This window comes from Budorcas taxicolor, chromosome X, assembly GCF_023091745.1.
Source record: "Budorcas taxicolor isolate Tak-1 chromosome X, Takin1.1, whole genome shotgun sequence".
NCBI lineage: Eukaryota > Metazoa > Chordata > Mammalia > Artiodactyla > Bovidae > Budorcas > Budorcas taxicolor.
Window position 1 is genome coordinate 120,645,927 of NC_068935.1, and position 72,089 is coordinate 120,718,015.

The 72,089-nt window shown below is 38.6% G+C and overlaps 2 protein-coding genes across 2 annotated transcripts in view; one reads left to right on the forward strand and one right to left on the reverse strand.

The window, feature by feature from the left end:
* Positions 1–21,332: 21,332 nt before the first annotated feature.
* Positions 21,333–36,451, reverse strand: EIF2S3 (eukaryotic translation initiation factor 2 subunit gamma). Its single transcript, XM_052662975.1, has 12 exons — positions 36,370–36,451; positions 35,769–35,832; positions 34,695–34,822; positions 34,484–34,605; positions 32,071–32,165; positions 30,726–30,884; positions 29,333–29,467; positions 27,964–28,058; positions 27,407–27,551; positions 25,795–25,964; positions 25,272–25,444; positions 21,333–21,753 (listed from the first exon to the last, which is right to left on the reverse strand). Exons 1-12 carry the CDS (start codon positions 36,436–36,438, stop codon positions 21,690–21,692), a joined length of 1,419 nt encoding a protein of 472 aa, XP_052518935.1. The 5' UTR covers positions 36,439–36,451; the 3' UTR covers positions 21,333–21,689.
* Positions 36,452–67,510: 31,059 nt separating this feature from the next.
* Positions 67,511–72,089, forward strand: part of KLHL15 (kelch like family member 15) — a 16,445-nt gene continuing 11,866 nt past the window's right edge. The window contains exon 1 of the mRNA XM_052663579.1: positions 67,511–68,216. Within this exon, the coding sequence (XP_052519539.1) occupies positions 67,512–68,216 (705 nt within the window). The 5' untranslated portion in view covers position 67,511. The remainder of the gene's footprint in view (positions 68,217–72,089) is intronic.

Consider the following 72,089-nt stretch of genomic DNA (forward strand, 5'->3'; position numbering starts at 1 on the left):
TTTCCCAGAAAAGCAACCATAAAGGTGGACAAAATTGACAAGAACCATTTTGGTGTTCTAGAAATTGACCAAAGAGGGGAAAGGAAGGGAGGACACAAACGTCCAGTATCAGGAATGAAACAGGGACTATCACTACAGATCCTGGAGATATAGAAATTCGGATGATAAGGGAATATTACAAATATTTCTATACACGAGAACTTGACAACTAAGAGCAACTGCACCAACTCCTTAAAAAAACACAAATTACCCCAATGCACCCTATATGAAATATATAATTTTAATAGTCCTCTAACTCTTTAAAAAATTGAATTTTTAATCTTAAAAATCCCCAAAAAGAAATCTCAAGGTCCAGATGGCTTCCATTAGAGAATTATACCAAACTTTAAAAGAAGACTTAAGATCAACTACACACAATCTTTTCCAGAAAACAAAACAGGGAACATTTCCCATTTCATGTTATGAAACTAGTATTTCCCTGACTAAAACCAGAGAGACAATACAAAAAAATGGAAACTACTGCCAATATCTCTCGTGAATACAGATGTAAAGTCACTAACAATACTTTGCAATGTATAAAAAGAATTATGTAAGTTCTATAGTTAGATTGTATTTAAAAACCTTCTATAACAGAAGACCCACTTAAAAAATGAACAAAGGACTGTAACAGACATTTTTCCAAAGAAGATATAAACATAGCTAACAAGCATATGACAAAATACTCAACATCATTAACAATAAAGAAACGCAAATCAAAATCACAATGAGACACCATTAGGGTCTCATCAAAATCACTTCACACCTATTAGGGTGGCCATAACAACAAGGGCAAAACATCAAATAACAAGTATTGATGAGGATGTGAAGAAACTTGAACCCTCCCTCATATATTCCTGCTGGGAATGCAAAATGGTATAGCCACTTTGGAAAAGAGTTTGGCAGCTCCTCAAAAAGTTAAAATATTGAATTGCCATATGACCCAGTAATTCCACTTCTAGGTATATACCCAAAAGAATTGAAAACAGGTGTTCAAACAAAAACTTGTACATGAAAGTTCACAGCACCACTCTTCACAATAGCCAAAAGATGGAAACAACTCAAATATCCATCAACAGATGAATGGATAAACAAAATATGGCATATTATTCAGTCATAGAAAGGAATGAAGTACTGAGACATGCTATGACATGGATGAACCTTGAAAACATTATGCTAAGTGAAAGAAACCAGACACAAAAGGCCACATATTGTATAATTCCATTTATATGAAATATGCAGAGTTGGCAAATCCATAGAAACAAAAAGCAGATTAGTGGTTGCCAGGGACTGGAGGAAATGGGAATGGAAGTGATTGCTTAACGAGAATGAGGTTTCCTTTTGAGGTGATGAAATGTTCTGGAATTAGACAGTGGTGATGGCTGCACAACACTGGGAATGTTCTTAGCAACAATTAGTCATACACTTTTAGATGGCTACAACGGTAAATTGTATGCTATGTGTATTTTGCCATAATAACTTTTAAAAACAAAAGAATCATACACCATGACTAAGTGAGGTTTATTCTCTAGATGCAAATCTAGTTTAATATTCAAACATCACATCAACAAACTAAACATGAGAAGTCACATAACCATATCAATTGATGCAGAAAAAGTATTTGACAAAAGTCAACACCCATTTCTCATTAGAAAATTTCAGAAACCTAGGTATAGAAGGTAACGTCTTCAACTTGATAAAGAAAATCTACAAAAAACACTTACAGCTACCACTGTACTTATTGGTGAAAGACTGCTTTCTCACTAAGAACAGGAACAAGGCAAAGCCATCTGCTCTAATCACCTTACTCAACACAGTACTAGAAGCCCTAGTCAGTGCAACAAGACAAAAAGGAAAAAAAGGCAACTTGTTTGTACAGGAAGAAATAAAACTGTCCCCATTTGCAGATGACATAAATGTCTATGTAAAAACAATCTATAAAAGAACTTCTTGAACTTATGAGTCCAGCAAAGATGTAGGAGACAAAATAAACATATAAAATCAACTGCATTTCTATATGTTAGCAATGAACACATGGACACCAAAACTTAAAAGACAATATGACTTATAATCTGTCCAAAAAAACTGAAATGCTTAGGTGTAAATCTAACAAAACATATATAGGACTTGTATACTGAAAATGACACAGCATGGATGAAAGAAAGAAAAGACAAATAAATGGAGAGACATTCTGTGTTCATGGATTGGAAGATTTAACAGAGAAAAGATGTCAGTTCTCCCCCAGTTCAGGTACAAGTTTAATGCAATTCCCATCAAAATCCCAGCAATATTTTTTGTAGATATATCCAAGTTTATTCTAGAATTTATATGGAAAGAAAAACGAACTGTAACAGCTAAATTAACTTGGGAAAAGAGGAATACAGTGGAATGAATCAGTCTACCTGGCTTCCTGCTTAATGAATAGCTACAGCAATCCAGATTGTGTGATATTTTCAGAGATAGACATAGATCAAGGAAATCCCTGGTGGCTCAAACGGTAAAGAATCTGCTTGCAGTATGGGAGACCTGGGTTTGACCCCTGGGTCGGGAAGATCCCCTAGAGGAGGAAATGGCAACCCATTCCAGTATTCTTGCCTGGGAAATCTCATGGACAGAGGATCCTGGTGGTCTACAGTCCATGGGGTTGCGGAGTCAGACATGACTGAGCAACTAACACAACAGACATAGATCAATAAACAAAAGAGAGAACCCAGAAACACACCCACACAAATATGCCCAAATGATTTTTGACAAAGGTGCAAAAAGTAATTCAGTGGAGGTAGGAGAGCCTTTTAATCAAACGCTGCTTGATCAACTGAACACTGATAGGCAAAAATATGAACCTAAACCTAAACCTCATTATCTTATAGTAATACAAAAATTAACTCAAAATGGATCGTGGACTTAAATATAAAACATAAAGCTTTCAGGAAAAAAACATAGGAGAAAATCTTTAGGACTTAGGGTCACATAGTGGTCATAGACTTAACACTAAAATCACCATACAAGGAAAAATGGGTAAGTTGAATTTCGTCAATATGTAAAATTTTTCTCTGTGAAAAACTTTTAACTAGAGGATGAAAAGTCAAGCTACAGACTGGGAGAAAGTATTTGCAAAGCACACATCTGACAAAGCATTAGTATTTCTAACTCAACTGTTCAGTTCAGTTCAGTCGCTCAGTGGTGTCCTACTCTTTGTGACCCCATGAATTGCAGCACACCAGGCCCCCCTGTCCATCACCAACTCCCGGAGTTCACTCAGACTCACGTCCATGGAGTCAGTGACGCCATCCAGCCATCTCTTCCTCTGTCGTCCCCTTCTCTTCCTGCCCCCACTCCCTCCCAGCATCAGAGTCTTTTCCAATGAGTCAACTCTTCGCCTGAAGTGGCCAAAGTATTGGAGTTTCAGCCTGAGCATCAGTCCTTCCAATGAACACCCAGGACTGGTCTCCTTTAGGATGGACTGGTTGGATCTCCTTGCAGTCCAAGGGACTCTCAAGTCTTCTCCAACACCACAGTTCAAAAGCATCAATTCTTTGGCACTCAGCTTTCTTCACAGTCCAACTCTCACGTCCACACATGGAACTCAACTGTAGGAAAGTAAATAATCCAATTACAAAATGAGGAAAAAACATGAGCAGACATTTCACCAAAGAGGATATACAGATGGCAAATAAGCCCATGAACAGATGTTCAATATCATTACCATAAGAGATACAAATTAAAACAACAATGAGATATCACTATACACTTACCAAAATGGCTAAAATAAAAAAGTGACAACATCAAATGCTGGTGAGGATATGCAAAAACTGGCTACACGACTGATGGGAAAGTAAAAAGGTATAACCATTCTGGAAAAGAGTTTGGCAGGTTTTTGAAAAACTAAACATGCCACTACCACATGATTCAACAATTGTACTCTCAGGCATTTATTCCAGAGGACTAAAAACTTAAGTTCACACAAAGACTGTACATGAATGTTTACAGCAGCTTTAATTGGAATAGGCAATAACCAGAAACAACCAATGTCCTTCAATGGGTGAACAGTTAAACTATGGTACATCCATACCACAAAATACTATTCAGTAATAAAAAGGAGTGAACTATTAATACACACAACTTGGATGAATTTCCAGAGAACTAAGCAGACTTAAAAAAGAAAAAAAAAGCCAGTACTCTAAGATATGATTCCATTTATATAACATACTTGAAATGACAAAATTATGAAAATGGAGAACACATCCTCTAGTGGTCACCAGGGCTTAAGAACTGAGGGAGAACGGGAAAAAACAGGTATGACTGGATGAGGGCAATATGAGAGATCTTTGGTGATGGAGAAATCCAGTATCTTGACTGTATCAATGTCCATATCTTGGTTGTGACATGGTACTATAGTTTTGTAAAATTTTACCATCAGGGGACGGGCTTCCCAGGTGGCACTGGTGGTAAAGAACCCGGCTGCCAATGCAGGTAGACGTAACGGGGTTTCATCTATGGGTTGGGAAGATCCCCTGGAGGAGGGCACAGCAACCCACTCCAGAATTCTTGCCTGGGAAATCCCATGGACAGAAGAGCCTGGTAGTCTACAGTCCTACAGTCCATATGGTCGCAGAGTCAGACACGAATGAAGTGATTTAGCATGCACGCACGCACCATCAGAGGACACTGGATAAAGGGTATCTGGTTATTTCTCTGAATGATTTCTTAGAAGAGAATTGTGAATTCACAATTATCTCATAGTAAAAAGTTTACTATTAAAAATAGGATGGGATACAGAGAAAACAGTGCTGAGAGGGAAATTTATAGCTATAAATGTCTATGTGAGAAAAGAATGTTTCACATCAATATTCTATTGAATATTTAAAGAAGTATTAACAATCCTTCACAAACTCTTTCAGAAAATAGAGGAGCTGAGAACACTGAGCAATTAATTCTAAGAGACTAGCATTATCATTGCTTCAGTTCAGTTCAGTTCAGTTGCTCAGTCATGTCCAACTCTTTGCGACCCCATGAACTGCAGCACGCCAGGCATCCCTATCCATTGCTTGGTATGTACCAAACAAAGCCATCACAAGAAAACTAAAAATCAATATTCCTCATTAACATAAATGTAAGAATCCTTAGCAAAAGATAAACCAACTGAATTAAGCAACATATAAAAAGGATCATACACTATAACCACATGAGATTTAACCTGGGAATACAAGGCTGATGTAACATCCAAAAATTAATGTAATACACTGTGTTTAAAAAGAATAAAAGACAAAAAGACATTCATCTCAACACATGCAGAAAAACACATTTCACATTATTCATCATGCATCCATGATAAACACTGTCAATGAACAAGGAATCAAGAGGAACTTCCTCAACTTAAAATACCCAGAGCTAACATTCGTTGGATCATCAAAAAAGCAAAAGAATTCCAGAAAAAACATCTATTTCTGCTGTATTGACTGTGCCAAAGCCTTTGACTATGTGGATCACAATAAACTGTGGAAAATTCTGAAAGAGATGGGAATACCAGACCACCTGACCTGCCCCTTGAGAAATCTGTATGCAGGTCAGGAAGCAACAGTTAGAACTGGACATGGAACAACAGACTGGTTCCAAATCGAGAAAGGAGTACAACAAGGCTGTATATTGTCACCCTGCTTATTTAACTTATATTCAGAGTACATCATGAGAAATGCTGGGCTGGATGAAGCGCAGGCTGGAATCAAGATTGCTGGGAGAAATATCAATACCTTAGATATGCAGATGACACCACCCTTATGGCAGAAAGTGAAGAGGAGCTAAAGAGACTCTTGATGAAAGTGAAAGAGCAGTGAAAAAGTTGGCTTAAAACTCAACATTTGGAAAACTAAGATCATGGCATCCGGTCCCATCACTTCACGGGAAATAGATGGGGAAACAGTGGAAACAGTGGCTGACTTTATTTTTGGGGGGCTCCAAAATCACTGCAGATGGTGACTGAAGCCATGAAATTAAAAGATGCTTGCTCCTGGGAAGAAAAGCTATGACCAACCGAGACAGCATATTAAAAAGCAGAGATATTACTCTGCCAACTAAGGTCTGTCTAGTCAAAGCTGTTTTTTCCAGTAGTCATATATGGATGTGAGAGTTGGACTATAAAGAAAACTGAGCGCTGAAGAATTGATGGTTTTGAACTGCGGTGTTGGAGAAGACTCTTGAGAGTCCCTTGGACTGCAAGGAGATCCAACCAGTCCATCCTAAAGGAGATCAGTCCTGAATATTCATTGGAAGGGCTGATGCTGAAGCTGAAACTCCAATACTTTGGCCACCTGATATGAAGAACTGACTCATTTGAAAAGACCCTGATGCTGGGAAAGATTGAAGGCAGGAGGAGAAGGGGACTACAGAGGATGAAATGGTTGGGTGGCATCACCAACTCAATGGACATGAGTTTGAGTAAACTCTGGGAGTTGGTGATGGACAAGGAGGCCTGGCATGCTGCAGTCTATGGGGTTGCAAACAGTTGGACACGACTGAGAGACTGAACTGAACTGAACATCATACTTAATGTTGATGGACTGAATGCTTTCTCTCTTAAGACCAGGAACAAAACAAAGATGTCTGTTATTGTCACTTCTATTCAACACTGATCTAGATATTCTATGCAGCATGAAAAAGAAAAAAAATTAAAGGTAACCAAACCAGAAAAGATGGAGAAGGCAATGGCACCCCACTCCAGTACTCTTGCCTGGAAAATCCCATGGACGGAGGAGCCTGGTAGGCTGCAGTCCACGAGGTCACTAAGAGTTGGATACGACTGAGCAACTTCACTTTCACTTTTCACTTTCATGCATTGGAGAAGGAAATGGCAATCTACTCCAGTGTTCGTGCCTGGAGAATCCCAGGGACGGGGGAGCCTGGTGGGCTGCCGTCTATGGGGTTGCACAGTCAGACACGACTGAAGCGACTGAGCAGCAGCAGCAGCAGCAGCAGCAGCAGCAGCAGCAGCAGCAGCAGCAGCAAACCGGAAAAGAAGATGTAATACTGTCTTTATTTGCAAATGATATGATCCTATTTGTAGAAAATCCCAAGGAATTCACACAAAAAAGATTAGAATAAATGATGACCACAGACTACAAGAGCAACATGTGAAAATTAGAAAATCAAATATCCCAATTTAAAAAATTGGCAGAGGAGGTGAAAAGACATTTTTCCAAAGACGACGTACAGATTGCCAACAGGCACATGAAAAGACGCTCAGCATCACTGATCATCAGGGAAATGCAAATCAAAACCACAGTGAGATACCACCTCACACCTGCCAGAATGGCTATCATCAAATAGACAAGTAACAAGTGTTGGCAAGGATGTGGAGAAAAGGGGAACTTCCTGCATTGTTGATGGGAATGTAAATTTGTGCAACCACTATGGAAAACAGATGGAGATTTCTCAAAAAATTGAAACTAAAGCTATCATACAATCTAGCAATTTCTATCTTGCATATTTATCTGAAGAAAACAAAAACACTAACTAGAAAAGATACATGCATCCCCATGTTCACTGCAGCATTATTTACAATGGCCAAGATATGGAAGTGACCTAAGTGCCCATCAATAGACAATGGATAAATAAGATGTGGTTGCTTGGACACAGAGACTGTTATTCAGAGTGAAGTCAGACAAAGACAAATATCGTATGATATTGCTTATATGTGGAATCTAAAAAATGGTACAAATGAACTTATTTATAAAACAGAAATAGAGTCACATATGTAGAAAACAAACTTATGGTTCAGTTCAGTTCAGTTCAGTCGCTCAGTCGTGTCCGACTCTTTGCGACCCCATGAATCACAGCACCCTAGGCCTCCCTGTTCATCACCAACTCCCGGAGTTCACTCAGACTCACGTCCATCGAGTCGGTGATGCCATCCAGCCATCTCATCCTCTGTCATCCCCTTCTCCTCCTGCCCCCAATCCCTCCCAGCATCAGAGTCTGTTCCAATGAATCAACTCTTCGCATGAGGTGGTCAAAGTACTGGAGTTTCAGCTTTAGCGTCATTCCTTCCAAAGAACACCCAGGGCTGATCTCCTTTAGAATGGACTGGTTGGATCCCCTTGCGGTCCAAAGGACTCTCAGGAGTCTTCTCCAACACCACAGTTCAAAAGCATCAATTCTTCGGCGCTCAGCTTTCTTCACAGTCCAACTCTCACATCCATGCATGACCACTGGAAAAACCATAGCCTTGACTAGATGGACCTTTGTTGGCTAAGTACTGTCTCTGCTTTTGAATATGCTATCTAGGATGGTCATAACTTTTCTTCCAAGGAGTAAGCATCTTTTAATTTCATGGCTGCACTCACCATCTGCAGTGATTTTGGAGCCCCAAAAATAAAGTCTGACACTGTTTCCACTGTTTCCCCATCTATTTCCCATGAAGTGATGGGACCAGAAGCCATGATCTTAGTTTTCTGAATGTTGAGCTTTAAGCCAACTTTTTCACTCTCCTCTTTCACTTTCATCAAGAGGCGTTTTAGTTCCTTTTCACTTTCTGCCATAAGGGTGGTGTCATCTGCCTATCTGAGGTTATTGATATTTCTCCCAGCAATCTTGATTCCAGCTTGTGTTCCTTCCAGTCCAGCGTTTCTCATGATGGACTCTGCATATAAGTTAAATAAGCAGGGTGACAATATACAGCCTTGACGTACTCCTTTTCCTATTTGGAGCCAGTCTGTTGTTCCATGTCCAGTTCTAACTGTTGCTTCCTGACCTGCATATAGGCTTCTCAAGAGGCAGGTCAGGTAGTCTGGTATTCTCATCTCTTGAAGAATTTTTCACAGTTTATTGTGATCCACACAGTCAAAGGCTTTGGCATAGTCAATAAAGCAGAAATAGATGTTTTTCTGGAACTCTCTTGCTTTTTCGATGATCCAGAGGATGCTGGCAATTTGATCTCTGGTTCCTCTGCCTTTTCTAAAACCAGCTTGAACATCTGGAATTTCACAGTTCACATATTGCTGAAGCCTGGCTTGGAGAATTTTGAGCATTACTTTACTAGCGTGTGAGATGAGTGCAAGAGGAAAGCATGGCTGGGGGCGGGTGGTGAGGGATAAAATGGGAGCTTGGGATTGACATATATACATCACTATAAATAAAATAGATAACTAATACAAACTTACTAAATAGCACAGGGAACTCTACTCAGTATTCTGTAATGACCTCTTTGGGAAAAGAACCTTAAAAAGAGTGGGTTATTGAATATATATAACCAATTTCCTTTGTTGAACACCTGAAACTAACACATTGTAAGTCAACTATCCTCCAGGAAAAATCAGTTTTAATAAAAAATAAAAGAATGTGTTTTCTAAAACAGAAAGATGATATATACACACATACACACAAAAAAATTACTCAGCCATAAAAAATTAAATCTTGCCATTTTAGACAACATAGTTGAATCTAAAGGGCATTATGCTAAATAAAATAAATCAGGCAGAGAAATACAAAAACTGTATGACTTATATGTGGAATCCAAATAACAAAACAAAGGAACATATAATAAAACAAAAACAGTTACAAATACAGAGAACAAACAAGTGGCTGCCAGAGGGGAGAGGGGCAGATGGAGAAATAGGTGAGAGATTAAGAGGTACAAAGTTATTTGCAAAATATATAACTGGTATGGAATATAAAATGAGGGGAATACAGTCAATAACTATGTAATATCTCAGTATGGTAACGTATTGTATGACTTTTCATGGTGATCATTTTGAAATGTATAGAAATATCACCATACAAAAAACAGACAGCTAGTGGGAAGGAAGTTCCTGTATAACAAAGGGAACTCAACCCGGTGCTCAGTGACAACCTAGAGGGTTGTGATGGGGGGTGGTGGGAGGGAGGTTCGAGAAGGAGGGGACATATGTATACCAAGACTGATTGACATTGCTATACGGCAAAAACCAACACAACGTTGAAAACTATCCTTCAATTAAAAATAAATTTTGAAAATATTTCTATGTTGTGTCACAGGAACTAACATACCATTGTAGGTCAATTATATGTTAGAAACAAACTTTAAAAGAAAAGCAAGATCAGATTTCTGGCCACAAGAGGTAGGGGTTGAGGGGAGGGGGATTAGATGAAAGCAATCAAAAGGTATAAACTTCCAGTTCTGAGTAAGTACTAGGGAGGTAATATACAAAAGTAATAATTAACACTGCTGTGTATTATATATGAAGATTAAGAGAACACACCCTTAGACTTGTCATCAAAAGGAAAAATACATTTTTCTATGTCTTTAATTTTGTATCTATATGAGATGATGGATAGTCACTGAACTTATTGTTCAAGGTATCACTTCAAGAGATATGTAAGTCAAATCATTATGCTGTATATCTTAAACTTACACAGTGCTGTTATAGCAGTTATATCTCAATAAAACTGGAAGAAAAAAATAGTATCAACTGCAAAAGAAAAAAGAAAGAAAATTAACTAATTTTTACATATGAGCAACAACCTCAAAATGAAATTTAAAAAATTATATTCATAAGCATCAAAAACAACTAAGTAGGAATACATTTAACAAAAGAAGTACAAGACTTCTGGCACTAGTACAGTGAAAACTAAAAAAACATGGAGAGAAGGTAAAGATAATTTAAATGAATGGAGAGAATTCCATATTTATGAATTGGAAGAACCAATATCGTCAGGATAGTAATTCCCTCTCAGTTCAATTCAGTCGCTCAGTCATGTCTGACTCTTTGCGACCCCATGAATCGCAGCATGCCAGGCCTCCCTGTCCGTCACCAACTCCCAGAGTTCACTCAACCTCATGTCCATCAAGTCCGTGATGCCATCCAGCCATCTCATCCTCTGTCGTCCCCTTCTTCTCCTGCCCCCAATCCCTCCCAGCATCAGAGTCTTTTCCAATGAGTCAACTCTTCGCATGAGGTGGCCAAAGTACTGGAGTTTCAGCTTTAGCATCATTCCTTCCAAAGAAATCCAACGGTTGATCTCCTTCAGAATGGACTGGTTGGATCTCCTAGCAGTCCAAGGGACTCTCAAGGGTCTTCTCCAACACAACAGTTCAAAAGCATCAATTCTTCAGCACTCAGCCTTCTTCACAGTCCAACTCTCACATCCATACACGACTACTGGAAAAACCATAGCCTTGACTAGACTGACCTTAGTCAGCAAACTAATGTCTCTGCTTTTGAATATGCTGTCTAGGTTGGTCATAACTTTTCTTCCAAGGAGTAAGAGTCTTTTAATTTCATGGCTAAATTCCCTCTAGGTGAGATCTATTAATTTAATGTGATCCCTACTGAAGTTACAGCAAGCTTTTCTGGAGAAACTGACAAGCTGAACCTAAAATTTATATGGAAATTTGAAGGACTTAGAATAGTCAAAGCCAATTTGAAAAAAAGAAGAACAAAGTTGGAGGATTGCTTTTTATTTATTTTAAAATTTCTATTGGAGTATAGTTGCTTTACAATGTTGTAAAACATGGAGGATTTTTACTACCTGTTTAAAAACTTACTGTAAAGACACAGTAATCAAGACAGTGTGTCATACAGATCAACAGAAAAGAATTCAAGAAATCAACCTTTACACGTATGTCAACTGCTTTTCAATATAGGCACCAAGACAATTCATTACAAAAAGGATAGTCTTTTCAACAAATGGCTTAGGACAACTGGATACCCATATAGGAAAAAAAGTAAACTTAGATCTTTACTTCATACCATAAAAAGATTAACTCAAAACAGATCAGACTTAAATGTAAGAGCTAAAACTATAAAACTTTGAGAAGAAAACATAGGAGAAAAAAGTCTTTGTGAGCTTCGGGTAGGCAAGAAGTTTTAGATATGACACCAATAGCATAATCCATAAAATAAAAAAATAAATTTGACTTCACCAAAATAAAACATTGCACTTCAAAGATACCACTGGTAAAAGACAAGCCACAGAAATGGAGAAAATATCTGCATATCATTTATTTGATAAGGAGATTTGTATCGAGACTATACAAAGAACTCTTACAGCTCAGTAATAAAACAATCCAATCAAAAAGTGGGCAAAATATTTGAATACACATTTCACCGAAGAAATATGAATGGCTAGTAATCACATGAAAAGATGCTCAACATCATCAGTCATTAGGAAAATGCAAATTAAAACCACATTGAGATACTACTGCATATCCACTAAAACTGCTGTAATAAAAAACGGATAATACCAAGTGTTGGAAAAGATGTGGAGAAACCAGAACTCCCTCATACATTGTTGATGGGAATATAAAATTGAGAGCCACTTTGGAAAATAGTTTAGTAGTTTCTTAAAAAGTGGAACACAGACTTACCATAGACGCTAATATTCCATTCCTCAGAAATTTACTCAAGAGAAATTAAAACATACATCTACACAGACTTGAATACTGATGTTCTTAGTAGATTTATTCTTGACAGCCAAAAAGTGGAAATAATCCAAATGTACATCAACTGGTGAATGCATAAACAAAACATGATATTAACTTTACAGTGTAATACTATCTAGCAATAAGAGAAACTACTGAATCTCAAAAACATCCTGATTATAATTCAGATGCTGATGTAGAAGCATGAGAGAATTTTCTGAGGTGATGGCAATGTTCTATATTTTGCTTGGGCTGATGGATACATGGGTATATAAAATAATCAAAACTCATCAAACTGAGCACTTGATATTTGTGCATTTTACTGGTAGCTTATACCTAAATAAATTAAAATTTGCTTGATTCTGTTATAAAAGTCCCCTTGGCTTCCAATGTTAGTATTAGAAAGAAGAAAAGCTAAAAGAAAATTAACGAGTTAAGTACTTAGTAAAAATTAGTACAATAAATCCAAAGAAAGTAGAAGAAAGGAAATAATGAAGGTAAAAAAATCAATGAAATAAAAAGCACAACACAGACTCAACAAAGCCAAAAACTGGTCCTTTGAAAAGGCCAATAAAAGTTTTGAAAAAATAGGCCATGAGTCATAACAGCAGTTGATGAGAAATTTCTGAGACAAAAGATTATTGGAATACTGTTCTTGAGAACACAAACCAAAGACTAATGGTTTTTGTTGTATTTTTTACAACCCTTTGGAGAGGCTGAAGATGATTTACAAATCACAAAGTTACTAAGACAAGATAATTTGAAAGGAATAAAGGTTTTCTTTAAATTTGAGCTATAATCTGTATCTTGCCATTATTAAATGCATTCCTGGTTAATTGCAGCTCCTTCTGAGATAGTCTTGACATTAACACACATTATTTTTAAAGGGTTGATTTTTAACTCTTCTGTAGTATACTACCTAAAATTATGATTTCTGCTAAGTCTTTTTATGTTTGTTGTAGGAAACGTATTACTCACTGTATCCTTGTAATAGGAAATTATATTTTATAGGAAGTATTTATTGTAGGAATATAGATTGCAATGGATATAACCACCTGATAGTGATAAACTTTCATGTATAATTTCACTATTATGTAAGTTGCACAAATTCACTTGCTGGTCTTGGCTTTCCCCCATAAACTTGTTTGAGAAAATAAACTTGTGATTCTAATAGAGTCAATGCTAACACAGACAAGAAGCCTGTTCCTTTAACAATCCTTTCCATTCCTGTTGCTAAGGTAACAACCAATACTACATTGTGAATTCTCAAAGTACTTTAAGTCAAAGAAATTATTACCTCTCGGGGATTCCCATAAAATACCTTTGGGACCAATATTTTCATCTTTAATTTTAACCATGGCTGAATCAAAGGTGGCTTACAGTTTTACTTCATAATAGAATAAAAGCACCAGAAAACCTACATAATGAATCCCTTCTGACTAACATTTAGGTGTTCTGTAATTGTTGCTATACTAAGCAATGCTGGAATAAACTTCCTTCTACATAGATCTTTGTGAACATGAGCAAATACTTCACTATGATATATTCCCAGATATGGAATTCTGGGCCAAAGGGTGAGATGTTTTAAATCTCCATAGATGTAATCAAACTGTCCTTTTTAAAGAATGTAGCAGTGGAAATTCCCTGGTGCTCTAGGGGCTAAGACTCTGAGCTCCCAATGCAGGGGGTCCAGGTTTGATCCCTGCTCAGGGAACTAGTTCCCACATGCCACAAATTAAGAGTTCAAATGCTACAGGTAAGTGTTCACATGCTGCAACTAAAGATCCTTCAGGCCGCAATGAAAAGAACTCACATGCTGCAACAAAAATTGAAGATCCACGTGCAGCAACTAAGAGCTGGTGTAGTCAAATAAATAAACTAAATATTTTTAAAGTGTTCCTGCAAATAAAAACATCAATAATGACAAATTTAAAAAACTGTACTAGTTTACACTTCTCACCAACAATATATCCTCACCAACACTGGTTGCTATACATCTTTTTAATTTTTGCCGATTTAATGAGTAAAAATGAATTGTATTATTAGTTTCATACATTTCTTATTACTGGATAGGCCATTTCACAAATGTTTATTGAGAACTTGGTATTTCTTTTATAAAACGGCCTGTACATATTTCCAAGATGGATTTTCACAGTTGCCAAAAAGTTGAAGTCAGACATATTGTCCCAAACAGTTCTTTATCCTCCAGAAGAGCGTGACTACCCTGCTGCCCAATGTTTGTAAACATTCCTTCAAATGCAAGCATTAAGAGGAGTATTTAAGTTCTTCCTGAATAGTGATATGATCCATGACAATGAAAGTCAATGGCCCGGCACAGAACAAGTTTTTTCTGAACCCGCAAGACCCTACCTTCTAAGAGTCACTGGCAGCAGCACAGCCCTTCCCTGTTGTGGAGCCTGAGGCAAAAAGAACACTCCATGGAGATGAGATGCCACTTCTGCTCCTGCCTGTGGGGCTTTACTGCCACCAACTTCCATCTTTGTCCAAATCACATCAGCAGCACTCAGTGTGCTCATGAGTCTACATGAGTCCTCTTCTTGTTTGTCTTTAGCCCACCAAAACGGATACAATATGTATTTTGTCCTATTTCTATTGTCTTATTGATTTGTACTAGGAATAGAAGTACATTCACGTCACAGTAATCCAAGTCTATGCCCCAACCACTGATGCCGAAGAAGCTGAAGTTGACTGGTTCTATGAAGACCTACAAGATCTCCTAGAACTAACACCAAAAAAAGATGTCCTTTTCATCATAGGGGACTGGAATGCAAAAGTAGAAAAGTCAAGAGATACCTGGGGTAACAGGCAAGTTTGGCCTTGGAGTACAAAATGAAGCAGGGCAAAAGCTAACAGAGTTTTGCCAAGAGAACACATTGGTCATAGCAAACACCTTCTTCCAACAACACAAGAGATGACTCAACACATGGACATAACCAGAGGGTCAATACCGAAATCAGATTGGTTATATTCTTTGCAGCCAAAGATGAAGAAGCCCTATACAGTCAGCAAAAACAAGACCTGGAACCATCTGTGGCTCAGATCATCAGCTCCTTAGCACAAAATTCAGGTCTAATTGAAGAACATAGGGAAAACCACTAGGCCATCCAGGTATGACCTAAATCAAATCCCTTTTGATTATACAGTGGAGGTGATGAACTGACTCAAGGGATTAGATCTGGGAGACAGAGTGCCTGAAGAACTGTGGATGGAGGTTCATAACACTGTACAGGGGGTAGTGGCCAAAACCATCCCAAAGAAAAAGAAATGCAAGAAGGCCAAGTGGTTGTCTGATGAGGCTTTACAAACATCTGAGGAAAGAAGAGAAGCAAAAAGCAATGGAGAAAGGGAAAGATATACCCAACTGAATGCAGAGTTCCAGAGACGAGCAAGGAGAGATAAGGTCTTCTTAAATGAATGATGCAAAGAAGTAGAGAACAATAGAATGGGAAAGACTAGAGGTCTCTTCAAGAAAACTGGAGATATCAAGGGAACATTTCACGCGAGGATGGGCACGATAAAGGACAGAAACAGTAAGGACCTAACAGAGACAGAAGGTATTAATAGGTGGCAAGAATACACAGAACTATACAAAAAAGGTCTTAATAACCTGGATAATCACAATGGTGTGGTCACTCACCTAGAGCCAAACTTCCTGTAGGGTGAAGTCAAGTGGGCCTTTGGAAACATTACTAAAATCAAAGCTAGTGGAGGTGATGGAATTCCAGCTGCGCTATTTCAAATCTGAAAAGATGATGCTGTTAAAGTGTTGCACTCAATATGCCAGCAAATTTGGAAAACTCAGCAGTGGCCACAGGACTGGCAAAGGTCAGTTTTTCATTCCAATCCCAAAATAGGGCAGTGCCAAACAATGTTCAAATCACTGTACAACTGCCCTCATTTCACATGCTAGTAAGGCTATGCTCAAAAACCTTCAAGCTAGGTTTCAACAGTACATGAACCAAGAACTTCCAGATGTACAAGCTGGGTTTAGAAAAGGCAGAGGAATCAGAGATCAAATTGCCAATATTTGTTGGATCATAGAGAAAGCAAGAGAATTCCAGAAAAATATCTACTTGTTTCACTGACTACCCAAAAGCCTTTGACTGTGTGAATCACAACTATGGAAAATTCTTAAAGAAATGGGAATATCAGAACACCTTACCTGTCTCCTAAGAAACCTATATGGGGGTCAAGAAGCAACAGAAGAACCTTACATGGAACTGACTGGTCCAAAATTGGGAAAAAAGTACAACAGGACTATATATTTTCACCTTGTTTATTTAACTTATATGGGGAGTTTATTATGTGAAATGCCAGGCTGGAGGAATCACAATCTGGAATCAAGACTGCTGGGAGAAATATTAACAATCTTAGATAGGCAAGTGACACCACCCTAATGGCAGGAAGTGAAGAGGAACTAAAGAGCCTCTTGAGGAGGGTGAAAGAGTGAAAAAGTTGGCTTAAACCTCAACATTGAAAAAGTGAAGATCATGGCACCCAGTCCCATCATTTCATGGAAAACGGAGAAAAAGTAAAAGCAGTGACAGTTTTTATTTTCTTGGCCTCCAAAATCACTGCAGATGGTGACTGCAGCCATGAAATTAAAAGATGCTTGCTCTTTGGAAAGAAAGCTACGACAAACTTAGACAGCATATTAAAAAGCAGACATCACTTTGCTGACAAAGGTCCGTATGGTCAAAACTAGTTTTTCCTGTAGTCATGTATGGATGTGAGAATTGGAACATGAAGAAAGCTGAGTGCCAAAGAACTGATGGTTTCAAATTGTGGTGCTGGAGAAGACTCTTGAGAGTCCCTTGGACTGCAAGGAGATCAAATCAGTCAATCCTAAAGGAAATCAACCCTGAATATTCACTGGAAGGACTGATGCTGAAGCCAAAGCTCCAATACTTTGGCCATCTGATGCAAAGAGCTGACACACTGGAAAAGACTGATGCTGTGAACGATAGTAAAAGAAGTAGGCAGCAGAGGATGAGATGGTTAGATAGCATCTACAACTCAACGGACATAAATTTGAGCAAACTCTGGAAGATAGCGAAGGACAGGGAAGCCTGGCATGCTGCAGTCCACAGGGTTGCAGAGTCAGACAGGACTTAGCTAGCAAATGAACCACATCAAAGGAATATTATTCTTTCACATTTCATGTAAGTTTTAATTACTTTTTCTCATTCTATCATCTTTTAAATTGTAAACTTTTTGGTGCTGAGTTTTGAACTTTTTATGTATCAGATCTACCAACTTTTCCTATATGACTTCTGGATTTGTTTTTCATTCCTTATCTGAACTATTAAAATAATCTCCTATGATATCTTTGTAATTATAATTTTGCCTCAATAAATAAAATCTTAAATAACACTTGAAATATCTTTCACTATCATATGGGTAATAATTTGAACTAAAAAAGTCTACCCTTTTCCTCACTGACATAAATGCTGCCTATAGCATGTATTATTAAAACTTATCTAGTTGTAAATTTTGTTCCAATGATCAAATGATCATTGATCCACTTAATACCACACACAAATCTATTCAATACCATACTTCATATATTATAGCTTTATTATATGTTCTAAAACACACCAACTTTCCCATCATAATTCTCTTTCAGAAGTTTATTATTCTACCACCCTGAAGGACACTTGCAATTTTTACTTATGTGACTTTGCTGTACAATTTGTGGGATCATAGTTTCCAGACCAGGGACTGAACCCAGGCCCCCAACAGAGATAGCCCAGAGTTCTAATCACTAGACTGCCAGGAAATCCCCGTTTATTTACTATTCTTGTGAATCTTACTTTTCCAAATCTTTAATATCAACTGGACAAGTTCTTTTTAAAAACCTATTATTCATATTGCACCAAATTTATAGGGGGGAAAAGGCAGTTATCTGTACAATATTGAGTATTCTCATCTAATAATATTGTCTATGTTCTCATTACTCCCATCTCCTGTCCTTCAAGAAATGTTAGTTTTATTCATATGTATCTTGCATAGTCTTGTTAAATTTATACCTGGCAGATTTATACCCACTGCATTTTTTGATTTGTGTATGTGTACATGTGTGGTGCAAATGAATTAGTAAATTACTGACTAAATTAACAATTTTTTCATGTTTATTTTGAACTGTCACCTCACCTAACTGAACTCTTGTAGCAGTGCAAGTTTTTCAGTTTCTGGTTTATACTTTCTAGGCAGGTAATCTTATACCTTGTAAGTAACATTCTGTTGCTTCCATTCTCAGTATTTCTATCTCATTTGCTAAGCCCCAGAGAACAATACTGAAGAATTTAAGTGGCAGCTGATATTTTTGACTTGTTCCAGACTCTGAGAATATAGAAAAAAATCAAACAATAATATGAATTTCAGTACAATGCAACTGATGACTTCCCAACCCTCTGAATTTGCCCGTTATTTGGTCAAGCTCACAACCCCACATTTTACCCAAATGGAACCTTACCCCACCCAGCATTATGGGAGGATGTTACTGTGCTCCAATGTTTCATCATTAACACGGATTCTGATAGTTCTCTAAATACCTTATAGCAAGTTAAGTTTCCTTCTTATATTACCTACATTTAAAACATTTTGAATTGTATCAAATGTATCTTCAAGGTATGCTTTTTTCTTTCCACCAATAAAAGATCCATGCACATACAAGAATGCATTACTCTTTCAATATAATGCTGGACTTAATTTACTAATGTTTTAGAACGGATTTTGTAACTTTGTTTGCTTTGTCTCAGGCCAGAGAATGGCCCCTCTCCAGGTTTGGGCAGCGAGGATGTAAAAATTTTGAACAATGAATCAGAATGTCTTTTCTGTCTCCTTTTTGTGTCCTACATTCTGAAACAATTTAAATAACAGGAATTACCTATTCCTTGAAATCTGGCAGAATGTATGAGTCTGTGGAAACTTCTGCAGAAGTAATTTTTTAATAACCTTGCTTCTTGATTATCAGTATTTTAAGGGTATCTGCTTTGTGTCAGGTAATTTGAAAAACTTTTATATATTTCCAGAAAAGCATCCATTTTCCTCAGCCATGTTAAATTTTCCTAGAAACACTATTTCAGAGTTTTATGAGTGCAGCTATTTGCACTCCAAATCAGAAACACACAAACACACACATTATCTTTGGAGGTTACAAACAAAGAGTGAAATAGCAGAGTGAGCTTTCTAGGTCAGCCTGGAAATTGTTTGGATGACGTCAAAGCTAGTGTCCTTGTGTCCCCCATTTTCATGAGATGAACTTTACAGTTTATTAGTTTTACTGGGTTGGCCAAAAACTTCGTTTGGGTTTTCTGTACAATGTTATGGAAAAACCCAAACGAATATTTTGGCCAACCCAATACATAGCGTTCTCTTACAAAAAGGGTAACTCTGGCTGTGTTACCCCACAGATTGCAGTGGGACAAGTGTGGAAGGCAGTTGTTGTTACAGGGCTATTCTAGGTGAGAGCCACTGGTGGCTGGGAATAGGACAATAGCAGTGAAGATGGTGAGAACTGGTCAGATTGTGAAAATATCTTAACAGGAAAGACAAGAGGATTCACATATACAGTGTACTTTCATCAGTCACACCGCACTATAGGCAGATTCTCAACCAGGTACAACTTTTGCTGAGAATCACTGTATGGACTTCAGGTTCTATGAAAATACAGCCTGTTGTTTTCATATTTGTGTATTCCCATTTACAGTAAGTACAGTGCTTTGCAAATTTATTGAAAATCATGTGCATGTCTGAAATAGTTCTGACATAAGATTAATTACAATAAATTAGTCAACTTGGGTCTTATATTACTCCAGAATTTCAGGTAGAAGGTGCTTATGTCAGACATAAAATCAATGTTTAGATTAAAATTTTGCTTCATTAAACTGTTTCTCATGCTATAATGCAACTTTTCAAAGTCAAGCAACTACGTAACATTAATATGCTTCCTCTAAACTTACAAACTTATGTTAACAACCAGAGTCAGAGCTTTTAAACTTCTACATGTCAGCAGGTCCAACGCCCAAAAGACACAAGTCTACAACTGCGGCATCAAGTCCTATATTAAATGCAAATTTAAGAAAAGTAAACTAAAGAGTATTATCAGACTACCCAAACGTAGTAAGAGTCTGTGTTATTTGACTTCTCAACTCTCTAAATTTGTTTTTCAACACAGGGGAGCTTTAAAAAAATAATGCCTGGGCTCCATCCAAAGCCAATTAATACCAGAATCTCCGTGGAGTACTTTTCAAAAAAACAAAAAGCTTCTCCAACAATTCTAGTATCAGCCCGTTAAGAACCACTGCTTCAACAGAATTTTATGAAAGATAAAATAAGCAAAAATTAAAATGTACAACACAGGAAAAGTATAGGAAAAGGGAGAGTAAGTTAAAACCCAAAGGGCTCACCCTTTGCTACCTCCTCAAACCACTAAAGATTACTAGTATTAGGATATACATCATAATCTTATCAACTAGGCTATTAAGATAAAATGTAAAATAAAGCCTGGAAAGATCTTTGCTACTTAACTAAAATCAACTGTTTACAATACTTTCCAATGGGGGAAGGCTGTAGGGTTTCAGGCGTAAAGCAATGCAGAGGCAATCGCAGGGCACCAGGTGGAGTAGCTGAAAACTTCGGGCTCTGGTTTCCTGTGCTCTAGTCCAGACAGGGAAAGGAGAGAAAGGCCATGTCCATGGAAACAAGCCCTCATGCCTGAAAGGATAATTTTATTTGAATCTATTTTCACTCAAAATTTTGAAAAATAAAACAACATAAAATATGGGGAAAGGGAAGTTGGTCTTTGAGAATTTGTCACATTTTTACTGCTACAACAATCCTTCAAACCTGGAGCTACTCAAAGATCAATCATGAAAAATACGAACAAAGGACTTTATTTCAAACAGATTCAGTGGTATGTCTACTACAGCAAAGTCTGGTTGTAGCAAACAGTTTCCTTTCAAATCTGCACTGATGTATAAATTAGACATTATTTGGGAATGATTAATTTCTGGTAAAATGTAGATTTAATCCAACATGATTCTAATTTCTACATTTATTGTAGGCTCTATTTCGGTACTAGAGGTTAAATTTTCATCACCAAAAAATGAGAATAATCTTACAGCTACTACTAAGGTAATGAGCTGTGAAATTACTTTCCCACTATTGTTCTGAAAATATACCCCTAGATTGTTAAGAGAAATTCCAATTTCATTCAAATCTGTTATTTAATTCTTCAGTCATCATCTACTGTCGGCTTGATTGTCACTCCTCTTCTTATTTGACCCCAACCAATTAAACTGCAAAATGAAAATAAAAGAAATCATGAATTTTATATCAGCTTCATTATCATTACCACATAATCACATGACACAACTAGTTTTACTTGCCTATCTGCTCAAATTGAATGTTTCCAAAACCTGCTCCTCCAGAAAGAAAGCTCACACTATCTTCATAGACCCAGATATGGGCTCTGGCCAGAAGGACTGACAGGAAAAGCAAACAGAAAGTTGCTACTATAAACATGCTCAACTTGGCAAATACACCTGCCCCTTCAGAACCACTAATAAAGAACATTCCAGTCTACCCAAGGAACCATGTTGACATATAAACCACTTCAGTCTGATTTTTTTAAATTTTTTCCTCTTTGAAAAAAATTTGTTTTTTTTTTAACCGTTCCCAGCACTTCAACAGGTCACTATGGCCTTATCATGATTTTAGCTGGTAAATGAAATTAAGAGATGACCTAGAGGAGTAGATAATCTATAAACAGATTACTCTCAATAGCAGCAGAGGGATTTCTGCTCCAGCTCTGTTTCAATGTCTGCTCTAGTCAATGGCCAAGACAGATTGCTATCTAAATCGTAGGTTCCAGAACAGAACTTACCTAAGCATGGGTTAAAAACAACAGATCTAAAGAATATAAGGATTATTCAGATGTTCTCATTTCTTTTAATAATTTTAACATACTTGCTTATTTTTAAGCAACATCTAAAATTTCATTTGGACAGAATCCTCTTATAATATTAGTAGACACACAAAAAGATCATTCCTTTCTTTAAAAATACACTGGGAAAAAGAAGAAAAAAAACGATAAAGAAATCATCACAAAGCAGGATGATTTACTTAAAAGTTTAACTCTGTCTCAATTAGAAAGTAATAATTCAGATCTCTTGAACAGTACATGATTAAATCATCCTGAGGCACTGTGCCAGGGAAGCCTTAATAAGGGAGGTAGATAGTGAGGAAGAAACAAAACCAAACCAAAGGTGATTTAAGTAATTATGTGGACAATCAGGACACAAAACAGTCTAATGTAGAAGCTTTATATGAGACTAAGCAGGAGGAATTTAAAATGCATTCAAGTAGACTTCCAGAAAGGTCCTCAATCAGAAAGTAGTGGGAAGTTACTAGAAATTACTGAGTACTGCATGAAAAAATGTTTTAGGAAGATTAATGTTGACTGAACGCTGAAATAACAGTAGAAGAGGCATATTAGCAATCTTTTGCACTAACTTTTAAGTGTGCAATGATGATGGTATGGGTGACAAAGAGGTCACACAGAATAGAAAGGAAAGGGTAGATTTAGTTAACTAACCAAGAAACGAGGAGAGAGAGGAGTCAACAATAGGTGTATGTTTCTAAGTTCTATCCACTCAAAGGGCCCTGAAGAAACAGCACCTTTGGAGAAGTGAGCACACTTAGCACCCAAATCTTCATTTCTAACACCATTTCCCACTAAGAGGAATCAGGGCTCCCTCGAGAAATGGCCAATTCTAAACTGGAGCAGGAAAGAGACACAAGGTGACTTCAGAACAACTTGTGCCAGAAAGTAAGGAACTATTAAAAAACAAACCCAACAGAAACATACTGAAGCTTGCACAGCTTCCAAACTGTCCGTGGAGGTGTGATCTGCTTCAGAAAACAAAGCAGAGGGTTTACCTTCTGGGAAGACAGAGGTCATTTTCTCTGAAAAGCCCTCTTATATATAGTTGGCTTTTGCATCCTCCAGAAATAGGAGGGCAAGGATTGATGCCTCCTGAGTCTGGGTTTCAGTTGAAGTTGAGAGAATACAGTGGCTATTCCCCAAAAGTCCATAGTGGGGTGTAGTTGTCTCCAGAATACATCACTGTTAATTTAGCATGGGTTTCGTAACAGTCACAGAGATGGATCCCTTAATAAAATAATAGGTTAAAAAAAATGGGGAAATATCAACAGGACATAGGAGCCAGTTTGTCTCCTGGGCAAATTCTAGACATCAACATAAGTAAGGACAGTAATGAATCAGTAAGGGCCTGCTGAATAAAATAGGATTCCATGAATACATATTATAACTAGGTAAGTAAATAATGGGGAAGAAAGAATGTCAAATGACAAATGATGAGTGGCAGAGTTAAGAGTTTAAGGGGATGGGTAATCACCATTTTGTAATCATTATAATCAAGCTCAATTCAGACAAAAATCATCAGTGGATGCTAAGCTAAATCCCTCACCCAGGGGGAGGGGAGGGTGTGATAAGGAACAGATTATTTGCATAGGTTCTCCCCCAAAGAATAGTAATTCACAAGCGTAAAGAATAACTATAGGGTGGGGAAACTGGCTAATGACTTACCTGTATGATCAAAATTAACCTCAACAAAGGGCAATCAGATATCATGTGTCTCTAGTTATGACTCCCTGAGGAGACATCACCACCTACCTGAAAATATTCTAACCAAGAATACATAACCTGAACCTAATCTTGCTGCTGCTGCTGCTGCTGCTGCTAAGTCGCTTCAGTCATGTCTGACTCTGTGCAACCCCATAGATGGCAGCCCACCAGGCTCCCCCGTCCCTGGGATTCTCCAGGCAAGAACACTGGAGTGGGTTGCTATTTCCTTCTCCAATGCATGAAAGTGAAAAGTGAAAATGAAGTCGCTCGGTTGTGTCAGACTCCTAGTGACCCCATGGATTGCAGCCCACCAGGCCCCTCCGTACATGGCATTTTCCAGGCAAGGGTACTAGAGCGGGTTGCCATTGCCTTCTCGGGAACCTAATCTTAGGAAACATTAAATGAACCCAACCTGAGGAACAATCTAGAAAGTAACTAGCTTGTATTCTTCAAAATTGCCACTGACAAGTAAGACAAGGAAAGGCTGAGGAAATTCCAAATTAGAGTTCAAAGAGCCATGAAAACTAAATGCAGTACATGACCCTAGACAGGAAGGAGACAGAGAACATTATCAGAACAAGTGATAAAACTGATGGTAGACTTTAGCACTGTAACAATGTTAAGCTTCTTGAAAGTGAAAGTGAAGTCGCTTAGTCGTGTCCGATTCTTTGAGACCCCATAGACTGTAGCATACCAAGCTCCTCTGTCCATGGGATTTTCCAGGCAGTAGTACTGGAGTGGATTGCCATTTCCTTCTCCAGAGGATCTTCCCGACCCAGGGACTGAACCCGGGTCTCCCGCATTGTAGACAGACGCTTTACCATCTGAGCCACCAGGGAAGTCCTTAAGCTTCTTGAAGTGGTTATATAAGATAATATTGTTTTTAAGAAATATACACCAAAGTATTAAGAGTTAAAGGGGCAACCTATTTCTCAAAAAAAGGTTCAGAAAAAGGGAGGTATTAAACCTAAATTCACTGGTTTTTGCAGAGGTTGTGTCTATCACAAATCAGGCCTAGAAATACAGATTTCAAAATCATCCGAATAAACAGTTGAGAATTAAAGCCGTGGTACAATAACTGTTGCGTTCAAGGTAAAGTGTGTTTGTGAGTGTGTTAAGTAAACTGTGTCTTTTTTATTAGACACTGACAAAGGCTAATAAACTTACCGCCAGTGTTTCTCAACTCTTCGGCTAAGTGCAATCTTTTCTCCTACTTCTGTGCACACAGGATTAGTCAAGACGATTTTACCCAAATCAGCCTTGACTGCACTAACTCTTCCTCCTGTCGACAGGGATCCTATATTCACCATAAGCACTTCATTCTTAGACAGCTTTTGTACCTAAGGAAATTAAGTGGTGAAAAATAAACCCCCAAATCAAGAAGATACTTTCCAAATAACTGCTTATTTTTCTACCACCTTACCAACAAAAGACATCAGCAATTTTCCATCTCTGCCAACCTGATTTCAGTTAAGACTTTTAAGAAAAACATACAGATAACAGAAATTATCATGTCATTGTTATACAGGACATACTGTTTCTTGTTGTTTTACTTTAGACTGCCATATGCAAGTTCTCGGTTTTCAGGAAGTCAAATTTATTTACCTTCTCTCTTTTCTTAATCCTATGTTAACTAAAAAGTATGAACCTCAAAACTGGTCTTAATGTCACTGGCACTTGAAGCACTTACTTTCGCTGCTTTCTTGTCTCCTTCAGTGCGAACACCTAGAAGCCTTCTAAGCAGGAAATAGGAAATTTCCAATTCTGTGAAGATCTCAGGTAAAGCTCCAACTGCACCAAGTACTTGCCCCACCATTCTGTCAGCCCGGCACAAAGTGGGGTCAATTTTTGTTCCAACTCCTGATCCAAAATAAGATATATATGGTCCAACATTTTATTTCCTATAAAGCTGTTTACCCGAAAAACTTATTCAAACTAGTACAGCACATACCCACCTACACATTTTAATACACAACTTATATTTTCATACTAATTTATTGGCTACATAGATGTGACAATAGTTATCTAAAGAAAGAGAACTGTAAACTCACAGGTTAGTTGGGTATTTGAGGACGAGTCTCTTGATTTAAATTGTAAGCAAAGGACAAACAGACATAACAGCCTAAATAAAAAATGAATCTGAATATCCTTAATGACGGCTGAAACAATACAAAATTCATGAGTAGTTTGCAGGATATTTATCCGCCATTTTTCCCCTGAAAGAATGATCAAAAAGATAGCTTAAAAGATTTTACGTGATTCCTGGGATTGATTTCAAAATATTTTAGCTGCACGTCTTTCATGGAGGAGAGAAGATATAAAGATGAGGCAAGAATGGTAAAGTATTGGGAATCCCCTGGCGGTTAAGTGGTTAGGAACTGGCACTCTCACTGCTGTAGACCTAGGTTTGATTCCTGGTTGGAGAACTAAGATCCTGCAAGCCATGTAGCATGTTCCCCCTAAGAAGCAACTGTAAAGTATTGATAATCTTTGAAGTTGCGTGGTGGCTGCATGACCACATGTTACACTATTCTCTGTACTTTTATGTTTGAAAAGTTCCATAAGTTAAATTTTAAAAGTCCCAAGGGTTTCCTTATTTACAAAACAAACAAAAAGGATAAAATTATACACAGCAAACTCCTAATTACAAAATACAATAGAAAAATGAATTAAATAGCCAAACATCAGAGAACAAAAAGACGAACTCCTTCACATCAAACATTTTCTTTAATCCAAAAGTTATTAACACCTCTGACGAATTCTCACTGTATCTTGCCTTTTTCTGGGTATCAGGTAATACGCTACTGTACGAGACCAGTAAACCCATATATTATTTTAGTAACAGCAAGATAATGGAAGTTATAATCTTTAATTCCCACCTCAGTGTTTAACTATGATCTACCATGATTTAATTGACATTTGTGGGTAAATCTCCATTTGAAAATCATACAAAAACAACAAAAAAACCACATTATTCCATAACCATGTTTAAAAAAATCCTACGGTTAGGTATTTTTACATTTTAGGCCATAAAATTTACTTTGGTACTGCTAAAAATGAGCTACTTTAAAAATTAAACCAAAAATCTTATGTTTAAAAATAATTTTCACAAACATATGAAATCATCATATGACCTAAAATCAACAGCTTACCCTACCCTGCTTGATCATTAAACATCAAATGCTGATTCTTGTTGATGTTTGACAGAAAACAGCAAAATTCTGTAAAGTAATTATCCTTCAAAAAAAATAAAATAAAGTGGCAAACAAAAAACCCCGTAGGGATGAGAGGAAAAGCCTTACCAATAAGACCTCCTGGGGCAGCATACTGAAGATCATTATGCTCTGCGAAAAGCGATACAATTTTGGAAAAGATAGGTTTACACATGAGTTTTCCTTCACTGTCTTTGGAAACAATACCAGGTCTGACTTCTATCTCCTGGCCCACCTGTAAAAATATAAATTAATAATTAGAATTTGTAGGACAACACCATTTTCATTACATACGAAAAGTTCTAACAGGAAGACCGCAAAACTGAAAAGTCATCCTTATTTCAAAGATCTCTATTTAAAAAAAAAAGATGTGGAAGACATCTTCAAATTCAGAACGATCCAAATGTTTTGAACAACCTATCATATAAGCCTATCGCCAATTTAAATGTGCTTCATATTCATAGAAGCCTATAAAGTTTGAGGTCAAACACAATCAAAAGATATACTAGTAAACAAAGAAATCTACATCAAGTACTAGACATCGTGAAGAAAAAAATTATTTTTCAATTCGGAGTGTCTATACTATTCTCCTACTTAGGACAAGAGAAAAAATGAAGCAAAAACACAACAATCAAAATCTAGTTTACCTTTAATACTCCTTTTAGAATACTACCACCAGCTACACCCCCCTTAAGGTCATCAACTTCACAGCCAGGTTTGTTGACATCAAAGGATCTAATAACTAAAACAAAACAAAACAAATTAAAGCCTATTCTATTCACTTTAACTTCAGAAAAATTTATTTTTTTCTAAGTTAACTTTTCTTAAATAGTAGACACATAAAATTTATACAAGGAGACTTTGTTACAAAGTCTAATATTATTATTCCAGCTAAGTATACTGCAATTTTAATTATGCTGGAAAAAGTAGAAATAACTTGAAAGTACATTGATAGGAGGCATACTATGGTACACCCATAGTATGGAGTATCATGCAGCTGTTAAAAAAAGACTGTTAGAGGGGAGAATAGTTTGAGGGAGAATGGATAGATGTGTATGTATGGCTGAGTCCCTCTGCTGTCCACCTGAAACTATTACAACATTGTTAATTGGCTATACCCCAATATAAAATTAAAAGTTAAAAAAAAAAAGAATGTTAAGAGTATATGTATTGATGTAAATGATGTAGAAGAATAACCTTCATCTGTTGTTCAGGAAAAAAGAAAAGACTAGTTATGCATAGTGTGATCCCACTTTCACACACAAAAACTGAAACAAGAAACGTATCATGTTTATAAAGGTGCACAAACAGTACACACCAACTGTTAACTGTAACTTCAGGGCTAAGGGGTGAGGCAGGCATTGTGGACCTTTTTGGTCATATTCCTTTATATGACTTCTGCAACCAAGATTTAGTTTCAAAACTTCAAAACAACCCTAGGACTATGTGACCTGCACTTTAGTCCCGAGAGCAGGAACCATTAACAAGGGGTACTCATTACAATAATCCAAGAGAACCCTGCCCACAACACACAGAAAGGGCTGGGGGGCACCTAGGTGAAGCTTCAGAGGGTTCAAATGTCTGTTGTGAAAAGGTTCCACAATCTATGTAGAAACCATGAGTTTATCAAATTATACCAATATTGATACCACAAACTTAAACAAATGAGAGAGATGAATATCTTCATTAATGGTACAATGAAATAATTTGTCTGGAAGTCCTAATATCCTGTTTCTAACTAAAACATAATTCCATAAGGCATACTTTATTGCTTCATCTTGATCATTTAACATAACACATACCAAACACAAAAAGGCTAAAAGTTGTGTCTGTATTCAGGACTCTCATCCAGTAATACAATCTAACTCTGCTAATACAATCTCAGAATTAACTGACTTCAAAAAAAGTTTTTTATGGAGACTGTAATTTATTATCACCTCTGCAGAAATCATTGGTGATTCCCTTAAAGATGAATCAGCAATGTGGGAAAGATCAGATAAAAATCCTATTACTTACCAATAAGTCTGGGTTCTGAAGTAAAGTCTCTTGGGGGTACTGGAATTTTCTTTACTATGTACTCACAGACAACTTCAATATTGTATTTTAGCTGAGCAGAAATTGGGATAATAGGAGCGCCTTCTGCTACTGTACCTATAAGACAAAATTTTCAAAAGATCAAAATTCTTCAGTTTTATAGAACTTGTTCTTCATATATTACAGGAAATAGTTAAGATTATTAAAATGATGCCTAAATATACCCACATATACCCACAGCAACAGGCAGAAAATGGTAATTCTTTTCAGAAAAGTGTCAGTATTCTGTTTCTTTTTACTCCTGAAAATGAACACTACTGCATTCAAGGGGAAAAAACTCAAATTTTACTAATAGATATATTTAATATACCAAAATAATAAAACTGCTTAAAGGATTAATTAAAATACTTAACACTCCTGGGAAAGACCATTTTACTAGTTGAAAGGTTTCTATAGTTCAGTTCAGTTGCTCAGTAGTGTCCGACTCTTTGCAACCCCATGAACTGCAGCACACCAAGCCTCCCTGTCCATCACCAACTCCCGGAGTCCACCAGAACACATGTCCACTGAGTCGGTGATACCATCCAACCATCTCATCCTGTCGTCCCCTTTGCCTCCTGCCCTCAATCTTTCCCAGCATCAGGGTCTTTTCAAATGAGTCAGCTCTTCTCATCAGGTGGCCAAAGTATTGGAGTTTCAGCTTCAACATCAGTCCTACCAATGAACACCCAGGACTGATCTCCTTTAGGATGGACTGGTTGGATCTCTTTTCTAATAACATGCAACTGACCTCCCAATAAATGTCAAAACAAATTTATAGTCTCTTGCTAATCAAAGACTAATGGCATACATAATATCTGCTCCTTATTAATTAAATGTCTAACAGGTTCATGAAAGCAATGTACCAAACACAATGAGGCTTTAATCAAAATGAGACATTCTTTTTTGTTATGAGAGAACTGGATGCAGAGGAAGTCAACCTTTCTCACAAGAAAAACAAGGATAAGAGAGAATCTAATGTCAACAATAAGATGTCTTCCCTGAAATGACAAATACCATGCCATTAAAGGAAAGGAACACTAAAGATAAATCACCATCAGTCCCAATTCTAAAAGTAGCTACTCAGTAAGGATAGTGTAAGACTGAAGTTTTTTAATGGATTTTAAAAAATATTTATCTTTTTGCCCATGCCACAAAGCTTGTGAGATCTGTTTCCCAATTGAGGGATTGAATCGGTGCTCTCGGAGTGAAAGCAGAGTCCTAACCAGTGGACTGCCAGGGAATTCCCAAGACCAAAGTTTTTTGTTTTTAAAAAAAGCTTTTGTTATTTTACTGTCACTGAGGAAGACTTTTATTAGGTATTATGGCTTCTTACCTTGAACAAATGCAAGGATCTGTTCATACTGTTCTTTAGCCTGGCTTTCTTTTACCAAATCAATTTTATTTTGTAGAATCAAAATATGCTTCAGTTTCATGATTTCTATAGCAGCCAAGTGTTCAGATGTCTGAGGCTGAGGACAAGACTCGTTACCAGCTAGAAGATAAAGAGTAAAAAAGATGCATGAGAATTAGCTAGAACTATCTATCAGAATAGGAAAATCCATAAGAGGCAGGTTAGTGGTTGCCAGGGAGTGAAGGAAAGGGGGATTAGAGTGACTTCTTAATGGGCACAGGGTTTCCTTCTAGGGAGACAAAAATGTTCTGGAACTCAATAGCACTGATGCTTGTAAAACACTGCAAATGTACTTCCTATCACCAAATTGTACACTTTAAATAGCTATAATGCTAACTTTTATGCTCTATTATACTATTAAAAAAAAAAACAAAAAACACCTAGCTGACATCTAAAAAAGGAAATGCTTGAATGCCCTAACTCTATCCAAAGCAAAAGTCCTGGATTGTTGCCAAGCATTCAACTTTTGCCCCTGCTCCACCCCCTGTGCCTGTATTCACTGGAGTCTCCTGATTATTAGATTCTCTTTGCTCGTCTTAAGCAAGTAACCTAAGAATCCACAAGTTTGGCATTCCAGGGTATGCCCTTGGCTTTTGCTCAAGCATAAGGTATAGCCCCCTGGCTCTATCCAGTTTTAGAGATGCTCTGACCTGGTCAAGCTCCTGAGAGGTGGCGAGTAATTAAGGGAAGACACTTAACACAGTCCATGAATTTCAACTACTATCAGAGGCTACTCCCTAACAAATAGAGGAAAGAACACTAGAAATAACCATCGGTGTTACCAAGAAGTAGGTATGTTTTGCTGGATACTCCAATGACCATCCTCCCTAAGTGGTGATGTTTAGGTGTCTTATACTCTATCCACTCAGCCTACTTTAAAAAATTATATCCCATAGCAACAAAAACTCTTGCCAGCTCACATAAGGTGGCACAACCCCAGACTTGAAAATCACAGTTCATCTACTAGACTTCAGCACTTATTATAAATGAAATTTGGATCTAATAAAACCATTATACACTAATGTTGCGTAAACAGTTCAAAGATGCTCACACACAAAAAAATATAAAACTAAAATAATAAATCATTTCATGGACCCAGACTTTTGATAGCTGGAAGACAAGGATGTCATACTGGTTGACATGTTCGTTCCCATTCCTGTCACCTTTAGATACTGGTTGTAATCCTTAAGGCCTTAGTTTTCCTTTAAGTATTCCACCTTGGATTTGCTCCACAGTGATTTGTTGGAACCAATTCCGATGTATTTACCTATCAACAGAAGAGCGGCATCCATCACTGCGGCACCGTTCAGCATAGTAGCCATCAGAATATCATGGCCAGGACAGTCAACAAAGGAAACATGCCTAACAAATTAAAAAATAACCATCAGTCCTAAGATCAATCAATACATCAACATTCGAGTTACAGATTCCCTAAAATTAAATCCCTTGAAGTATAGAATGTCAATACTGCATAAGAATATGCAAATAATTATTTCTGTAAAGTCAAGCAGTTACAGGACTTGGTGTTTCTAGACTTTAGAAATAAGATCACCTACTGGCTCAATTATATTTCAGAAACAAACAAAAATTTCATAGAAACAGATCAGATTTGTAATTAACAGATCTACGGTTACCAACAGTGGGGTTGGGGGAAGAAGGAATCAGATGAAAGCAGTCACAAACTTTTAAAATAAAGAAGTACCAGGGGTATAACATACAATACAATAAATATAGTTACCAGCACTATATGTCATACATGAAAGTTGTTAACAATAAATCCTGAGTCTTCATCACAAGGAAAGATATTTTTTTCTATTTATTTAAGTTTATATCTATATGAGATAATGGATGGTCACTAAACTTACTGTGAAAATCATTTCAAAATGTATGTATGTCAAATTATTATGCTGTATACCTTAGAGTTTATTACAGTGCTGTATGCCAATTATATCTCAATAAAACTGGAGAAAAAAAATAAAATATGAGAAGAACAAAAATTACCTATTGGCTAAGAGTAAAATCACTGCAGATCATTACAAAACAAATGAAATTAGTTATGTATAGAAATAACTGAAGAAACACAAACTTCCAAATCCAATCAAAGAAAATATGGTATAAAGTAAATACTGGGAATGTCATTGATTTGAAAGCTGTAACTGTTAACAGAACGGGCAGTGCTATCTGAAAAAATTTGCCAAAAACTTCTCCAGCATCTTGACAAGCTGGAAATGCCAATCAGAAGTAGAGATGGCAGCACTATCTTAACAAAACTATGCTACTCATTCGGAACCATTATTTTTAATAGTTGTATACTCATACTCATAATCTAAAATAGGGACACCAAACTGCCCCACTGTCATAACCACTCATGCACATCATGACCGCTTTCCTAACACAAGAGCAGAAATAAGTAATTCAAAAGAGAATCTGTGACCTGCAAAGCTGAAAATACTTATTATTGGGCCCTCTCCAGGACAAGTTTGCTGATAAGGGCCACAAGTAGGGTGAGGCAAGTGAGGCACTTGACACACATGCAAAATTTAAGGTATACCCTAAAAGCCAGTAATCAAAACAAATATTTAAGTACTTAAAAAAATAAAAATTTATACAAGAAAATCCAAGATGAACAAAATATGAAAAACTTATTGAAAACAGGATGAGCAACGATGCCATGCCAAAAGCAAAACAAACAAAAAATCCAGTGATAATGAAAAGAAAAAAACAGTAATTTGAGCCTCTCTTTATTTTACTTTAGGAATTCCCTGCCCGTCCAGTGGTTAGGACTCCAAGCTTTCATTGCCGGGGGCCCAGGCTCGATCCCTGATCACAAGGCATGTGGCACACCCCCCAAAATTTTGAACTTAAAAGTAAATAAATAACACTGTTTACTTTGATTGTTGTTGTTTAGTTGCTAACTCATGTTCTCTCTTGTGACGTCATGGACCGCTAGGCTGCTCTGTTCATGAGATTTCCCAAGCAAGATTACTGGACAGGGTTGCCATTTTCTTCTCCAAGATTCTTCCCACCCAGGGACAGAACCTGCATCTCCCGCATTGCAGGTGGATTCTTTACCGCTGAGCCACCTGGGAAGCCCTTATCTTCATCTTGATTACCAGGCCTGATTTTTTTTTAAAAGCATTCTCCCTCGCCTCAAACTCTGAGCTTCATTCACCTCTCCCTAGTCCCAGCTCTGCCTCGCTCTACAACTTCCTTGTAGACATCCCCAATCACCATAAACATCACCAGGTGGATATCAGTATTCTCTGATAAAGAATATATAATCATATTCAGAAAATAAATGGGTTACAAGTCCGTGTATTTAAGAGAGGGGATTAAGAATGGCTTTGTTCCTTTATCTAAGACACAAACCCAACACTGTTTAAGAGAAATTTAGGAAGCCTGGTAAAAAGAATCCCTTAAATCCAATGAGCTGTGTTTCCCTCCGTCTCATTTTGCTTATGTGATACTTTTCCTTTGGAGCACTTACACGTATGTGTCTTAAGGTAGTTCTAAATACTTCACTTTTCAAATTACTGTCATTATGGACCAGAAAAAACAAAATAGTGGAAAAATAAAGCCATTCAACAATTAGGTTCACTGTTTAACATCTCAATTAAATATCTCAAAAAGTACAAACCACATGACAACAAAATATGACATGTTAAGTCAAAAAAGGTCACCTGACTAATTTGAAGTTCCCTTTGGTCCCTGGAATGTCTGTAGGAAACTCATCGGGTGTGCTACTTCCACAGGATCTATAACATTCTGGCCGAGGACAACTTGGGTCATCAAGTTTATAAATCTAAAAGTTTCAATGAGAAAAGACTTGGATTTGTTATCTGCACATTCAACAATTAAAGTGAGTTTTTCATTTCACTGTACACAGCTCACCTTAGCATTAGCATAGCCAAGTTTGATTGTAATATTTCTTTCCAGTTCATTTTTGAAACGGACAGTGTGGACTCCAGAAATAGCTTTTACAACTGTAGATTTCCCATGAGCTACGTGACCAATTGTACCTACAAAGTACAAAAAATTAATTCAAGTGCATTCAGTTACACCACGTATTTTTTCAATTTTAGAGCAGAAAACCCAAAGCCATAACTCACTGTCAGTATCATTGTAAAACCAACAGTGACTGGTATTTCCTCCTACGTATCCCTGATTACAAAAACTTATGATACAGGACTGAAGAGAACTTTCCATGTGACAACCTTGTTTTAAACCATACTGAGCATAATAAAAGCGATCCATCTTTAATCACAGAAAACAGTGCTTTCATTGAAAATAGACACTTGTAAAAAAGTGCATGAAACTTTGTATATCAAGACACTTTTCAGCATTTTCAGACCAAAGTAAGTATGAAGAGCCCTGACACACAAAAAAAGAATCCATGAAAACAAGAAAAAAACTCAGGTATGATTACAGTAATGCTATTAAGGCTAGCACGTATCTTACAACTTTTTTTTTTTTTAAGAATCTCAAGGTAGAGCCTTACTTTTAAAGAGGTTTTACTGTTTTTGTACAGACTCTCAAATACCCCAAATTTACACTCAGTCAACATAACTTCTCCTCCAAAGTTCCAGGTGCCAATTAAGGGGAAAAAAAATCCACCTTAATTATAGCTTATGCACATATCAAACAAACTTTCACAAACTCTGCTCTTGCAACAACCCTGTGTGGCAAGTACAATCACATTTCCCCTCTTCTTTACTAGATGACTACATATCACCTTATGCTATTAAAAGTTTTACGTCTTTACCTTTTTTTTCTCACCTAGTCTATAAGCTAGACATAGGCAACAGGGGCCTCCCACCAAAAATCTAGCAGATGCATTGCTCCCAAGAGCTCAACAGCGACTTCACGAATATCTGTATCTTCATGTAATTTACGTACTTACACAAAGGGAAAGATTAAAATTATTTGCTGGAAATCAATTAAATCTCCAAGTTATTCTTATCTCACCTATATTAATTGTGGCTTGTCTGCTGATAACTTCATGTGAAAGTGGCGTCAACTTGGAAACATCCTGCAATCAAATATTTCTATGTTTAATCATTGTACATAAGATGAATCAGAATTTTGACTACATTGTTACCTACAGCTAGCTACCATTTCAATAGCCCTCTTCTACTTTTAAAAGAGCTTTTCCTGTACAATCTTGCATTCTGGAAAGCACTAAAAGTCCTTCATCCTTACACACTGATTATGGGAGATGTAGAGGCTCTGGGTCCCCCAACCTTGAGAGCATTAGCACTAAGGAATGTGTAGATACTTCTTTCTCAAAACATCCAAAGTGAAGAGCCTTAATGACACTTAACACTAAGTTTCTAGCCAAATCATTCGGGAGGCTCGGGGCCCCACGACCGCACAGCCCCATGCCCAGCTTCCTAACTGACAGAAGCGCGTGGGGCAGCGCGAGCGCGGCTTTGGGCGCCGGGCTCCAGGTCTCCCTCCTAACTCATGCTCCTGACCGCCCGGCACCGCCTCGTTCCACAGCCTCGCGGGAGGCCCGGTCATCCCTACTCCTGGAAGCATAGCGCATACTTCCAAAGCCATGCCTTACCAAAGTGGCGAGATCTTGCCGAGAAAGGTGCGGCTGCCCTAAAGTCACACCAGCCTCGCCCCCCGCCATCTTGCCCGGAGAGGAAGGAAGTCGGCCGCGTCCCAGCCTGACCGCGCGCAGGCCCCCTGGTGCAGGGCGGAGCAGCGGAGGCGGGAGGGCTGGCTAGGGCCCAGGCCTGGGAGAGGAGGATGGCCGCAGCAGCGGAGGCCTCACTGCTTGGACTTGTCTCCTAATTGATTTGTATAGTGCCTGCCGGCAGGCTGACTAAAAAACACAAGGCCAAGTTTCGGGATCTACTCGCAGCAGACCTGTTCGATATTTGTGCAGGCAACGGTGCAGGCAGCCCCAATAAAGGCCCCTGACGAGGCGGGCGATGCCACCGAGGCGCGCTCTGCCTAGGGTAAACCCACTTCCGGTTCCCCTAGGGATGGCCGGAAGAGTTTCTCGGAACCTGGGATTCTTATCTGGGGTGTGAGGATAGACTGTTGGAATGTTCTTCTTTACCGATTTCCATAATTTAGTAAGACGAGATCAGCCCCGGGTCTGTCTCGCCTGTGATGGGGTTCTTGGCCGCGAGGTGGCCGCGTACCGAGCTGGCGGGCGGTGAGGAGGGCGCCCTCAAGCGGATGTTTTGCGACCCAGGGATGGCAAAAGCAAAGTCTCTAACTTGTTCTCACAGAGAGGTTTCTAGAGCCTGGGAGGTGGTCCATGGTGGCGCTAATGGAGTTAGCACAGTATAGAAGCTAGGTGTCGTGAGAGCGCCCAAAGGTGTTTTGGTTTGGTTTTTTAGCCGATCTGAATCTCTATTTTCTTTACTCTTTCTCCTTTCTAAATATTCATTGTTCTTTTCCTGCAGCTAATGAAAACTGAAGGTCTTCAAATGTCATGTTTGCGAATACAGACCGTATTCAGCGGAAATTGGGAGTCATTTTTTTTTTAAATCCCAAGAACTTAACAGTCTGTACACACATATTTTTTGGAAACCTTAAATGTAAGAAAATATAATTAAAAATCACTCTAAAATCAAAAGTAAAATTATTCTTTGGGGATTTGTTTAAAAAAACACAACAGTGAAAAGCAAAGTGTAGTGAATGTACTAAAGCTACTTAAAATCTCTTAATGTACTTGAAATTTTTTGTTAAAAGCTATTGCTTTTTTGTGTGACTTCCTGATTTTCAGTAAAATGTGCATATAATAACAATAAACTGTATTCTGTGTGGAAAAAAAAGATCTGAGAAAGCCCATTTTTTCACTGGACCTATTACCAATAAATCGGTATTTTAAAATTTAAAGATTTTTGAGACTTTCTTAACCCCTTTTTCAATAAGGTTCATTTCTGTTTAAGCATTTCTACACTTTGTAAATTTTCTATCATGTACAGGTCTTCATTTCTAGCCAGAAAAATAGTGTAAGGAGAAATGAGTATGTATTTAGGTTATCTGTGGTCATTGACTATGTAAGCAAGATTAAAATGAATATATGCTTTCTATCATAGAAAGACAAATACCACATGATACCACTTATATATGGAATCTAAAATATGACTCAAATGAATTTAGCTATGAAACAGAATCACAGACATAGAGAACAGACTTCTGGTTGTCAAAAGGGAACAGGGTGTGGGGGAGGGATGGTTTGGGAGTTTGGGATTAAATGTGTACTATTATATAGAGAGTGGATAAACAACAAGGTCCTTTTGTGTAGCACAGGAAACTATGTTCAATATCCTATGGTAACCCATGATGAAAAAGAATATTAAAAAAGTGGCTCAGTTGGAGTCCGCTTGCAATGCAGGACACTCAGGTTCGATCCCTGGGTGGGGAAGATCCCTTGGAGAAGGAAATGGCAACCCACTCCAGTATTCTTGCCTGCGAAATCCAAGAACAGAGGAACCTGGCAGGCTACAGTCCATGGGATCACGAGTCAGACACAACCAAGCGATTACACCTACCTACACACACACACACACACACACATATATATATATATATATATATATATATAAAACAATCAGTGCTGTACAGCAGAAATTAATACATTGTAAATCAATTATACTTCAATAAAATCCATATATTTTTCTTTTTAAATTTATTTTTAATTGAAGGATAATTGCTTTACAATATTGTTGGCTCTGTCATACATCAACGTAAATCAGTCAAAGGTATACATGTTCCCTCTCTCTTTGAACCTCCCTCGTACCTCCCACCCCATCCCACCCCTCTAGGTTGTCTTTTTTTTTTTTCTATCACACAAGTTTTGGGTACAACAGTTTACCTAAAATAGGAAGTTACATTTCAATAAATGTATTCATTTGTTGACGGTAGAAACTGGACCATATATTGTATTTGGGCGCAGGCATTTGTTTCCTAAATTTATACTAGGAACCAAATGTCTCCAACAAAATATAACTTCTAAATTTATAAGTTCCTAAATTTAGACTTTTTATCTTATATTCTAAATAGTTACACTGTACTAGCCAATTCAGAAAACCCACTGAGGTAATAAAGATGTGGAATTAGTGGTGATGGTTACACAATTACAAATATACTAATGACAGTGAATTGTACTGTTTAAAAGGATGAAACATGACATGTGAATTATTTTTCAATAAAAATATAAAACTTGTTGGTAATAATATATAATATGCTTCACTATCAGAAACTTTTATTGGAAGTAGAAATGTCACTGAAAATAATGCTATTAATAATAATAGTATTAATATTGGCTCCAACCTGGGGAATTCTCTGGCAGTCCAGTGGTTAGGATTTGGCACTTTCACTGCCAGAGCTCGAGTTCAGTCCCTGGTCAGCGAACTAAGATCCCACAGGCTGTGAGGAGTGACCAAAAAAAAAAAAAAGTATACAATTCAGTGACATTTTAGTAAATTTACAGTTGTACAGACAATTCCATGGACAGAGGAGCCTAGTGGGTGACATGTAGTCCATCGAATTGCAAAGAGTCTGACACCACAGAGCAACTAACACACAAAGAATTATGCAACCATCACGCCAATCCAGATTTTGAACATTTCCATCACCCCAAAGAGATCCCTCATGTCAAGCCCCTTTGCAGTCAATCCCCATACCCATTTCTGGCCCCAGGCAATCACGAGTAGACTGTCTTTCTATACTGATTTGCCTTTTCTGGACATTTTATATAAATGGCATTATACAGTATGTGGTCTTTTTTCACTCAGCATAAGGATTTTGAGGTTCATCTATGTTGTAGCATCTATCAATAGTAGTTCATTCCTTTCTATTCTTCAATATAATTCCATTTCATGGACAGATCTAGATTTTTTTTCCACTTTTTGGGTGTTTTGAATAATATTTCCACAAACATTTTTGTACAAGTTTTTATGAAAACATTTTTATCTTGGTAAATATCTACTTGTGCTATTGCTGAGTCCTATGGTAAACCTATGTTAAACATTCTGAGGAACAGCCACATTTTTCCAAAACGGCTGAACCATTTTACATTCCCACCACCAATATATGAGGCTCCAGTTTCTCCTTACCAATGCCTGATATTGTCTCTTCTTTTTATTATAGACATTCTTGTAGATATGATTTTAATGTGCATTTCTCTAATGAATATACTGAGCATCCTTTCATGTACTTAATAGCCACTCAAATATCTTCTTTGGTAAAGTCTTTATTTAAACTCATTTTAAAATTGGGTTGTTTATCTTACTGAGTTGCAAGAGTTCTTTATATATTCTGGATACAAATCTTCATCAAATGCGTGATTTGCAAATGTTTTCTCCCAGTCTGTAGCTTGTCTTTTCATTTTCTTAATGGTATCTTTGAAGAACAAAAATTTCTACCTTTGATGAAATCCAATTTATTTCTTTTATGAATCTTGCTTTGGGTGTCAAATTTAATAACCCTTTGCCTAACCCAGGGTGATGAATACTTACTCCTATGTTTTCTTCTTAAAGGTTTATGGTTTCAGTTATTACCTTCCAGATATGTGATCTATTTTGAGTTAATTTTTGTGTATAGTGTGAGGTAAGAGTTTAACTCCATATTTTTGCATGTAGATATCCAATTGTACCAACACTATATACTGAAAAGACAATCCTTTTCCTATGGAATTGTCTTGACATGTTTGTCAAAAATAAATTTGACCATAAAAATGCTTACTTCTGGACTCTCAGTTCTGTTCCATTGATGTACATGTCTATTCTTATGCCAGTACTAAAATGTCTTGACTTCTGTAGTCATATAGGACATTTTTAACTATGTTCTTTTTCACAACTGGTTTGGCTCTCCTGGAGCCTTTGAATTTCCACATAAATTTCAGGATCAGCTCGTCAGTTCCTGCAATAAAGTTTGCTGGGTTTTTGATAGGGATTGTTTTATTTTGGGGGTGGATTATATCCTTTTATTCCTTTGGAAACTCTCGTCTTCCTAAATACCCCCCAAACTGTTAGCATATATTTCCTAGTAATAATTACTGTGTACTAGGCATGGTGCTGAGTGGTTTGCAGTCATTTCTGCATTTGTTCCTTACAATTACCCTTGGAAATTTTCTATATCCTTAGAAAGGTGAAAAAAATTTTTTGATGTGTACAATGACATTTATTTTTCCACAAACATTTTCTGGCCTCTATGGCAGCATGGACAGTAGTAGGCAAGCAGGTTCTGGAATCAGAACAGTTCAAATCTTAACTTCTTCATTTTCCATCTATGTAAATTTAAATCGTGTACTAGCTACTCTGGGCTTCCCACATGGCGCAGGTGGTAAAGAATCCACCTGCCAATGTAAGACAGGTCAGTTCGATCCCTAGGTCGGGAAGATCCCCTGGAGAAGGAAATGGCAACCCATTCCAGTATTCTTGCCTGGGAAATCCCACAGACGGAGGAGCCTGGTGGGCTACAGCCCATGGGCTTGCAAAAGTCAAACACAACTTTTGTTGTGCACGCATGCACCAGGCACTAGCTATTCTGAGTCTCAGCAACTTAATCTGTAACAAAGGGCTAGAAATAGTATTGACCTCAAAAAGGAGTAAATGAGATAATATACATCAAACATTTGACAAAAGTAAGCAAGTAATACCTGGTAGGTGTTAAGAAGTCATGTATACCAGATTTTATTCATGACCTTCTTTGTCAGGAACCCTGGAGTAACTGACTGGAGCAAAGGTTAAAGGAAAGGAAATCTCAGTACGAAGTGAGCATAGTCTTACTAATTATAAATATCTTTCTTCTAAATATTTGCTTATCTTCACTTCCATCTTTGTGCTGTCATATAGAAAGGTACAGTTGACATGTACTGCTATATTTAAAATAGATAATCAACAAGGTTCTACTGTATAGCATAGGGAACTCTGCCCAGTATTCTGTAATAACCTAAATGGGAAAAGAATTTGAAATATATACATGTCTATGTATAACCAATCACTTTTCTGTACATCTGAAACTAACGCAAGATTGTTAACCAACTATACTCTAATATAAAATAAAAATTTTTTTAATTAATTGCCAGGCAAGAATATTGGAGTGCGTTGGCATTTCTTACTTCAGGGGATTGTTTTAAATCTGTAGGTAAGTTTGAAGAGAATCACCATCTTCTTGACCTTGAGACTTCCATTCCCAGAGGGCCATCTAGCCCCACCTATACGGCCCTCCCCAGTCACGCTTCCGGGACAGTGGGACTCTCAGCCAGGCCTAGGTCCTCCCACCAGCTTCCACTCTAGCTAACCCCGCCCCAAGCAGAAGAGGCCAAACTAACTTACCCAAATCCCTTCGTGCCCTGTATGGACAAAGATATTTTGTCCTGAGACAGCTGTGCAATCGCTGGTTTTTGTTTTTTTTTCAAAGAACTTAGAACCAATAAACAACCTCAGAGCCTAGATTCAATCTCGTCTCTATCCTTAACCACAGTCTCCAAACCCTAAAGCTGTGCTCCTGGCAACAGTCATTACTGGTGGCTTTTCTTCACTTCTTTCATCAAGCAAACACCATATACCAGCTTTTCATTGCTCCCACTCACTCAACTCAGCCGCTCACACTTGGGACATCTGTGTGTGTGTGTGTGTGTGTGTGTGTGCGCGTGTGCGTGTGCGTGCGTGTGTGTGCGTGTGCGCGCACATCTACTGAAATGCAGAACTGGCGAATATGTGGCTTGTATCGTGAGGCTTCTGAAGTATAGTGCTGCTTTTGACTGATTTATAAAGAAGATAAAAAAGATGAACTTTAGGAAAAGGGTTCATTCTTTTTAACATTTTCATTTACAAAGAGGCATTATCTGTACTGTGTTTCAAAGTAAATATATTTCATTAAAATGACATTAATTTTATCTTTGCTAGATAGTGGATGTTTAACAAGTTACAGTACTTTTCTAGCTAGACTAGCACATCACACTCTTTGTTTTACTCATCTCCCTGGCTATTCCTTCTCTGTGACAGCTCTCTACCTTTGCCTGGATGACTCCTGGTGCTCCAGACCCCAGACCTTGCTTGCTCTATTTCCCCTCAGTCCCTTGGTAATCTCCCAAACACGTCATGAATATTTGGCTTCCATGCTGAGGCTTCTGAAACACAGTTATTTTTCACTGGTTTGTAAGGAACACAAAAGTGATTAATTTCTTTAAAAAGTTGATTCTTTTTCATGTTTTCAAGAGGGCCTTGTCAACACTGTATTTCAAGGTAAATATGTTCAGTTAAAATGGACCTAGAGATTGTCATAATGAGTGAAGTAGGTCAGACAGAAAAAGACAAATATCACGAGATCAATCACTTGTATGTGGAATGGTACAAATGAACTTATTTACAAAACAGAAATAGAGTCACAAATGTAGAAAACAAACTTACAGTTACCAAGGGGGTTTGAAGGAAGGACAGGGATAAACTGGGAGATTGGGATTGATATATACACACTGCTGCTGCTGCTGCTAAGTCACTTCAGTCGTGTCCGCCTCTTAGCGACCCCATGGACTGCAGCCCACCAGGCTCCTCCATCCATGGGATTTTCCAGGCAAGAGTACTGGAGTGGGGTGCCATTGCCTTCTCCGATATACACACTACTATATATAAAATAGATAACTCAAAGAACCTACTGTATAGCAGAGGGAACTCTAGTCAATACTCTGTAATGACCTGTATGGGAAAAGAATCTAAAAAAGAGTGAATATATGTATAACTGATTCATTTTGCTGTACAGCAGAAATGAACACAACATGGTAAATCAACAACTGCAACAAAAATGTAAAAAATGGCAACATTCACCCTACCACTTATTGATGGTGGATGTTTAGCAGTTTACCGTGCTGTCTCTACAGCTTGGAGTGTGCCACCCTCTAGTCTCCTCGCCCGGATCCCACTGTTCTCCTGGACAGCTCTCTACCCTCGGCACGCCCCAGGCTCTACTCCTCGCACCTTCTTTCTCCCCCATTCCCTTCAAACCTGCTCCTTCTTGAAGTCTTCCAGATCTCAGGAAATGAAAATTCCACGCTTCTTTGCAACCTCTTTTTCCTTTGTCCCTACATCCAGGAAATTCTGTTGGCTCTACCTTCAAGAACATGTACAGAGTCTGGCCAGTTCTCATGTCTCCACTGTGGCTCTCATTTCATTCCATTGTTAGAATTCTTTCCTTACCCATCTCCCTGCTTCCACACTTGTTTGCCTAATTCTTTCTTTAAGTGACCATTTTGTTTGTGAGTGTGTTATCTTCCAGTGTTTTTTTCCCTCTTTCCGTTTTATTGAGATGTAACTGACCTACAGCACTATGTAAGTTTAAAGTATACAGGATAATGACTTGACTTACATATATTGTGAAATGATTACCACAGTAAGTCTAGTTAACATCCATCACCTCATACAGATATAAGGGGGAAAGAAGAAAAAAAATACTTTTTTCCTTGTGATAAGAACTTTTAGAATCTACTCATTAAGTAACTTTCAAATATACCATACAACAGTGTTAACTATAGTTGTTGCATCAAATATTACATTACGCCTAAGTTCTATTTTTTACACAGCAGCCTGAGTATTAATCATATTACTCTTCTTCTCAAAACCTTCCAGTGGTTCGTAATTTCTCAAAAGGCCAAAGACCAAAGACTTTATAACGCCCAACAAGGCTTTACACAGTCTGGTCCCTTATCTCCTTCAAGTCAAGGCTAAAATGACTATCCAATCATCCTAGTTAAAAAGGAAACACCTCTCCTCCTTGACACCCCTCATCTCTTTATCCTACTCTGTTATTTCCTGTATGGTCACATTCTAAGAGACCGTATAATTATAATTTGCTTATTTGTGTATTGCCTGACTTATGTAGTCTATAAAAGGGTAAGGATTTTCATGCATGTGTCACTGATAGAACTGTAGTGCTTAGAACAGGACTTTGCACATAGTAGGCACTCATACACAGAAGAACTGTACAAGAAAGGTCTTAATGACCCAGATAACCACGATGGCGTGGTTACTCACCCAGAGCCAGACATTCTGGAGTGTGAAGTCAAGTGGGCCTTAGGAAGCATTACTACGAACAAAGCTAGTGGAGGTGATGGAATTCCAGCTGAGCTATTTCAAATCCTAAAAGATGATGCTGTAAAAGTGCTGCACTCAATAGGCCAGCAAATTTGAAAAATTTAGCACTGGCCACAGAATTGGAAAAAGGCAGTTTTTATTTCAATCCCAAAGAAAGGCAATGCCAAAGAATGTCCATACTACCATACAACTGCACTCATTTCACATGCTAGCAAGGTAATGCTCAAAATCCTTCAACGGCTAGGCTTCAACAGTATGTGAACTGAGAACTTCTAGATGTACAAGCTGGATTTAGAAAAGGCAGAGGAACCAGAGATCAAACTGCCAACATCTGCTGGATCATAGAAAAAGCAAGGGGATTAAAAAAAAAAACTACTTCTGCTTTATTGACTATACGAAAGCCTCTGACTGTGTGGATCACAACAAACTGCGGAAAACTTTTAGAGATGGGAATACCAGACCATATTACCTGTCTCCTGAGAAATCTGTATGCAGAACAAGAAGCAACAGTTAGAACCAGACACGGAACAACCAACTGGTTCAAAATTGGGAAAGAAGTACCTCAAGCAGGTTGTATTTTGTCAACCTGCTTATTTAATTTATATGTATATATATATAAATAAATATTATATATTGCATGTTATATATTACATCATGTGAAATGCTGGGCTGGATGACTCACAAGCTGGAATCAAGATTGTCAACAGGAGAAATAACAATAACCTCAGATAGGCAGATGATACCACTTTAATGGCAGAAAGCAAAAAGGAACTAAAGAGCCTCTTGAGGGTGAAAGAGGAGAGTGAAAAGCTGGTTTAAAACTCAACATTCAAAAAACGAAGATCATGGCATCCAGCCCGATCACTTCATGACAAATAGAAGGGGGAAAAGTGGAAACAGTGACAGATTTTATTTTCTTGGGCTCCAAAATCACTGTGGATGGTGACTGCAGCCACGAAATTAAAAGTTGATTGCTCCCTGGAAGAAAAGCTATAACAAACTTAGTGTATTAAAAAGCAGAGACATCACTTTGCCAACAAAGGTATGTATAGTCAAAGCTATGGTTTTTTCTAGTAGTCACATACAGATGTCCAAGTTGGACCATAAAGAAGGCTGAGTGCTGAAAAATTGATACTTTTGAATTGTGATCTTGAAGAAGACTCTTGAGAGTCCCTTGGATAGAAAGGAGATCAGACTTGAAGAGCTGACTCACTGGAAGATCCTGATGTTGGGAAAGATTGAGGACGAGAGGAGAAGTGGGTGACAGAGGATAAGACGGTTGGAAAGAAAGTTAAGTCACTCAGTTGTGTCTGACTCTTTGTGACCCCATGGACTGTAGCCTGTCAGACTCCTCTGTCCATGGAATTTTCTAGGCAAGGATACTGGAGTGGGTTGCCATATCCTTCTCCAGGGGATCTTCCCGACCCAGGGATCAAACTTGGATCTCCTGCACTGCCGGCAGCCTCTTTACCATCTGAGCCACCAGGGAGATGGTTGGATGGCATCACTAACTCAATGGACATGAGTCTGAGCAAACTCCGGGAGATAGTGAAGGACAGGGAACCCCGGCGAGCTGCAGTCCATGAGGTCATAAAGAGTCGGATGCAACTTATCAAGAATGAACAACAACAAAGGCACTCATAAATATTTATGGCATGAATAAGAAAATTAGTAGATTATAAGGGAAAATTTTATTTAATTAACTAGGAGTAAAAAATAATGCAACACTGTGAAGATCATTTAATATGTTAATGAGTATAATAACATAATGGTCTTCCCAGGTGGCTCAGTTGGTAAAGAATCTGCCTGCCAATGCAGGAGACCCAAGAGACATGGGTTTGTTCCCTGGATCACGAAGATCCTCTGGAGAAGGAAATGGCGACCCACTCCAGCATTCTTGCCTGGAAAATTCCATGGACAGAGGAGCCTGGTGGGCTACAGTCCATGCGGTAGCAAAGAGTTGAACAGGACTGAGTAACTGAGGACACATAATAACATAATACAGTAGAAAGAGCATGAGGTAAGAGGTGCCACAGGAGGGTAGAAGCCCTGATTGCCAAGGTCTACACATGCCAGCCTTCCTGAGTTTTGCTTCTTTCCCCTCTCCCATTCATGCCCTACTGTGACTCTACTAAATTTTTGGCGGTTCTCTAAATAAAGGTGCCTGGCTGACTCTTTCAGGCCTGGAAGGCACTGCCCTGTGAGTGTCCTTTGCCCATTTCCTTTTCCCCTTTCCTCCTTCCCTTTGGACTGTGCTTAGCAATCATTGCCTCTGAGTAGCCTTGCTTGACCTGTTGCATCCTAGACTGCACTTCTCATCTGTGATTGCACACACAGCACCCCATGCTGTCTAAACCTGTCATCGTGTGTTAGGGACTCTGAAACCAAACCTGAATAGTTTTGAACCCTTTTTGGCTGACCACAGGTGAAAAGCAGTTCCTCTAACCACTGCCAGCAGAGAATTGTTTGCTAGGGCTTTAAGGATGGAAGTGAAATATGAAGAAGAGTTGGGTTTCTGGAAGAATCACAGTGTTGAGTCTTCTTGACCATAAAGATATAAATGATCACTTCAATTTTCCTTTTGGTGGTGTGGTGGCTCCCTATGTTGGTGAAATGACACACGTGTAAATATTTCAGACACAGTTTCATGAGAGGAGGGCCCTTGGAAGGGCCTTTGCTTCTTTTCGCATCCACAACCCTTTTGGATTTCGTATTCTCCTAGCTGGGCCCAGGGGATGGGTCTGGGGGCTCATGAGATTTGGGAAGGGAGATGGGAGAAACAACTGATTCACACCAAACAGAACAGATCTGACTTTGAGATGATCAAAGAGAACATCCCTGTGCAAGGATCTCTAGAACCTGTGACCTGTTTTTAAAGAGACTGAAGTTTCTTTGTGAAGGCTTTAGGCTTTTGCTTTCCTAGGGAAGTGCAGGGAAAATTAAGTTTGTGTGTCATGAAGTGCAAGGAGAGAGCTGGAGAAATGTGGAGAGGTGGTGACAGACCAGAAGGCCAGAAGTAATTGGAGAGAAGCTAAGAACCATTCCAAGTGACACGTGACCAGTGATACCTGAGATGGGGAAACATTAACCAGGAGTCCTCCAACATTCATGAAAACACCAATTTCCTATTAGTCACGCAACATAAAGATTCAAGTTATTCTATTTGGCTGTTAAAACAACAAACTGTCAAGGCTGGAAAATCTGGGGACCCTCAGATTTCACATTGAAGGCTCCATCTGGGTTACGGCCTCCTAGGGGTACCTAGTGGTAAAGAATCCGCCTGCCAATGCAGGGGACAGAAGAGGCGGTTCAATCCTGGGGTTGGGAAGATCCCCTGGAGAAGGGCATGGCAACCCACTCCAGTATTCTTGCCTGGAGAATCCCATGGACAGAGGAGCCTGGTGGGCTACAGTCCATAGGGTCTTAAAGAAGACACAACTGAGCAACTTAGCACTCATCTGGGATAATGACCAGGAAATAATGCTTAGGGCAAGAGCCACCAACTTGTTGAATGGGTCAGTGTACAGGTCTTAGTGTGGACCCACAGAAGAAGTTTCTATGGATTGGGGGGATACTTTGCTTTCACTTTTCACTTTCACGCACTGGAGGAAGAAATGGCAACCCACTCCAGTATTCTTGCCTGGAGAATCCCAGGGACGGGGGAGCCTGGTGGGCTGCCATCTATGGGGTCGCACAGAGTCAGACACGACCGAAGCGACTTAGCAGCAGCAGCAGCAGCAGGTGGGCCCTGAAGGACTGAGAGAGACTGGATCTCACAAGTTACCTCTTCAGGGGAGTGCTTGGCAAAAGTTTTCAAGAGGAAAGAAAATGCATGTGCAGCTTTATTAGGTTTTCCTGAGGGTGTAACTCTGATTCCCTGAGACTGGGGTGGAGGTTAGTTACATGAAAAGTGATTACCAAGATAATTACTGCAGACTCTAGATTTCTGAAAAGCCTCAATTTATTTAAATACAGAGGGGGGAGAGAGAGAGAGAGAGAGAGAGAGAGAGAGAGAGAGAGAGAGAGAGAGAGAGAGAGAAAGAGAGAGAGAGAGAGAGAGAGAGAGAGAGAGAGAGAGAGAGAGAGAGAGAGAGAGAGACTTCCCTGGTGGTCCAGTGGCTAAAACTCTGAGCTACCAATGCAGAGGTCCTAGATTTGATCCCTGGTCAGGGAGAATGGCAAACCACTTCAGCATTCTTGCCTTGAGACCCCCATGAACAGTATGAAAAGGCAAAAAGATATGATAATGAAAGATGAACTCTGCAGGTTGGTAGGTGCCCAATATGCTACTAGAGAAGACCAGAGAAATAGCTCCAGAAGGAACAAAGAGGCAACGCCCAGTTGCAGATGTATCTGGTGGTAAAAGTAAAGTCTGATGCTCTAAAGAGAAATATTGCATAGGAACCTGGAATGTTAGATCCATGAATCAAGGTAAATTGGAAGTGGTCAAACAGGAGATGGCAAGAGTGAACAATGGCATTTTAGGAATCAGTAAACTAAAATGGACGGGAATGGGCTTCTTTAACTCAGATGACTATTGTATCTACTACTGTGGGCAAGAATCCCTTAGAAGAAATGGAGTAGACTTTATAGTCAACAAAAATCTGAAATGCAGTACTTGGGTGCAATCTCAAAATTGACAGAGTGATCTCTGTTTGTTTCCAAGGCAACCCATTCAATTACACAGTAATCCAAGTCTATGCCACAACCGGTAATGCCAAAAAAGTTGAAGTTGAACAGTTCTATGAGGACCTACAAGACCTTCTAAAACTAACACCAAAAAAAGATGTCCTTTTCATCATAGCGGACTGGAATGCAAAAGTAGGAAGTCAAGAGATACCTGGAGTAACAGGCAAGTTTGGCCTGGGAGTACAAAATGAAGTAAGGCAAAGGCTAACAGAGTTTTGCCAAGAGAATGCACTGGTCATAGCAAATACCCTCTTCTAACAACACAAGAGACTCTACACATGGACACCACCAGATGGTCAACACCAAAATCAGACTGATTATATTCTTTGCAGCCAAAGATGGAGAAGCTCTATAAAGTCAGCAAAAACAAGACCAGGAGCTGACTGTGGTTCAGATCATGAACTCCTTATTGCCAAATTCAGAATGAAGTTGAAGAAAGTAGGGAACACCACTAGACCATTCAGGTATGACCTAAATCAAAACCCTTATGATTATACAGTGAAAGTGACAAATAGATTCAAGGTATTAGATCTGATAGAGTGCCTAAAGAACTATGGACGGAGGCTCCTAACACTGTACAGGAGGCAATGATCAAAACCATCCCCAAGAAAAAGAAATGCAAAATGGTTGTCTGAGGAGGCCTTACAAATAGCTGAGAAAAGAAGAGAATCGAAAGACAAAGGAGAAAAGGAGAGATATACCCATTTGACGGTAGAGTTCCAAAGAATAGCAAGGAGAGATGAGAAAGCCTTCCTCCGTGATCAATGCAAAGAAATAGAGGAAAACAATAGAATGGGAAAGACTAGAGATCTCTTCAAGAAAATCAGAGATACCAAGGGGACTCTTCATGCAAAGATGGGCACAATAAAGGATGGAAACGGTAAGGACCTAACAGAAGCAGAAGATATTAACAAGAGGTGGCAAGAATACACAGAATTACTATACAGAAAGATCTTAATGACCTGGATAACCACAGTGGTGTGATCCATCACCTAGAGCCAAACACCTTGGAGTGTGAAGTCAAGCGGGCCTTAGGAAGCATCACTATGAACACAGCTAGTGGAGGTGACAGAATTCCAGCTGAGCTATTTCAAATCCTAAAAGATGATGCTGTAAAAGTGCTGCACTCAATATGCCAGCAAATTTGGAAAACTCAGCAATGGCCACAGAACTGGAAAAGGTCAGTTTTTATTTCAATCCCAAAGAAAGGCAATGCCAGACAATGTCCATACTACCATACAATTGCACTCATTTCCCATGCTAGCAAGGTAATGCTCAAAATCCTTCAACGGCTAGGCTTCAACAGTATGTGAACTGAGAACTTCCAGATGTACAAGCTGGATTTAGAAGAGGCAGAGAACCAGATATTACCTCTTGGTCAACACCTCTTGGATCATAGAAAAAGCAAGAGGATTTCAGAAAAATACTTCTGCTTCATTGATTATGCTAAAGCCTTAAATTATGTGGATCACAACAAACTATGAAAAATTCTTAAAGAGACAGGAATACCAGACCATCTTACCTCTCTCCTGAGAAACCTGTATGCAGGTCAAGAAGCAACAGTTAGAACTGGACATGGAACAACGGACTGGTTCCAAATTGGGGAAGGAGTACCTGAAGGACGTATATTGTCACCCTGCTTATTTAACTTACATGCAGAGTACATCATGGGAAATGCCAGCTTGGATGAAGCTCAAGCTGGAATCAAGATTGCCAGGAGAAATATCAATAACCTCAGATATCCAGATAACATTACCCTTATGGCAGAAAGCGAAGAGGAACTAAAGAGCCTCTTGATGAAGGTGAAAGAGGAGAGTGAAAAAGTTGGCTTAAAGCTCAACATTCAGAAACTGAAGATCATGGCAACTGGTCCCATCACTTCATTGTAAATAGATGGGGAAACAATGGCAACCATGACAGATTTTATTTTGGGGGGCTCCAAAATCACTGTGCATGGTGATTGCAGCCATGAAATTAAAAGACAATTGCTCCTTGGAAGGAAAGCTATGACAAACCTAGACAGCATATTAAAAATCAGAGACATTACTTTGCCAACAAAGGTCCATATAGTCAAAGCTATGGATTTGCCAGCAGTCATGTATGGATGTGAGAGTTGGACCATAAAGAAGGCTGAGCACTGAAAAACTGATGCTTTCAAACTGTGTTGGAGAAGACTCTTGAGAGTCCCTTTGATTAAACTAGTCAATCATAACGGAAATCAATCCTGAATATTCACTGAAAGGAATGATGCTGAAGTTGAAACTCCAATACTTGGGTCACCTGATGTGAAGAGCTGACTCATTAGAAAATATCCTGATGCTAGCAAAGATTGAGGGCAAGAGGAAAAGTGGGTGACAGAGGACAAGATGGTTGGATGGCATCACTAACTCAATGGACATGAGTTTGAGCAAACTACGGGATATGGTGAAGGACAGGGAGACCTGGAGTGCTGCAGTCCATGGGGTTGCAAAGAGTCAGACACAACTGAGCAAATGAACAACAAGGAACTAGATCTCACATGTGGTGACTAAGAGTTCACATGCCACAGCTAAAGATTCCGCATGCCACACCTGAGATCCCTCAAGCTACAACTAAGACCCGGCACAGCCAAATAGGTAAATAAAAATTAAAAGACCCTTAAAAAAAAATGATGGAGAGGAGGGGTTACAGTCGATATACAGTATCCTAAATCCTCAGAATCCCTGGCTGGGAACTTCCTTCCAACTCCACTACCACTCGCAGTCCCAAGCCTCTAGCATGCTACGGGACTGCTAGATACCTGGTTTGAGGACTGTATTCTTAAAAAGTAAGCCAGCCTGCTAGAAAAGCAGCTTCCACTTCCCCCATGGGGCTCTATCAGTGTGAAAGGATGCCCTGAAGGCATTCAGGAGCTCCTATTACTTTCCAGTGAGGAAAAGAACTGAAGACAGGAATTACCTGGAGGAGTTAATTTAAAAGATGTGGTTTTACTTTGGTTGGTCTCTCAGAAGCAGAATGCTTCTTATTATACTAAGACCTTTCCATAAAACACTCACTTAAAAAAATGTATTATGCTTTTAAAAAAATTTTGTTTTAAAACACATTTTAAAAATTGGTAGTGAGGGAGGCATCAGTGAGTTAAGATAACTTTTTTTCAGGGGTGGGCTCTACATAGTAAATATAAAGATTGGTGGAAAGACATGGCTCAGTTTCAGAAATTATATACACACACATTTTGGACTTGATGAAATTTCACAAATGTAACCATGAAATATCATAATAAGGAGTGTACTGATGGGGCTTCCTTGCTGATCCAGTGGTTAAGAATCTGCCTTGCAGTGTAAGAGATACAAATTCAGTCCCTGGTCCCTGAAGACCCCACATTCCTCAGAGCAACTAAGCCCATATGCCGCAACTACTGAGCCTGTGCTCTAGAGCCCGTGAGCGCAGCAGCTACTGAAGCCCCTGCGCCCTAGGGTGGATGCTCCACAATAAGAGAGGCCATTGCAATGAAAAGCCTGCACATGCAAGGAAGAGTAGCCCCCACTTGCCGAAACTAGAGAAAGCCCACGCAGCAAAGATGACCCTGCACAGTCAAAACTAAATAAATAAATCTTTAAAAAAAAAAAGTGTGGAAGACAACAGCTCATGATGTCACCCACTGCAGTTATATGTACACCTGCTACTCAGAATACAGATACATTTCAGTTCCCGCTTGAATTAGGAACAGAAGTCTCTCTCCAACAGGTCAGTGCCACTCTGTAATGTATAGTTTAAAATGTATGTCTGAAAAAGAAAAAAAAAATGTATGTCTGTTAGCTAATGTGCAAAAATCAAACTCCAGCGCTTTTGGATGTCCAAAGTTGAATCTATGCCGTTTTAAAGTTATTTTATGACTTACAGTTTTTAAAAGCTGGTTTTATACTTTAAATTGTAAAAGGGACGCGTATTTCCCTATTTTCAAAAGATGAGTGATTCCCTTATTTTTTCCCACGGAGTAGACTACTTCAGCAAAATGGTACACCGTGTGCTATATCTGGCCTCTTGGGAAACATGACATATTCAAGTTTGCTAGAAAGAGATTAATGATCGCTTTCAGCCATACATCTCACTGTGACTTCTTCAGGATATTTATTGGTCTGAAGAGAAAATGGCGGCGGGGGTGGGGGTAAGAGAAATTTCTGTTTAGGATCAGAAATGGGCAATGGATGACTTAAGGTTAACAGTCCACTGGCTTCCAACTGTGTTTTTCTGTCATCTACACTTTTCCCACATGGAGATTTCACAACAATAAATTTACAAGACAGTCCTGTAATGCAGTTTTAAATTATTAAATCAAGAGAAGACGGTATGTAAAAAGCACGAGCTACACCTCTAGAGCCGATTTGTCAGAAACGCACAACAACCCTTAAAATCACTGCTCTCTGAATGTTCGTTCTTGCCATCTATTTTGACGCAAATAGAAACGGAACAGCATTTTTAGATCCGGCATTTCTGTGTGGTGCAGACATGCAGGCTTCTATGAATTTTCTCACCTCTGGGAAATGTACTTCTGAACCGTGTAACTGTTGTGCAACTAGCCAAGTGGAACTATGACGCAACAGTCCGCCGCAAGTTGCCTTTAAAACAATGATGTCATTTGGCGCAGATGTAGTCACGTTTATAACACAGGTAGATACCGCAAAGCACCCTCTATATCGTCCCTGAGTCCCCCACCCCCACCGTGTGCCAGATGCAAAAAAGACATTTTCCGGGTTTCCTAACCCTCAACTTGTGGAGGGTGGGCGCACCACAGTGGCTCGAGCCCACCGCTCTTGCAAGTGAAGTGGGACCGCGGCGAGGGGACCAGCACTGCCGAGAGTTCCCAGCCCCGACGGCGAAGCCGCACGGGAAGCCGCGTTGGGCCGGGCCCACGGCCGCAGCGCCGACCGCTTTAGTCCCTCCGTGAGGCCCGCTGGCGTGGCGGGCAGAACGTGGGGCCCCGCGGGCGTGGGACAGCCCAGCCCCCATCCCGCTCCCACACCCGCTCCCGCTCCCGCGGCGCCGGAAGTGACGCGCGCTGGCTGAAAGATGGCGGCATTGGCGCTCGACCAGGGGGAAGGTAAACACCCTCCAGGCCGCTGCCCGCGCGCGGGCCCCCTCGAGGCGCCGGCGGGGGCCGAGGGTGCCTCCCGGGCCTGCGTTCCAACTCTCGGCTTCCCACCCTTCGACCGCCCTACCCGCGTGGCAGGCTTCCGCGTTGTACGACGGCGCACCGGGCCCCCTGCCGACGGGCCCCGCCTCCCTGGGCGGGCCCCGGGCGGCTCCCGCGGCCCGCAGGGGGCGCGGCCCGGAGCGGCCCCTGGCTCGTGGCCCCGCAAGCTCCGCCCCTTTCCCGCCCCTTTCCCGCCTTCCTCCACCCCCGGCGTGGGTGATCCTGAGGCTCCGCGCGCTCTGGGGCAGAAGCCCGGAGACGCCGTCGTCGACGTCTTCACCGCCGGTGCTTCTCCTGCTACCCGCGGCCCCCCAGCCCCTCTCTCCGCCCGAGGCCCCGCGTCGGCCCTCCCGCCGAACCCCGCCGGGCGCTGCGAAGCCCCTGGCGTTGGCAAGGCCGGCCCCGGCCCCGACGCCGCTCCGCCTCGCCCGACTGTCTCGAATCTCTCCTCAGTGCTGTCTTCTTTCCCAGGACTGGTTTCGTGGGGGCCGCAGGCGCGCAGTCTCGCCCCCCGCCAGAGCGCCCCGGCTCGGCCCGGGAGCGGCTTCTTGTAGACGTTGGAGGAGCCTGCCGAGTGCCGTCCCGGCGCCCGACCGCCCACCGTCCGGCCCATTGGCCCGCTTCTTCCTGATGCAGACTGCCGTCCACTAGAGGCTGGACAGACCCCCGAGGTGCGTAGCCGCCCCTGGCCCTCCGGCCTGCGGGAGCCCGGGCTTCGTCCGCGGCTCCGCGCTAGGCTCGGATTCGGTAGCCCCTTTGCACTGACCCCAGTCGCACATTTGGTTGACGCCGAGATCTAATTTGTCTTTGAGTTTACTTAGATTGTTTGAAATCTAATTTTTTTCCCAAAGAGGAAAAAAAAAAAAGGAAGAAGCATAATTCAGCCATTTTTTGCAGCACACAGCTGCAGGTACCATGATTATTTTCTCCCTATCCCGCTCCTTCCCTTTAAAAATGCTATTTTTGCCTGAAATAGAACTATGCGAAATGCGAGGCGTAAAACGCGGAATCAGAAGGTCTGGGTTCGACTAGGTGACTCTGAGAAAATCGCTTACCGAACCTCGGTTTCTTATCTATGAAATCGAGTCGGTAATAGCCACATCACAGGGTAGTGAGGACTGTATGAGGTCATATATGTGAAAATAATCCGTAGCTGTAAAGTGTTGTAAAAATGCAAAGCAATTTTTAAAGTAACCTTTGCCAGAGTGGTGAATGTTGTAGTGGCTAACTGTTGCTGCCTCTTTTTCCCCTATATTATAAGCGATAAGGACGGAAATTAGTAAAGCACTGCTCTGAATCGATTAGATATAGTCACGTTGCTTGGCCTTCTTCTCCGAAATGCTAACTGCTTATTTAAATAACGGTATTCTTTAATTCAAATTTAACGTTTCTGAGGTGCTTTGCTTTTCATTTTTCTAGGCCGCTTATGGCCTTTTCCTTACTCGGAATATTAAACACCTTGCATTTGTTGAGTCGTTTCTATTTTTCGGATTTACATTTTTCAAGATTAATATCTTGATAAAATTGTCATTTGGAAAATGCTGTTAAGATATATACCTTAATTTTTATTGCCTGTTTTTCATATCTAGGAAACAAGATGCCTGAATATTTCTACTAATTTGAAAATTGTTTTTGGAGAGCTTATACATGCATTTGGATTTCTGTAACTAATAGATCTAGAAATGTATAGAGAATCTCAGCTTTTTGACACTTAATATAGTTTTTATGTAATTTAATTCTCTTTTTAATCATCACCACACTTGGTGCTTGGAACCAGTTTTTCTATGGTAAGGGATGTTAATTTGCACTTTTTATTGCTGATTAGCTTGGGGGGGATAATGAAATACATAAGCCTTAAATACTTGTGGGTTGAAAATCGGAATTTTTTATCAGAATTTATAATATATATGTGTAACACTATGGGATCATTCTTATTTGGCACATTAAAAATATATGGTCTGGCTTTTAAAAATGGGTCATAAAAAGTGAAAGAGAAGCTTTCTAAAATATATAGTTAGTTTCAGCCAATAAATGGGTTTTCTGAATTTTTTTCCTGAAATGTTTTATTAAATTTATACTCCAATGCCAATTGTCTTTCTGAATATGCTTTTGTTTTTTTAAAAAGGGCAGAATAATATAAGGCGGCAGGATTAAATTAGCAAAAGGAAGAGCCTACTTTAAGGTGCTAGCTTTTATACGTTGGACTTACTGCTTGTCCTGAAGATAAAATTTTGGCAAACCATTGCTTTATTGGGACTTTCAAAGTTTGGCCATCTTTTTGCCTTGATCTGGGTTACCTGGGGGTAAAATTTTGGAACCGGGACTGGTGTGGCTTCATGGGTGTCCAGAAGAACCCCAAATTTGGTTTAATAATCAGTGCGTAAAACTGATATTGTACAATATAAAGGTGAACAGTAAAATTCATGATAATAATGTAAATTTCTGATTTATCTTTACTTAGAATGCATTAAACAGCAAATTAAAAGAACACCATGATATGTAGAGAGAGACCTCAGAAGAAAGGAGAAAGCTTTATACTTCAGTACCTTTTTTTTTTAATACTTTAGTACCTTTAATGACACTTTTTTCCAGCTTTTGAACGAGGGGTCCCGCATTTTCATTTTGCCCTGGGCTCCCCAAATTATGTAGCACGTCAGTTGTCAAATTTGCCTTTTCCTATTTTAAATGTTTTGAGAGTGAAAACCATTAACTGTGAGGAGAATGAATCTGTAGTTTAGGAGGGGTTGGATTTAATTATTAGAATATATTTCCTTTGAATTGGTATGGTGTAGTTCATGTGGGCTTCCCTGGTAGCTCAGTTGGTAAAGAATCCCCCTGCAATGCAGGAGCCCCCGGTTCGATTCCTGGGTGGGGAAGATCCGCTGGAGAAGGGATAGGCTACCCATTCCAGTATTCTTGGGCTTCCATTGTGGCTCAGCTGGTAAAGAATCCGCCTGCAATGCGGAAGACTTGGGTATGGTCCCTGGGTTTGGAAGATCTTCTGGAGAAGGGAAAGGCTACCCACTCCAGTATTCTGGCCTGGAAGATTCAGTCCATGGGGTTGCAAAGAGTTGGATGCGACGGAGACACTTTCACTTTCAGTCCATGTGGACTTTTTTTCCCCCTAATTAAAAAAAAATTTTGGCCATACCACACTGCATGTGGAATCCTAGTTCTCAGATCAGGGATCGAACCTGCACCCCCTGCATTGGAAGTGGGGAGTCTTAACCAGTGTGCCTCCGGGGAAGTCCTCATGTGTTGTTTTTTTTTTAAACTGAAGAGACATGAAAGGCAGTTATTGGTGAAAGATTGCAGGATAGTGGTTAAACTCCAAGGCTCTGAAGTCAGACTGGCCCCATCTTATTAGGAATCATAGCCTTGGGCAAGTTACTTAACCCCTGTGTGTTTTGATTTTTCTCATCTCTAAATCCGGGATGGTTACAGAACATGGAGGGTTCTGAGAGTTAAACTTATCTATTCATCCTATAAGTATTTATTAAGCACTTATTATGTGCCAAGCAGCATTCCTAGAAAGGTTCTGGGAATACAACAGTGAATACAAAACAAAAAAAAGAAAAGAAACAACAGAAAAATAAACTGAGTAAGGAATATAGCCTGTATCTCATTTAGTATACTGTGGAGACAAATAAAACAGAAAAGAAAAAAGGAAGATTTTCTGTTGCATAGGGTGGGTGGGTGGTTTTCTCTTTTAGAGAGAGGTTGCGGGGCAGGGGTTGCCTCACCAAGATAAAACACTGGAGTAAAGACCTAAAGGGAGCCACGTATGTTGGGATTAGCGATCCAGTCAGAGGGAACGGCAAATTTAGGGGCTTTAAGGTGGGTGTGTTGACTGGTTTTCAAGAAGCAGCAAAGAGACTAGTGTGTCTGGGACAGGGTGAACAAGGGGCAGGAATTAGGAGATAATTATTATTTATTATTGCTGTTCTAGGAGTCACTGGAGAAACTCTCATAGTTCATCTTTGCCATGGGTATGTGTTTGTGTGTGTATATATACACACATGTACATATACATACATACTGCTGCTGGTCCGAAAGTGGGAGGCCTTTTCAGAATTAAAAATTTTAGCTTTGGAATAAAGAAACTAGAAAAGGCAAGATATTTCCACAGGCTTTCTGTTTTTAATATAAGCCCTTTATAATTCATCTGGCTGAATCATTGAAGCAGATAAAAACGAATAGAAGATTTATTCTTTGTCTCTGATAAGATCATTGAATTTAGTTAATGATTCTGCATCACTTAAAAGATTTACAGGAAATCCGTATCATAACATCAAGACCTTCCAGAAGGTTCAGTTTAGTTGTTTACTTCTTGTGTAAAACTAAGATGTTAACATTATAGTATTGATGATTTCATGTTAGAAAGTAACTTAGAAGATTCGGGGTTGTATTCCCCAGTAGAGGCTTTTCCTAGAATTCTCACTGGATCCAATCTCTAAAGGCTAGGGAAGCTGTTTTCCATGACATCACTCTTGGACTACTTTTACTTGTGAGGAATAAGCAGAGGAGCATTAAACTAAAATCTTCTGATGAAAAAATAGCATTGAAACAGGAGTGGGGTTTTTTTTCTCATAAGGGTTCTTTTTATTATAGGATGACTAAATGCTAAACATACCTGAAAAATGAAGTAATTTAGATAACAGATGCCAACTGGGAGGCTGGAGGACCCAGAGCCTTCCTAAAAGCTTAGTTAAATAGTCATTGGCAGTTTGGTACTGACTTATAAAAACACTTTGATGGACAAGAAAGAATTTCCAGTAGTAAACAAATTAGTTAACTTATGCAGCCTTTTCTCTAATATTAGACTTAATTGTTTCTCAGTTTGAGCAGTATATCTCAGGGTAAAAGGGCTGCGAATAGAGCTAATAAAGTTGGTCTGTTTTTGAATTTTTCTTTCCTTTGAGATTAAGTTGGTCACTTTGAGGTTGTTAAATAAAAGATTTTTACTTTTTAGATTAAAGAAATTGTGAGGAATTTTATGACTCAGAAATTAATTATGTTTTTATCTGTAGTAAGCCTTGCATTTTCTTTTTAGTATGCAAGTATGGCATTTTCTACGTAGGGTTTAACATTGGTAGGCTAACAGTTTGAGGATGAAGGTAATATGAAATAATTTCAAATTTTCACTGACGATATGCATATCAACCTCTGAGAATCTAGCTTTGGTATTGAATAAATTAGGGATTTGTATGAATTTTCAAGCAGCTGTGGAGATAGTGTGAAAGCATTAAATTATTGCTTATGGCATAAACATGGAGGTTAATTTTGAAACATCTCTACTTGCCTAGAATTTTGCCTTCCAATCAGAATGACAGCCTTCTAGCTGAAAAGGAAGCATTTAATTTCTTTGCCTTTGAGTTCCTGTCTAGTTTTACCCTCACCAGACTTTCTTTACTCGTCACTGGAGAGTTTGAACTGTTAGAAATTTCTGTGGTATAAATAGCAGTAATGGTCTTTCAGAGCAGAGGTAGGAAGAGGTTGCTTTGTGTATGTGTGTGTATATTGTCATTTATCTCTTGTACAGTCAGTGGTACTTAATTTTTTGGTCTTAGAACGTCATTATATTCTTAAAATTTATTGGAATCTCAAAGAGCTTTTGTTTATGTGGGTTGTATCTATTTATATTGAGCATTTTAGAAATTAAAACTGGGAAGCTTGAAAAATACCTTAAATGAATTTAAAATCCCATTACTTGTTAATTCTAAATTTTTTTTTCTGGCCTCACCAGGGCCTGTGGGATCTTAGTTCCTGAGCCCCCAGCATTGGGAGCTCAGAGTCTCAACCACTGGACCACCAGGGAAGTTCCTAAATAGCATTTTTTAAATGAAAAATAACTACTTCCCAAACAACAAAAAGCTTAGAAGAATAGCATAGTTTTACATTTTTGCAAGTCTCTTTAATGTCTGGCTTAATAAAAGACAATGGCTTCTTATCATTTCTTATCACATGTAGTCTCTGGAAAACACTGAGAGAATGAAAGTAAACAAGAAAAATCACTTTTAAAATTATTATGAAAATTTTTTGATCTCACAAAGTCCTCTTTGGGGACTGAAGCCCCTGGACCACACTTTGAGAAATACTATACCACTCATTCTCATGCATAGAGAATGTGAGGCTTTATTTTTTCTTTAGTCAGTGCCAAGTTTATGGAAGGGGACAAACTCCAGTGTTTCTTTCCTGATAATATAAGTATGCCTTGTCATTTAGTTTAAGTTGGTTCCCCTTTTGAAAAAAACCTACTGTTTGGAATTCTGAAGGCCAAATGTAGAATACAGAAGTGTAGAAGGCCAGGGGTATGCAGGTTTATAAACCCATGATTTCTCTTAATCTGACTTACCTGTTTTCAAGAGTGAGGATACATGATTTTTGTACACTGAGCATTTTGTTAGTAAATAACTTTTCTCAAAGCTCCTTAACAGATTTTTTTTTTCTCCAAACCTGATTGATTTTGTAGAATTATTTGATTTTGTTTACTTTTACAATGATTAGTTCTTACAATTACTAATTTATTCCTTAAATTTCTATAATTATATAAATTTTGTGTTTTCCTTTTTGTATTCTTCTTACACTTTTTCTTGTTATTTGCTTATATGTGTTTTTTTGTGTGTTATTTTTGTTTTATTTTAATTTAAGCCTTTTTTTTTTCTTTATAGCTTCCAGGGTATGGATTGTGAACAAGGTGGTTTTGTTTCACGTGTTCATTTGTAAGTTTGGTTGTTTGATGCCATAAACATTTATGTTACAGATCCATGCTGTCCAATAGAATGTAATGCAAGCCACATATGTAATTTACAATTTTCTCATAGCCACAGTTTTAAAAAGTAGAAAACAGGTGAGATTAATTGTAATGTTTTATTTAACTCAGTATACCCAAAATATTCCAACATGTAGTCACTATTAAAAATTTGTATAATGAGATATTTTCCTTTTTTTTGTACTAAGTCTTCAAAATCTGGTGTTCATTTTACACTTAAAGCACATCTCAATTTGATCTAACCATATTTCCAATGTTCAAAAACCCCATAGGTAGTGGCTTTCATATTGAACAGCACAGATACAAAGAGTAGTTACTCTTGTTGGGGCAGAAAAGCTAGAAAATTGTGCTTGTGTGAAGAGAAAAAATGGAAAACAATGCCATTGCAAACAAGGTCCAGTGTTTTGACTACCAATACATTTCCTGATCTCTTATAAATTTGCATTGTGGTAAACCTTAGGGTGGTGTGGGGTCTGTAGAGGGGAGTTTGAAGGGTGTTAAGTTCCTGTGGTTGTGTGGGTGATAAGGACATTAGGTAAGAGTTAGACAGGGAAGGCAGCATTGATTGACCTCTGGTGGGGTGCTTCCCTCTGGGCTAGACATTTAACTTACCTTAATTTATTTGATCATCACCCCAACTCAATAATAATAGATGATGATTGTTCCTAATATATGGATGGAAACTGAGGTCAGGAAGTTAGATTTCTCCCAGACACACTGATGGTAAGTACTAATAAGTGCTCTGATTTCAAAGATTTTGCTCTTTTCTAGCCACACTATTTTGTATGTTTTGCAAATTAGGTTCTAGCCTTAACTCTGTTTCAAACTAGTTGTATGACCTTGAAGAAAAATATTACCTGTGGATATTATATCTTCATCTATCAAGTCAGAGTTGGCTTGAGTCCTGAGAGACTTTACTAAGAAAATAAGCTGGATTTGAAGTGCTGTTGCTAAGAAGGGTTTCTCCACATTAACTGGACTGTTAAAGGGTCAGGGTTATTTTATTCATTCCAGTAACTGTATGTGAAGGGGCGTAATAATAGGCCCTAAAGCTATGGTATACTTAAGGACCATATGCTGTTCTATGTTGTCATGTGTATTAACTCATTTATTTCTCACAGCGGCCTAATGAGATAGGCTCTGTTAATATTAGTATCCCCTTTTTACAGTTGAGGACATTAGAACACAGAGAGGCTAAGTAGCTTGCTCCAAGGTCACAGAGCTAATAAGACGTACAACCAGGATTCAAACACAGACATCTGACTCCAGACCTGTACTCACTACTGTTTAGAGACTGTATCATGTTGAGCAGTTAACATTGATACTGAGTATCGATATACATGCTTCCCATAAAAGTGTAAGATATTGCTCCTTCCCTAAAGCTGTCACACTGATAGATGCACAAAGCTTTTTCATGTAGAAAGAGTGACTGCAAATTTCCAAGCTATTACAAATTAGTAGAAGAACTTTAGATCAGATAAACTTCAGAAGTGCATTGCTAAGACCTAAAACATAGCTATAGTTTATTTACTTTGCATATCTTTATAAGTGCTTTACACATCTGTAAAATCATATAAAAGTAAAATAAATGAAAGTTTTATGACTAAAAATCTTTAGAAATCATGTTTAATGCTTTTGTAGATGTGGAGATAAGGCCAAGAAAGTTTGAGTAACTTACTCAAAGTATAGATATTTCTATTTTAAAACTGTCTTAGTTAGGAACCTTGGTTATAGGTAGGAAAAACCCACCTGAGGTGGTAAAGGCGAGTGTGGGGGGAGTTATGCTGAGCATGTAAGGATTTCTCTCAGCACCCACTGGCAGGAGTGGAGCTGGGCCTAGGGACTGGGAAAATGAAGGCGTTAAGGACCACTCCCTTTCTTCTGTCTTGGCTTTCCTCTTTTTTCTCAGTTCACTGGCATTCTCTGATACTCAGCCCACATGACAGGCAAAAGTTGGTGCCCACAACTGAGCAGAAGCTACTCTTCGACATGTTCTAGTTCCAGTCATACACAGTGCACGTCTATTTCTTTTTCTTTCTCTCTTCTTTCTAGATTCTTGACACAGGAGCACTCATCTTAATTCATATTTCCCAGCCCCATCTGATTGTATCTGACATACTCTTAGTGTGTCCATGGAAGCCTGTCTGCTAGGAACCCCCCTCTGTGGGCTGGGTGCCTAGAGGACAGCAGGTGCTGCCCTTACGTCTAAAGACCGAAAGGATCTTTTGCCTCACAGCTTACCAATTCCCTCCCACCTCCTTTGTGCTATGATGTTTACACCATATTAAGTATCTGGAAGCTAGGTTACTTTTTTTTGAGAAAGCATAGTGTCTCCTTTAAAAACTTTCCTTTAGATAGACTCTTTGTCAGAAAGGTGAATATTAGCTGTTTGAGACTTTATCACATAGTGATACCTGTTGAATAGAGAGAGTTACTTTGACAAGAAGTGAAATACAGGGTATTTTAGGCACTGTCAAAATAACAGATAATGACACAAAGCAGTTTCATCTCAAGTATGTGAATGCTGGTGTTCAGCCTTCCATTATTAAATCTACATTAAAAGTGACCAATAAATCTTGATGAGTCAGAGTGATAGTTGGTGCCCTTAATGATCCTGAGAAAGATAGTGAAATACTGAAATTTTCATCCAGTTTAATTTGTTATATTTCTTATTCAAATTATTTTGAAAATTGCTAATTAGTGTGATGTTGACAGCACTCTACTAACCAGAATGTTTAATTATTCAGATACCACGGTGAATGACGTTCTTTTGTTCACAGTATGCATTTGTATATATGTGCTTTATATCGACTTGGAAAATTCTAAGTTCGTTAAATTTGCCTTTAAAATAATTCAAGAAATAAAATCTGATAGCTTGCTTTAATCTTGAATGCGTTAGTAAAGTAGTTCTGCCAAGCATTGATTACAGTGTCTAAAATATTTTATATCGATTTTCCAAATTATAGACAGCTCTCTTGTGTTCTCCCTTTCCAAAATGAAAGTATATAGCTTTTGGATTAATGGATTACTAATAAAAATTTTGATGTGAAGTATCTTGTGCATACTTTACTGTCTTAAGTAGGTTAACGTAAGTGAGCATGTAGTATAATTAATAAGACTTACAGGTGTAAGTTAGGGACAAATGGGGAGAAAGAGGCACCTAGAATCCTCTTGATAAGAAGGGAATACAAAAGAAAGAACTGATTAGGGAGAGGAGAGAATTAGGATTCTGTCTAGACATGATTTTGAGATCCCTGTGGTGCACCCAGAGGTATCTAACAGGAGATGTGCTATGTAGTACTAGTGTAAGGATAGCGATTGGGACAGTGATGGTCAAGGCATTGGTAAAGGTAAATGTTAGTAGAAACCATGGGTTTAGATGAGATCTTTGAGGGAAATACAGTGTTTAGATGAAAAGATAAAAGGTGCAAGACTAGAATCCTGGGGAACACCCATGTTTAAGGGATAGCTCAAGAAAAGTAAGTCCAGGAAGGAGATTGAGAAATAAGCAGCCCCCAAATAGGAAGAAAACTAGGAAAATAGAGGCCTGAAACTGAGAGAGTGATGAGCCAAGGGAGTAGGTCATGCTGCAGAAAGATCCTGCGAAACAAGGGACTGTGATGTAACCACTGGATTTGACAGAGGATTTTGTAGATTTTTTAAAATGAGCTTTTTGAAAGCAGTAAGATGCTTTTATTGAAGATGGATTAGCAAAACACAGATCAGCCAAAAGAAAAAAAAAGACTTGCCGGATAGTCTCCTGTCCAAGATAACCGGGTTTTTTTTTGTTTTTTTTTAGCATTTTAGTTTATTATCCTTTCAGACTTTTTTCTTATTTATTAACAAAGGGTTTTTATTTTCTTGGAGATAATCCCAGACTGGGATAACTACTGAATAAATGGGTTAATATGTCAGGGAGTTAAAATAGAGTGTCAAACAAAGTAGTCAAATCGAGTGATACCTTGCCCAAAGAGTGGAGAGACAGTGCCTGTTAGTAAGTACGTCTGTGAAAGCACTGTTTTTACTCTCGGCAGCTGAAGGCTCTGCCAAACCCAGGGTGCAGAGGGGATTCCTGAATGGCACACACCTTTATATCTAATAGTGCCTGGCACACAGAGGTGCTCTTTTAGTTAACAAAGGGGAAGGCATCTGTGATGAGTGGTGAGGCTGGCAGCGATGGTCTATCTGAAGAAGAGGATGGAGCAGGTGCCAGCAGTGACTGTGGTTCCAGCTGCTTCACTGGAGGGCTCATGGCCCACCCAAACACCCAACCAGGGTAAGGAAAGAGGTTGGGAGTTGGGGTCTGATACCAGAAGATCTAAGCTGGAGAAGGACAGGTAAAGTTTGGAGGTGACAGACCAAATGAAAGGGGAGGAGAATATTAAGCCAGAGAGTGGGAAGTTGACAAGATTTCAGGTGTGGATCAGTTCCTGATTGTGGTGAGGCCTAGCAGATTTGAGCATAAGATTTTAAAATGGAGTAAGAAGGGAGGTGACAAGAGTTTAGGTGATCAGGGAACTTCACCTCTCAGTTTTTGGGTGAGCGATCTTAGGTGAACATTGAAGAGGTGGAGAAAATGACTCTTAGCCAAGTAACACAGTCATCAGCAAATGTGGAGGGAAGAGAGATCAGGATATGTGTATGTGATAAATAACAGGGAGCAATAGAAGGTGGATTTTAACTAAGAGAAAAGCCATATTTTAGAAAAAGGACAGTAGAAAGCCAAGAGAAGGCTCAGGAGGTAGGTTGTAAGCTATAGAAGAGCATTTTGTTCTAAGAACATAGAAGAGGGTATTTGTTTTGTTTTTAAATCAGACTGCAGAGAAAACTTTCTGTGACCAGCATGACGCTGTAGGGGAGTTTGTTTACACTGAAGCAGGGTTCCACAGGGCACAGTGGAAAGGGTTGGGAGGGAATTCGTGGATAAGGATGTGTCACTGGGGAGGAAGCTCAGAGGTATGTGAGGGTGAGAGTTGAGCAGAGGACCGATAGTTGGCCTGGGAGGAGGGGGTTGTGTGAAAAGAAGAAAATTACTTAGCTTCATAAGACATCCGATAGACTGAATTATTCTGCTTAAGAGATCTAATTCCACTATTTTGGTTTCATTTCTCTGATATGCAAAAATGCAGTTTAATTTCCTTTAAAATTGTATATTTATGTTTTAAATATATAAGCTCACTGTTTTTTAAAATAAAGTTAATGAGGTAAGTAAGTATACTCAAAATTTCCTGAAATCCCACTACCCCAGGGACATAATTTTGGTATATATTCCTCCAGACTGTTTCTCATCTAAACATATATATATATATATGTGTGTGTGTGTATTTAGTTTTTGAAAATATACTGAGCATACTGTAGTTACCTGCCTTTTTTTCACATAACAATACATAGTAAATGTTTTTGTCAGAATTAGGTATATTGCTGCCATCATTTTTAGTTATTACAGTAATCCATTATAGGACTGCACCACACTTGTTTCTGTTGTTGGGCTTTTGAATACTTTACAGTTTTTAAAATCATAAATGAGGCTAGAAAGAAAAACCTTTGTGTGTACAAGTTGACATATCTATCTGATTATTTCCTTTGGGTAAGTTTCAAGGTCAGTTTAAGTTTGGCTAAGTTTCAAGGTCAACAGTATACTTTTTGGTTTAATTTCTTTTTTGTCTCATGATTTAGCATTTGGATAAGAAATTCTTTTTGGTTGATGATTTGAGGACATGTTTAAATATATTTGGTAAACAGTGTAAAGTCACTGTGATTGGCATATATTTGTAAGTTAATTACTGTTGTTGAATAGATATTTAATAGATTTTTTTCACCAGGTAGGGAAGCCAAAAATATTAACCTGCAAATCTTTAAGTTGTCTTCTCCCAAAGGGTTTGTATATGTGAGACTTAACACAGTAGAATTGAGATAATTTTAAAAATTGTTTAAGTTCTAAGTTAATAATGTCTTTAGAATGCATGGAAATGATTAACACAGTTTTCTTTGATTACTTTTTTTCCAGGTGATCCATGGCAGGGGACATGGAAGGATTCTGTTCCTCCATCCATGACACCAGTGTCTCTGCTGGGTTCAGAGCACTGTATGAGGAGGGGTTGCTTCTTGATGTCACTCTGGTTATTGAAGACCATCAGTTCCAGGCCCATAAAGCACTCTTGGCTACCCAGAGTGATTACTTCAGAATTATGTTTACTGCAGACATGAGGGAGCGAGATCAGAACAAAATTCACTTAAAAGGTCTAACTGCTACAGGCTTCAGCCACGTCCTTCAGTTTATGTACTATGGAACTATAGAACTGAGTATGAGCACAGTTCACGAGATTCTTCAGGCTGCCATGTATGTTCAACTTATAGAGGTGGTGAAGTTCTGCTGTTCTTTCCTGTTAGCAAAAATCTGCTTAGAAAATTGTGCAGAAATTATGAGACTCTTAGATGATTTTGGTGTAAACATCGAAGGAGTCAGGGAGAAGTTGGATACTTTTCTGCTAGACAACTTTGTACCACTCATGTCCAGGCCTGACTTCCTGTCTTACCTGAGCTTTGAGAAGCTCATGTCTTACTTGGATAATGATCATCTGAGCAGATTCCCAGAAATAGAGCTGTACGAGGCTGTGCAGTCTTGGCTGCGGCATGATAGAAGACGCTGGAGACATACCGATACCATCATTCAGAACATCAGATTTTGTCTGATGACCCCATCCAGCGTTTTTGAAAAGGTTGGTGCATTTGAAAGAAATAGACAAAACTCATCATTTAGCTAATAAAACAGTATGTCTTTAGAGATAAGATTCCCAGGCTTGGTTTGAGCCAAATAGTTTTTAAGAATAGTTAAATAGTTTTAAGTTAAATAGTTAAATAGTTTTAAGAATACTTAAATAGTTTTTAAGAATAGTTACACATAAAAAGCCTAATTTGTTGCAGCTTGTGTATTTAGGTTTTTTAAAAACACATTTTGTGGGTAAAAGATGGACCAGGTAGGTGGTAGAGTAGTTTCACTTAGAAGGTACTTTTAAAGTTGAAGTATAATTATTTAATCTAAAAGATTGTAAGTTTGCTTTAGCTTCTCATTCTTTTCACAGAGTAATTAAATCTGAACTGGGTCAGTCTAGCTCTCTTTTTAAAAATTAATTTAAGTGATACATGCTGAAATTAGAGTCGAGAGGAGTTTTATAGTTCTGAATGTTAAACATTAACACAACCTCTTATTCCTCTAAAATGTAGTAAGGAAGAACAGAAAATAGATCTTGAAAAGCAGTAGGCCTTGGTGGTGATTTTCTTCCCTTCTCTTACCTAGTTCTGCATCCCCCTCTTTGTCCATTCCCTGCCACCCCCCTGACCCGCACTGTGAATACTAACTACATTTAACCATGAAAACATATTTCTCCAAAACAGTTGTTTTTGGCATTTCAAAGCAAATAAGACTATAAATCTTCTATCTACATTGATCAAACATTCCTGTGTACCTTTCCCCATGTAATAGTTCTGTTATCTTAAAATTATCTTTCTCCAAAACAGCCTTGGCCTTTTTGCATGTAAGCATTTTTCATTTTTTACCAGTCTCAGTTGTGATCCTTTCTTGCCCAAAGGAGAGAAAGCATTTTCGGTAATTGCTTAACTTAATTGGTTTCTAATCACATAGTTACCTCTGGGGCTCCATTTACCTCTTGCATCTTTTCTTCTTTCTAGAAAGCATACTTAAATCTTTGGTTGACACCCTTCATGTTAGGTAGTTCTTCAGTTTTAGTTACCAGACCTGGTGATAAAAATAACAATATTTGCAAAGAAGGGTTGTTTATACCATTTGAAAAATAAGCAAATTTGTGCCTTCAAACAACACTCAGCCGCCTGGGATGTGTCTTTTTCCCCCTCTGAAATGGTGTGAAATATCATTAACTTATACTTTCAATAGATAACTCAATTTTGTGGGATTTTATCTTTATTCTCAGAATGTACTGATATGGCAGACATAATTGAAACTAAAGAATACACTTTTTAATTACTTTTTGTTCAGTGATAATCAGCCCCATGTCAGCAGTGCAAATCATTTTTCTCTGCTGTTTTGATTTTTTTCCTTATTGTTTTTATTGCCTTCTTTTCCTAGGGAATCCTGTTTTGTCTTTACATGTTAGATGCAGATGCTTTCCCACTACTAAAGCAAACAACCTTGCCCTCCCCAACTTCAGTTTAGATGGAGGTGCTCGTGAAATAGAAAATAAAATAAAATTTTCCCTCTTGTAAGACATTATGATGGATAATTGATAGCAGTAAATGATTTTTTAGTGCTGAGTTGCAAGAGAGAGGTGATTCTACACAACCATAATACCATTATTGAAATTAACAGTCTTTCCTTAATATGTAATATCCCAGTTTATTTTGTTATTCTCAGTTATCTCCAAGATGTCTTTTTAAGCTGTTTTTTGAAGATTTAATCAAGATTCATATAGCACATTAGTTATGATGTCTCTCTCTTAATCTGGAATGGTGCCTTCTTTTTCTTGTTTATGATGAGGATACTCAAACATAGAAAAAGTTGAAAGAATAGTATAACGAATAGCTATGTAACTATCACCTAGATTCAAGAACTGTTAACATTTTACCATATTTTCTCTATATAGATTTTCTTTTGCTGAATCTTGGAGAATAAGTAAAAAATACAACATCTTGTCTCTTAATACTTATTAACATAACTCTTCTAAGAATAAGGATGTTTTCCTACTCAAGTTCAATACATTCCACCCAGGGAAATTAACAGTAAGACCCTAGTATCAAATAATAGCTAGTTAATATTGAAAGTTGTCCCCCAGATGCCCTAGAATCCAGTCATGGTTTATGCATTGCTTTTAGTTATCATGTCTTTTTAATCTTTCTTAATCTAAAACAGTCCCCCACTTTTTTTTTTGAGAAAAATCAAATTAGCAATTTTCTTAGTGTGTCCCCACATTCTGAATTTATCAGATTTCCTTGTGTTGGTGTTAACTTAGTTGCTCTTTTCCTTATATTTCCTATTAACACATCTAACATCTAGCATCCTGTATTTTCAACAGGAAAATATGGTTGTAATGCTAGAGAAAGTCTTGGAAAACCGCTTAGCACCTCTGATCAAACTTAGAATTTACCATTCTTTTTTGTATTAGGAGGCTAAGTAGCCCCAAATCGTCAAGGACTTCATTCACACTATTCTGTGTTAGGTTTCTTTTACATTCATAAAGTTCCCCTCCCTTTAAAAAATTTGGAACTCTTCCATTCAATTTATAGAAACTGAAACTAGCTAAAGTGTCAAAAGATTATTCTTTCTTACTTAAAAAAGTTGTATATTTATAACTCTAGAACTGCTCTGTTCAGTACAGTCACTGCTTGTGGCTTTTGAATACTTGAAATGTGACATATCTCATTTGAGATTTCAAAGATTAAAAGATGACAAAAAGGATATAAATTACCTCATTACTAACTTTTATATTGATTATATGTTGAAATGATATTTTGGATATATTGGATTAAACAAAATAGATTATTGAGGTCAATTTTACCTTTTTATTTCTTAAAATATGGCTGATAGAAAGTATAAAAATTATATCTCTGGCTCACATTTGTGGCTCAGATTATCTTCTGTTGCACCAAGCTGCTCTAGAAGTTCAAGGAGTTAAATTGTGCTTTAGAAACTCTAAAGGTGCATACATTAAACAGCCTTTCTCACATATTTAACCCCTCTCCTGGAGTTCTAGCCTTTAGAAATGTTCTGTTAGGTTTAGTGTTCAATGAACAGATAACTTAACTTATCTAATTATTCTATGGAGTGGCTGATGCAGATAACTTGAGAATAGCATCTCTTTGAATCCTTCCCCTGGCCTCAGGACAATTCAAAAGTGATTGAACAGAACTTGGTGAAGGAATCTTGAGAGATTTTAATTCTTCCTTGGGTAGTAACTCAGATCTGAGCAGTGGCTTTGTAAGGGGTCATTCTGCCTCTCTCAGAGAAAGAGCCCCCCCTGATTCCAGGGACCTGGATCATGCCCTGTAGGTCTGCCAAAGTCTTTAGGTTTATTCTTTGCCCCTAGTCCTCTACTAGAATTTCTCCCTAGCTGAAAACAAACTGTCTTTAACTTCTGTACTGAATACTCTGGGATAGGATCTTCACCCAGAAGACCAAGACTTCCAGATTTCCACACCAAGTTCCTTCAAGGCAGTAATTGTCCTAATCTGAACACCTTACACATACATGCCAGGCCATGCACCGAGTGCTCTACACAAAGGCAAAGTCAATAGGTTCTCTCTGTTTTGTAGCTAGGAAAACAGGCTCAGAATGGTCTGGGAGTCTTACCCAGAGTAGGCGGCACTGTCCAGACTGGAACCCAGGTCTGCTTGCTTCTCAGTTCGAGCTACTGGAGTAGGGAGAGGAAAGGATTCTGTGGTGCAGGAAGCACGTAGTTACCCCTGTGGCCCTGCTTGGGTGGCTTAAAAGTTGGTACAGAGTTGTGAAAATCCTAACATGTTTGCATGAATGAAACATAGCCTTAAAATTTTAATGGTACTGAAAAAAGTACAAGATATGGGAATAAGATATGAAAGCTCAATTCTGGAGTTTTTACTGT

Bases quoted from the DNA above. Each gene is read 5' to 3' on its own strand.
- EIF2S3 (XM_052662975.1), bottom strand. From the start codon at position 36,438: ATGGCGGGGGGCGAGGCTGGTGTGACTTTAGGGCAGCCGCACCTTTCT. The intron at 35,833-36,369 runs GTAAGGCATGGC...ATTTGATTGCAG, and splicing joins GGCAAGATCTCGCCACTTTG to GATGTTTCCAAGTTGACGCC. The intron at 32,166-34,483 runs GTGACCTTTTTT...TTAATTTGTTAG, and splicing joins GGGAACTTCAAATTAGTCAG to GCATGTTTCCTTTGTTGACT.